The sequence below is a fragment of the Meles meles genome, chromosome 16 (genome assembly GCF_922984935.1).
Source record: "Meles meles chromosome 16, mMelMel3.1 paternal haplotype, whole genome shotgun sequence".
Taxonomy (NCBI): Eukaryota; Metazoa; Chordata; class Mammalia; order Carnivora; family Mustelidae; genus Meles; species Meles meles.
Window position 1 is genome coordinate 64848308 of NC_060081.1, and position 71838 is coordinate 64920145.

Sequence of the window (71838 nt, forward strand, 5' to 3'; positions counted from 1 at the left end):
TTATTTAAGCATTCTTGGAAAAAACTGGGTGAGGGGGGCGAAGGGAGGGGTGTCAGGCCTGGAAAGGAAGCCGAGCAAAGACATGACAGCAAGCAACCTCTAAGGAGGGTGGCCCTGGCTTGGTCCCTCACGGGAGCTCTGGGGACACCTTCACATTGCCCCCACCAGGGAGCCGGAGAGCAGGAGGACTGTTCCCCGAGTTTGTCAGTCACTGGCTGACGGCTGGCCCCAGGGGCGCATGCATTCTCTGGCTCTCTACCAAGAGCTGCAGGTGCAGGCGTGGGGAGAGAAAGCACGGGAGAGGGAGAGCCAGCCCGCATCAAACACAGCCCAGGGGGCGCAGGCGCGGCGGGCAGAGCACCAGCAGCAGCTGCTGCCCAGCCTCTGCCGTCCCTCCCTCACCCACCTGCGTGAAGGGACTTGTGTGCAGAATAATCTCCTCGCTGATGTGAGTCACGGCACCCGGTGGAAAGCGGAAGCAGCTATCCCTGCGGCTGAGGGGTGGGCCCACATGCTGCCATAAAAAATATATTTGGTCTCCATCCGCAGTTCCTCGCACAGAGCGCCTAAAACTCTTGTAATTTCCTAAGAGATAGGCGTACCTTTTGTTATTTATAACAAGGCCTTTTTCAAAAAAGATTTTACTTATTTATTTGAGAGAGAGAGACTGGGAGTGAGAGAGAGAGAGAGAGACCAAGCACGAGCAGGGTGGGGGAAGGGCAGAGGAAAAAGGAGAAGCAGGTTCCCTGCCAAACAGAGAGCCCCACACAGGGCTGGATCCTAGACTCCAGGATCGTGACCCAGGCCTAAGGCAGGTGATTAACGGGCCGAGCCATCCGGGCGCCCCTATAACAAGGCCTTTTAATCACAGCTGTTTATGGTAATAAGGTGACTTAGGGTGGGGCCTGTCCCTAGTGAACTTGTCCCCGGAAAGACCATTGATTCCAGGACTGGAACTTTCAGCTCCGCCCACCGATGCAAGGAAAGGGGGCACGGCAAATTAAGTTTCATAAAAACTCTTCAACAGGGAGATTTGGTGAGCTTCTGGGTTGGTGAACACATCCATGTGCCAGGAGGGTGTTGAACCCTAGGTCCATGAGGACAGGAGTTCCTGAGCTCCAGGAAGTTTCCTGAACTTGGCCCCATACCTGCTCATCTGTATCCTTTGTCACATCCTTTACCATAAACTGGGAGACGTAAGGAGCTGTTCCCGGAGCTTTATGAGCTGTTCTAGCAAATCAGTCACACCCGGGGAGGGGGTTGTGGAAACGTTCAATGTATAGTCAGTTGGCCAGGAGTCCAGGTGACAACCCGGACTTACAGTGTCTGAACTGGGGGACATGTTGTAGGACTGAGCTGCTAGCCTGTGGGATCTGCTGCTCTCTCCAGGCAGACAGCGTCAGAACTGAATTCAAGTGTGGGATGCCCAGTTAGTGTTCACTGAGAAGCGGAGAACTGCTTGGTGGTGTTGGAAAACGATCCGGAGCATGCCTTTTGTTCCAGGCCCTTCTCCCATTTTCCCACCTCTTTTAGGCCTCTCTTCACTTTTCAGCCTAACTGCAGGGCACTCACAACCGGAAGACAAGAGTGAGCAGTCACACCATGTCCCGGGATCTGCCTGTTAGAATTTGCACCTGGAACTACTCAGCTGTCTCTGAGACAATGTCCCCACCCCAGGCCACTGAGCCTGGGTCACACAGGAGAGCTGCACTCTCCTCTTTCAGATTCACTCCCCTCTGAATGAAAGGGGCAGGTTAGCATCCTGAGACGCAGCTCTCTGGTCTGTGGCCGTCTGCTTCATGAGGGAAGCAAGGTAGCCAGTGTTGTTACCCTGGTTCTTGGGGTTTAGTGGTGCTCTGGGGTGAGAAAGGTGCTGTTTTCCCAGTTTAGGGATCTGGCCTCAGGTGCTAGACTCATACCAGTACTCCTGGGTCTGAGCAGGGCCTGCTAGTGGCCTCGGCTCTCCTGGGCCATTCCCTACGAGCATGAAGTATTGCCTCCCCTGGAATGAACGAGGTGAGGGAGATTCATCCAGATCCGTCCATCCGTACTTTTCCAGTGGACTTTGGTTCCAGCTGAGTTTCATTCCATGTCTTCAGTTTAGCATCTCCTTTCTCTGCGGCTCTTTGCAAGAAATGCCATTGGTCTGAACACACCACATAAATGAATATCGCGTCTGGCAGTCAGCTAGCCATGGGGAGGCCTCTGAAAACCAGAGTCTCGTATCTAAGAAAACAGAAGAGTAAGCTATAAAAAGAAACATCCAGAGAATAAGAACTTCTAAAAATTCAGAATATGAGGGGTGCCTGGGTTACCCAGTGGGTTAAAGCCTCTGCCTTTGGCTCAGGTCATGATCCCAGGGTCCTGGGATCCCTGCATCAGGCTCTCTGCTCAGCAGGGAGCCTGCTTCCCCTTCTCTCTGCCTGCGTCTCTGCCTACTTGTGATCTCTGTCTGTCAAATAAATAAATAAAATCTTTTTTAAAAATTCAGAATATGATAGTAGAAATGTAAGAAGTTCAATAGATGAATTAGGATACAATTTGAAGAATTCTCTGAGACTGTAAAAGAAAACTACAAAGCAACAGAAAATAGGAAAGAAGAAATAAAAATATTTAAGGCTCAGCCCAGAGGATCCCACAATTAATGTAAATTTCAGAGAGAAAATGAGGGAAAGAAATGATCACACCAGAGACATGATAGAAAATAAAAACAAACACAAATAAACCAACAAAAGGAAATAACCTAATGTCTATCCCTGGGAGAAGAGATAAAGAAACTGGGGTATTTTCACTCAAGAGAATGCTAGACTACAATGTCAAGTCAACGAACAATAGCCATGTGCATAGATGTCTCTTAGGAACAACGTTGAATGAGAAGCAAGCCACAGAAGAATGTCATTTCTGTGTGTGATGTCATTTCTACGGTGTTCCAAAGTCAGCAAACGTAAGCAAGGTATAGTTTAGCAACACATACATATACAGTAAAAAATAAAGGAAAGTGAATTAGAAAAAAAATCACATGAGATTAGTTTTGTGGCTGGTGAGGGGTGAGGGCATGGGGGCAACAGAGGAAGGCAGGGACTGGCATCAGAAAAGAGCATAGAGGGAGGTTCAAAAAATTGGGAATATTCTACTTCCTGAGTTGGGTGGTGAGTTTATGGGCGTTTTTTTAACTACTATGTTTCATGATTTTTATTAGTCATATTCTTTTATATAGTTCTCTTTTTCATACACACACACACACACACACAGACACACACACACAGACACATGATATAAGAAAATTTCCCTGAACTAATGATGTGAGTTTCCCAATTAAAAGTCCAGGGGTACCTGGGAAGCTAAGCATCCAGCTGTTGGTTTCAGCTCAGGTCATGATCTTGAGGTGGCAAGGTCGGACCCTGGGTCGGGCTCCCTGCTCAGTGGGGACTCTGCTTCTCTCCCTCTCCCTTTGCCCCTCCCCAGCTTATGTTCTCTCTCTCACTCTATCTAAAATAAATAAATAAATCTTAAAAAAAAAAAAAAAGATCCTGACAGTCCAAAGCATCAAGGGGAATAATCTATACCAAAGCATATTTTCATGAAATTTCAGAGCACCAGAAGTGAAGAGACTATCACAAAAGCAGTAAGACAGGGAAAATCACCTCACATACAAAAAATCGGAGAATAAGAACTGTTTTGGTCTTCTCATCGACAAGACTGAAAGTAGACGACTACATACCTTCTAGCTTCTGAAGGAAGATGACTCCTATTTAGAATTCTACACCAATCCATGCAGCAAATGAGAAAGCAGAATTAAGATAAACTGAGACAAGTTAGGCTTCAAAATTTTATCTTCCATGTACCCCATCTCTAAATGAAAGATTGTGTTCCACCAAAATGAGCCAGTAAATCAAGAAAGAGGAAACCCTGAAACCAGGACACAGGATTCTATTTTATTTTGTTTACTTTTTAAAAAGTAGGCTTCATGGGGTGCCTGGGTGGCTCAGTGGGTTAAGCCTCTGCCTTCGGCTCAGGCCATGGTCTCCAGGTCCTGGGGATCGAGCCCCACATCGGGCTCTTTACTCAGCGGGGAGCCTGCTTTCCCCTCTCTCTCTTCCTGCCTCTGCCTACTTGTGATCTCTGTCATATGAATAAATAAAATCTTAAAAAAAAAAAGTAGGCTTCATGCCCAGCAAGAAGCCCAATGTGGGGTTTGAACTCCTAAGATTAAGACCTGAGCCAAGATCAAGAGTTGGATGCTTAACCACCTGAGCCACTCAGGCGCCCCTAGGATACAAGGATTCTTTTTTTTTAAATTAATTTATTACCTTTTATAAACATATAATGTATTTTTATCCCCAGGGGTACAGGTCTGTGAATCGCCAGGTTTACACACTTCACAGCACTCACCATAGCACATACCCTCCCCAATGTCCATAACCCCATCACCCTCTCCCCACCTCCCTCCCCAGCAACCCTCAACCTGTTTTGTGAGATTGAGTCTTTTATGGTTTGTCTCCCTCCCGATCCCATCTTCTTTCATTTCTTCTTTTTCTACCCCCCAAACCCCCATGTTGCATCTCCACTTCCTCATATCAGGGAAATCATATGATAGTTGTCTTTCTCCGATTGACTTATTTCGCTAAGCATAATAGCTTCTAGTTCCATCCACGTCGTCGCAATGGCTGCATAGTATTCCATTGTATATATATATACCACATCTTCTTTATTCATTCATCTGTTGATAGACATCTAGGTTCTTTACATAGTTTGGCTATTGTGGACATTGCTGCTATAAACATTCAGGTGCACATGCCCCTTCAGAGCACCACGTTTGGGATACAAGGATTCTAATACAGAAACAAGACAAAAAGAATATAAAGGGGGTTAGTCCCCAAAACAGCTGGAAGCAGGTCCAGAGGACAGGACAGTTTGGAGCAAAAGAACAAGAGAACTCCAGGAGAACTTTCTCCACAGAAAACATGCAATTGTTCAGTTACCTAATATTTAAGTGAGTTGAGAGATTTGCAGTACTATGCAATAGTTTTGGGAAGAATTATTGATTGGCACATAGAAAACTAAGCCAAAACAAACAAACAAGCAAAAAGAAGTTATTTATTTACTCTAGGAAAAACCAAAAGTTGTATAGGAAAGGATAAGTAAATATAATCTACACAGCTCATTAGTATGTAATATTTACATAATCCTGATAATGCTGAATATTGACTGAACCAAAAATTATGATATAATTATACAGGGAGGATGAGGGCAGTAGAAGTGTGTTTGTGGGTAAGAGTGTGTGGAATTTAAGAAAAGTGAATCTCTATATTCCGTAGTTGTAAATAAATGCTTGATTTCCAAAATAAAAAGAATCAAACAAAATAAGAGGATAGGGAACATTCCTAACTCAGTTTGTGAGCCTATTGAACCCTGAACCAAAACCAGACAAGGATAGAAGAAGGAAGGAATTTAAAGCCAGTTTCACTCATAAGCATAGATGCAAAAATTTTGGTTAAAATATTGGCAATGGATTGGAACCAAGCTGGTTCTGTCTCAGTAATGTGAAGTTAAACCAACTTAAGAAAAAAAAGTGTTCAAGTGTTCATCTAAATCATCACAATAATAGCTTAAGGAGAAAATCTACATGATTACCTTGATAGGCACAGAAAAAGCACTTGATAACATTGGGCACTCATTTATGTTAAAGATAATCTTAGCCAAGGGTCCCTGGGTGGCTCAGTTGGGTAAGTGTACATTTCATGATGTCAGCTCAGGTCTTGACCTCAGGGTAGTGAGTTCAAGGCCCACGTTGGGTTCCACACTAGGTGTGGTGCCTACTTAAAAAATAATAATCTTGGGGCGCCTGGGTGGCTCGCTGGGTTAAAGCCTCTGCCTTCGGCTCAGGTCATGATCTCAGGGTCCTGGGATCGAGCCCCGCATCGGGCTCCCTGCTTGGCGGGGAGCCTGCTTCCCCCTCTCTCTCTTCTTGTCTCTCTGCCTGCCTGTGATCTCTGTCTGTCAAATAAATAAAATCTTAAAAAATAATAATAATAATCTTAGGGGCACCTGGGTGGCTCAGTGGGTTGAGCCTCTGCCTTCAGCTCGGGTCATGATCTCAGGGTCCTGGGATCGAGCCCCGCATCGGGCTCTCTGCTCAGTGGGGAGTCTGCTTGTCCCTCCCCGTCTGTCCCTTGCCCTACTCGTGCTCGCTCTCTCTCTCTCAAATAAATAAATAGAATCTTTAAAAATATATTATTTAAAATCAGGAAGATGACAAGGGGGTCCTCTAACACCTTTCAGTTCAACATTGTATCTGGGGAGACTGCCCAGGCAGAAAAGGAAGAAAAGAGAAAGAAATAAATGACACAAAGATTGTAAAGGGAGAAAAGAGCTTCTATCTTGTTCTGAGGAACCAAGATTCCTGTTTACAGGTCTAAAACCACCAAACTCACACATGACAGAACAGAATTAGAATGAGTTCAGACCAGATAAGTCTCATAAAGTTTCTCTCTCACATGTCTGTATCAGTTTCTCTGTTGCTGCTGTAACAAATTACCGCAAACATCGAGGCTTGAAACAACACAAATTTATTCTCTTGCAGTCTGGACGTCTGAAGTTAGTCTTAGGGGTTAAAAATCGAGGTGTCAGCAGGGCTGTGTTCCCTCCGGAGGCTCTAGAGAGTCTGTTTCTTTGTTTTTTCAGCTTCTGGGCACAGCCCACATTTTTTTGGCCAGGGGCCCCATCCTCCATCATCAAGGTGCATCACTGCAACATTTGTTTCCACCGTCACATGGTCTGTCTCCACCACTGCATCACATAGCCTTCACTTTCCTTCTGCCTCCCTCTCGGAAGGACTCTTGTGATGACTTTGGGCCCATCTGGGTAATCCAGGCAACTCTCCCATCTCAAGACCCTTAATTTAGTCACCTTTATGAAGTCCATTTTGTCATGTGAGGTAGTAATATTCACAGGTTTGGGGGGTTGGGATGTGGACAGCTTTGGGAGCTCACTCTTCTGTCAATGCGTATCACTTCCATATAATCATTCGCAGGTTATGTGATGGTTTACACTGAAGAAGCCAAGATAATTTACAGATTATTAGGATTAATATGAGACTTTAGCAAGGCAGTTCTATGGTTTTACCATGGTTTAGACACAAAGAGTTGGAAAGTATAATTTTGAAAAGATGTCATTTACGAAAAAATAAAGTCATTTACAACTCTAAAAAAGAAATTATACCTCAACAAATCTAGAAAAATTGAATTCTAAAGAAAATAACATTTAAAAGGACTCTATAAAAAGTATAAAATACTTTCCAATAAATCTACAAAAGATGTTTAAAACTTTATGAAGAAAATTATAAAAATGATAGAAAAAAATCTTAAAGATGAATTAAACAGGAAAACACATTATGGACATGGGCAGAAAAAGTCAATATGATAAAGAGGTCAATTCTCTATAAGAACATGTGGATTTTCTTGAATTCCAATAGAAATCCTGACATGTTTCTTCGGGAATGGGATAGGATAAGCTGATTCTAAAATGGGAGTGGAGGGGCGCCTGGGTGGCTCTGTTGGTTGAGCACCGGCCTTCGGCTCAGGTCATGATCCTGGACTCCTGGGATCAAGTCCTACATCGGGCTCCCTGCTTGGCGGGGAATCTGCTTCTCCCTCTGACCTCTCCCCTCTCATTCTCTCTCTCAAGTAAATGAATAAAATCTTTAAAAAAATAAATAAAATGGGAATGAAAGGGTACAAGAATAGTAAAACACACAAACACACATCAAAAAGCAGCACAGGATGGCAGACTCGCTGTAGCACAGGAGACTTATAACGTGTGGCCATTAAGACTGCGGCGTTGAAACTGGGGCAGAAATCGAGACCACTGGAGCAGAACAGAGCTCAGGAACACAGCCATAGATGGACCGCAGATACAAATGACAGAGTGGCTTTGCAGATCAGTGGAGAAAAGACAGTCAAAACAATGGTAATGAGTGATTGGTTATTCACAGAGGAAAGAATAAAATAAAATTGGAACTCTTGGGGCACCTGGGTGGCTCGGTTGGGTGTCTGCTTTTGGCTTGGGTCTTGGTCCCAGGGTCCTGGGATTGGGACGCACGTTGGGCTGCCTACTGGGGGGTGGTGCTGCTTCTCCCTCTCCCTCTCCCTCTGTCCCTCTCTGCATTCATTCTCTGTATCTCTCTCTTTCTTAAGTAAATAAATGGAATCTTTACAAATAAAATAAAATAAAATTGGAACTCTTTTTTGAGTGAAATTAAAAAAAAAAAAAACCCAAGTGGAATTCAAGAACCTAGAAAGAAAGGAAAACTTCTAGAAGAAAATATGAGAGCATAACATATGATCTTTGGCTACAGCACAGATTTAATAAAATACAAAAAGCACAACCTAGGGAAGGAAAAATAAAATAAGATGAAAACAGAAAGAGACGGAAAGGGAGGCAAACCAGAAGAGACTCTTAAGCCTCAGAAACAAACTGAGGGTTGCTGGAGGGGAGGCAGGTGAGGGGGTGGGGTGATTGGGTGATAGGCATTAAGGAGGGCACTTGAAATAATGAGCACTGGATGTCGTATGCAACTGATGAATCCTAAATTCTACCTCTGAAACTAATAATACAGTATATACTAATTAAATTTGAATTTTTAAAAAAGTACAACCTATACAGAAAAAAGCTGATAAAGTCAACATCATTTAAAATTAAAAATGTCTGAGTTTGAGAAGGAAAGTGGGAGGTTTGGGGGGTAGGGAAGGAAAAAATGAAACAAGCTGGGATTGGGAGGGAGACAAACCATAAGAGACCCTTCATCTCACAAAACAAACTGAGGGTTGCTGGTGGGGGGTAGGGAGAGGGTGGTTGGGTTATGGACATTGGGGAGGGTATGTGCTACGGTGAGTGCTGTGAAGTGTGTAAGCCTGACAATTGACAGACCTGTACCCCTGGGGCTAATAATACATTATATGTTAATAAACTTAAGTCCTTACACAAGCTGAAAAAAAATAAAAAATGCCCGAGTATCAAAAGACATTATTAAATAGGTGAAAAGACAAAGTGCAGACTGGGGGGGGAAATTTTTGCAAAAATACGTCATTGATAAAGGATTCAAATACAGAATATATACATAACTAATAAGTCAATAATTTAAAAATTCAATAGAAAAATGAATAAAAAATAAACAGGTAAATCACAGAATAAGACACCAGAATGGCTAATATATGCATGAAAAGTTGCTCAACCTCATCATTAATCAGAGAAATGCTAACAAAACCATAATGAGGTACCATTTCAAATCCATCAGATTGGGAAATTAAAGTCTGACGGTTTCAAATGTCGGTGGTCATATGGAGAAATGGGAACTCTCCCACCCTGCTGAAGTAAGTGTGAGTTGGTACAAGCACTTCAGAGACCAAGTAGACAATATTTAAAGGTGGAGATGTATAAAGATGCATATACCCTTTGACCCAGGATTTCACTCACTGGTATATGAATCACATAGTTGACATGGGTCTATACCCTAGGTTCCCACACTTATGTTTCAGGAGACACTTATAAGAATGTTCATTGCAACCCTGTAATGATGAAAATGGGAAACAATCTAAATTTCTATCAACAAGAACATGGGTAGATACATTTAGGTATATTCAAATAATGAGCTACTGTACATCAGAAGAAATTAATGAAGTGCAGCTATGCATGTTATTGTGGACGATTTTTTAAAAAGAATTTTTAAAATTTTTATTTATTTGACAGACAGAGATCATAAGTAGGCAGAGAGGCAGGCAGAGAGAAAGGGGGAAGCAGGCTCCCCACTGAGCAGAGAGCCCAATGCGGGGCTTGATCCCAGGACCCCAAGGTCATGACCCGAGCCGAAGGAAGAGGCTTTAACCCAGTGAGCCACCCAGGCACCCCTGTGGATGATTTTCAAAAACATAATCTTATGAAAAAAAAAGTTTTAGGAAGTATTGTGCCATTTTTATAAAACTTAAAAACATGAAAAGGCAATATATTTGGGAATACTAGATATGTCTATATCTAGTATAAAAAATGTATGGGAATAATAAACACTGATAAAAAACACATATGTTGGGGCACTTGGGTGGCTCAGTGGGTTAAGCCTCTGCCTTCAGCTCTGGTCATGATCCCAGGGTCCTGGGATTGAGCCCCGCATCAGGCTCTCTGCTCAGCAGGGAGCCTGCTTCCCCACCCCCCCTGCCTGCCTCTCTGCCTACTTGTGATCTCTGTCTGTCAAATAAATAAATAAATAAATAAATAAATAAAAATCTTTAAAAAAATAATATGTTTTTTCTCTGGCAGGGGGAATGAAATCAGGGAGGTAACACAGAGCTTCAGCTGTAAATGTGATCCTTTACTTCTTAAGGTAGGTGATGGCTATTCATTATCAATTACCTTAGATTGAAATATGTCACTTAAGTAGCACTGTATGCTTACTGTTCAGAAACTGGACAGAGAGGGAACAGGAATTGGGAGGAGGAGGTGAAGGAAGGTACAGAACACTTGTTTTTTTTTTTTTAAACCTTGCACTTCTGGTTGACCTTTTAAACCATACACAATTGTGGCTTCAATAAGAGTCGACATTAAAAAATAATAACAGTTTGAGTCAGGGAGTGATATGTGATTTATCTCTGTAAGATTTTCATTTGTAGATGCTTTATCTCAGTGTTATTCAAATATGGCCCTTAGACAAGTGTGGGTTGGTGATCTAGTCTGCCATGAACTGAATGTAAAATCAAGCCTAAGTGTTTGGAAGCTATTACAGCAATTTTATTTTGTTTTACTTTTATTTTTTATTTTGTTTCATTTTTTTAAAGTAGGCTCCATGTTCAGTGTGAAGCCCAATGTGGGGCTTGAACTCATGACCCTGAGATCAAAACCTGAGCTGAGATCAAGTAATCAGATACTTAACTGACTGAGCTACCCAGGTGCTGGCTTTTACAGCAATTTTAGAGAGATTTTATGTATGTTAAATCTAATAATTAAAAATGGGATTATATTTTATATCGCACTATAATTTCTTTTTTTATTTCTAGAAATAAACTCTTCTTTTACAGAAGTGTTGGAGGGCAATGAATTGAAAACAAACCAGTCCTGCACAAATAATTGAAGATCCATTGCTCTGCCTTAATGAAAATTGATATCTACATGATTTCTTTTTCTATAATGTATAACTTTTCTTGTTCATTGGGGATCTTGTGCTCTCCTTGTGAAATATTAATGTTCAGTGTGGGAGTCCAGAATTGTTTGGTTTGGATCTGGATATGCGCCTTGCATATAAACATGTGGCTATTCTCTGCATGCATTTTCCCCAGAGACACACATATATAGTTGAAACTTCCTGTTAATAAACAGTAAGTCTTTAAATTTAGAATTAGGTGGGGAGGCTGACAGGCAGAAGGGTAACAAACTGGATTGCTTTCAAAGTTGTGTCTTTTCTGGTTAATTGTTAACTCACCCCTGGGCTGCTTTTCTTTTATCAAATATCACACGGTGTGTGAAAAACACTACAGATAGGGTTTATGGCAGTTCATGGAGTTTTTGCATGACAAATGGACCTTACACTACAGGGGAATGAAAGATATACATTAATAAAACATTATTGGAAGAGAACACCACCAAACCAAATCTCTTCACCAGTGCTTGACAGCAAACCTCCAGAGAACTTTCAGGCTGTGTGTGGCCTTTAGCCTGGGATCCAAAATCTGCATAATGGCTGGCGTAGACAGTGGGAACCCAGTCTCCATGGGATTCTGTCTGTAAGGTGCAGCACGGGGGCTCTGAAATGTCCAAATATACCTGGTTTAGATCTTCTTTTCCCCTCAAGAAAGACTCATTTTTTTAAAAAATTACTTTTTTTGAAGCCAGATTACTCATTTCCAGGGTTCTCTTACACCTGCCACTTTCCAAGGGAATTTTTTGGGTATAATACCTTAATCTTTCTGGAAGGCTAACAAAACACTGCATATAACAGACTTTCACCTCCGAAACACCCTATTCTTTTCCATCATAAGGCTTTTTAAAGGACTTTATTATTTGTTCTCTGGGTTCATTTAACTCTATTAACATATCCATTTAGCATCTTTGCTCGGTTTTCTTGTTATTTCTCATTTCATTCCTTACATGTCAATTAGCACTTCAGTTTGAGTATGGTATCTTCCACTTTCATACCAAAGTGTCATTCTAGGATTCTCATAATTAATATTTAGCTTGGCTTTGCATTTCATTCTCATGCGCTCTTAATTTTTTTTTTCTAAAGTTCATTTGTTTGTCCCTACACCCAAGGTGGGGCTTAAACTCAGGACCCAGCTCAAGAGACGCATGCTCCACGGACTGAGCCAGCCAGGCACCCCTTTCTCCCTCTTTTAGAAGGAGGAAAATGAGGTGGAAGGCAACAAAGATTAGACCTTTGAAAGCCTTGTCCTACCAGAGGTCTCGGCAGCAAATTCCCTGCTTTGCTTTTTAAAAGCCTCCTCCCCTCAGGGCTGTCCCAAACCAACGAGTTTAGGGTTTAACTGAAGTGGGAGCCGTTGATGATGGTGTCACCAACCCGAGAGGTTAGGGGATGTAACCCCCCCTACACCATGTTTCTGAGGCGACACGGTCATGGGTGAGGACAAAGTGGTCGAGTGAGAACAGGTAGTGGAAGACGTTCCCAAAGATGAGGGGTTCCAATAGCCGATTCATGGCTTATTCACTAAAGCTCTGAAACAACTCGAGTGGCTCAGTTGGGCGGCTGCAGAGGCCAGGGTAGAAGAGCAGGATGACGTCCTACAGCGCCTGCAAGTTGACACGAGGTCATGGAGAGCCAAGACAAGTTTAAGTATATGCAAACAGGCTGGCGGCGCCGCGTCGGGCCAACAGGGACAGCTCAGGACCTGAGGAACCCAGCCCAGAAGTCGAGACCAGGCGCTGGCAAGAATTCCTGCCCGACGCTCGGAATCCCTCCTCGCGGCAGGTGAGGAACCAAGCCGCAGAATAGCTGACAGCAAAGATCACGTGACGAAGCCCCTGTTCGACTCTAATTGGCTATAATGGCTCATGGCCTCGCCCACTGTTGTCACGGTCTCTTCGGAAACTACATTTCCCAGAAGGCCCCGCAGGGCTTAGCTCGTCCTAGCTGGTTAGATACGGGCCGTGCCCGGTTTGCCCAGCCTCTACCGGGCTTTGAGCGGCAGGGAAGAAGGAGCCCGGGGGGGCGAAACCTTCTGGATTAGAACAGCCCGCACACTGGAAGCAGGGAGGAGAGTCAGACACACAGACCTCTGGGAAATGTAGTAACACGTAGGTTTCTGGGGCCTGTGGGTCTCACCTCTCCCCGGGGTCGCTACTAATGGAGCGGGAACCTGTGGGAAGGAGGAGGGTCCCGGCGAGCCTTCCACACTGCCTCTTCCTTCTCCACCAGGTGGCACAGCGCGCGAACGTCTGCCCATCCACTTCCTGGTTATCCCATGCTGGGATACCCTTCTACCCTATCGCCCTGAGAATTCTGCAAGCTTAGATTCTACGAAGTACTGTTCAGAGGGATCTGCTGAGAAATGGGAAGACTATTTTAAAAGAAACAAATGATGCGGCCCTACATTACTCCCGTCCTCTGTTGCTTACCGGACGCTTTATGAGGGGACACTGAACCATGGCGCTACGCGTGTGGGGGATCCATTTTATGTTTGGACTTCCCATCGGGCCCTGATTTCCGCTCCCCGGGAGCGTTTGCTGTTCCGGCGGGTGTTCTCAACTCCGGGCTGCCCTCTTTTGGGCCACCACGACTGTCGGCTGTAGCCCAAGCCTGACTTGGAGGGCATTTGTTCTACCAGCTGCGGGGGCGACGGTCTTATTTTACTGAAGGGAAGCCTGAGGGTGTGGTGGGTAAAAGGTTGTTGACGAGTCTGTACCGCTAGTCGTGCAGTCCGCGCTGCGGCTGGAACGGATTCTGACTCTCGTCTCACACCTGACCTGGCCACCTCGCGTGGTGGTAATCCCCTTTTCTCAGTTTTGCTGCCTTAGGTTAAGTCATAATCCATTCTAACGGTCCCATCCCGCCAGTGTTTATTGGGAGTGTGCTTAGTGCCAGGCATTGCGCCTGGGGACACGGGGTTCAAAGGGTGGGGGACGTGGCCCCACCCTCACGGAGTTTACCGTCTAATGGGGGAAGACCCTGGTTACAGCACACAGATAGGAGTAAAATGTCAAATTGTGGTAAGTAGAAAAAAGAAACAGGGTGCTACAAGAGAGAATGAGGGAGGGAGCCCTAAGTTAGATTGGGAGATTCTGGAGAGGAAGAAATGCCTGATCTGAGACCTGGAAGCTGAGAAACAGGAAGCTCTGTGACAGCCAAGAAAAGAGTATTCTAAGCAGAGGGAATAGCAAGTGCAAAGGCCCTGGGGTAGAACTTAGTGTTTTGTGATTCAGGGAACTGAGAGGGGGGTACCTGGGTGGCTCAGTTGGTTAAGCGTCTGCCTTTGGCTCAGGTCAGGATCCCAGGGTCTAGGGACTGGGCCACAGGGGCTGGGGATGGGGTCCCTGCTCAGGGAGGAGCCCGCTTCTTCCCTATTTTTGTCCCTCCCTCCTTCCCCTCCTCCTCATGCTCTCTCTCTCTTTCTCTCTCAAATAAATAATAAAAATAAAATCTTAAGGGATGAGAGAAGCCTTTTGTGACTGGAACACCGTGAAGTAGGGAGCGAGTAGAGCAAATAAAGACTGGCCTCCCTTCCTCCAGTCTTGCCTCTTTGAAGCCATCACACACCGGCAATATAGAAAAGTTTTCAAAATTCAAATACGGTTTTACTCCCTTTTGGAGCCTTTGTGTTCCCTGCAAGTCAGACTCCTTGGGCCCAGTGCTCAAGGACCCACATCACTGGATTGACCTTGCTTCCCAGTCTCCCATTTTGCCTCTGCTTGGTATGCGTTATCCCATGTGCTTGCTGAGCAGGCTGACTTCGATTCGCCCTTCCTGTCCTGGTCACAGAATTGCTTCCTCCGTGCTCTTTTCCGGTGCGTGCCCCACACTAGCTATCTAGTGACTGGTTTGCCTACTAATCTCTGAACTGCTGCTCTCAGGAACTTGTTTTCTCTCTCTGTATGATGCAGAACGTGAGGCCAGGCAGTTGGCATTTTTATAACAAATTTCCATGGAGAGACTGAGTGGGACAGGTAGCCATCACTAGCCTCCACGTGATACCTGATGAGAAGGCGATGTGGGGTTCCTGTCCACAGCAGAGTAGAAATCATCCAAAGGGGGCAGAAGATATGAGTAAGAAATCTGCACGTTTCATGGCCAGGCACTGTCTCATCCACTGTCTCATTTAACCCTCATGACAAATGTGGGTCTTAGATTCTTTTTGCAGTCAAGAAAGCTGGTGAGCAGAGGCTTGCCCAGAGTTCACCCAACTGGTAATGAGGAACCTGGGATAGGAGCCTAGATCTTTCTGACCTCAAAGCTTGAGGCCTTTAATACTCCCTTTGCTCCTTTTGCTCCTATTCTGGCTCCTTTCACCAGTGCAGGAGCCTGAGAAGTTTTTTTTGTTTGTTTGTTTTTGTTTTTTAAGATTTTATTTATTTATTTGACAGGTAGAGATCACAAGTAGGCAGAGAGGAGGAAACAGGCTCCCTGCTGAGCGGAGAGCCCGATGTGGGGCTCAATCCCAGGACCTTGGGATCATGACCCGAGCTGAAGGCAGAGGCTTTAACCCACTGAGCCACCCAGGCGCCCCTAGGAGCCTGAGAAGTTTAAGGAACTAAACTCCAAGTGTCTTCTATCTCAGGTAGGTCGTTTTTCCCCAAGAATATCAGATCTGGAACAGCCATCGTAGTGGGACTCCAGCCCTTCCAGAAACCAGTGACTCCTATCAGTCTCTGCTTATATTAGTGTTTACAGGGCTTAGAAGAACTGGTAAGACTCAGATGCAGAAAATCCAGGAAAGGACACTCTTGGATTTGCTGTCCTGTAGAATTCTGCCCTATAGAATTCTCTGAGATGATTAAAATGTTCTATAACTATGCTGTCCAGTGTGATAGGGTTCCTACTTAGATAGTAGCTCCATGTCCTCACTCCCCTGGAAGTCTCTGACTCCAGGGTGTCCGAGACAGCTCAGCCTGAGACTACAGACCCCTGGGCTAGATCTTCAAGGGCCCTCCAGATCCAAGCTCTCTACCTTAGCTGTGGCTCAACCCGTGTCTAAGAACACACATCGGGGTACAAACGGATATGGCCAGTTCAGGATGCACTCCAGCATCCTGCGAGAACCTGGCCCAGAGCAGATGCCAGGTTTATACTGGGTGAATGAACTTACTTTCTCCGCCCCAGGCTTCTACAATCCTTCCCTATCATGTGGACGAAGGGCTTCTGCCTTCCAGGGAAGGTGAATGAAACCAGTGTTTCATCACCATCTCCTCTATCCTGACTTCCTGGGGTGTGTGCCAAGGTGCAGCTGAAAACCAGTGAGTAATAATTCCTTGGAAACATGCTGGATCCAGCATTTTTATGTGACAATCTGATTTTTATTTTGAAACTGTGCAAAATGAAAGCCCATATAAGCATCTGCTCTGTATGATGAGAGGCAGTGTGGTTCTGGGGAAAGAGGCCTAGTCTCAGGATCACCCCGGACCTCACAGGTTCTGTTGGACAAGGGGCTCAGTGCCTCTGAGCCCCAGTTTTCTCATGAGTGAAACAAAAACATTAGACTCTACTTGTCTTCCTACTGTTAATGTGAAGGCTTAAAAAAATGGCTGCTCACACCTGCAGTGAGCCCACATGAAGTACCTTTCAAGTGATCATTTGCCTGAATCCGGTCTATTTTCATGGTTTAGTTTTTCTAACACCTTTCGGTTAACCCTTCTACCACCGGTGCCTTCTCATTTGCAAGGTTTTCACTAGTTTTTGGCTTCTTTGGAGTCTAGTAGATTGTATTGGATGCCAGCCTTTGAATAACCTGTTCATTTGCCCTACCTGGAGCCTCTTAAATGCCCAGCAGTCTGAACTCCCTGACAAAGCACTGAGAGAGGTTCCGGTTTCCCTCCTCTTCTATTCTTCCCATTCCTACTTCCCCGGAAAAAACCCAACAAATCAGGAAAAATCCTGGAGGTTTCTATTTTGGCAGTTAGCACTCTTACCACTAGATGGCGCGTGTGTGCAAGTCATCAGTCTTAAGACAAAGACTTTTTTTTAATGTTTTTATACTCCACCTCAATCCACAAAAGCTTTGAGAGGAATTATACAAGTACAAGATATGCAAAAGGATAAAATGAAAAGTTGAAGGGATTGGAGAAAATAGAGAACAAGTGGGAGAGGTAACTCCAGGATGTGTCCTTGGAGGGAGGAGGACACTGAACAGCGAAACAAACACCAGTGACTTCCTTGGAGCTGTTTCTGTGGGTCCTTCCATGCAGGCCTATGGTGTGATGGTACATGAGGAAACACAGTTCTCTGCAGCGCAGACACCAGGTTACCAGGACCTGGTGAATTGACTGCTGCATGCCTTCGTATTTTCAAAAAGTGAAATTTGCACCCACCTCCTGTCCCCCACTGAGGTTTGGGTGGTTTGGGACCAGGAGGCTCTCCTTGAGGCTGTGGTCACAGTTCCCAGGATGGCACCCCATGACCACCCTTGCCTCCTGGTTTTCACACCCGGTAGAGTCCCGTCCTCCCCCCACCCCCGGCCCCTGCCACATACCAGGGGGTGGTCTGTGTGACCCACAGAATATGAGAGGAGTGATGGCATGTTGTTTCTGAGGTTGGGTTGTAGAAGACATCAGGTGCTCTCTTGGTGTCTCTGTGTCTTTTCTTTGTCTCTGTCTTTCTATCGGATCATTTGCTCTGGGGAAAGCTAGCTGGCATGTCATGAGGAGCCCTCTGGAGAGACCCACCCACATAGCAAAGAACTGAGGCCTTCTGGCAATAGCCAGCATTCATTCGCTAGTGGGCTCCCACAGACTTCTACTGCTTGGAGCTCAGGACACCCACTGCTGTGCTTTGACATTCATTGGCCACACCTCCCATGCGCTGCACCCACCAATGACTGAGTTTGGTTGGGGGCAAAGTCAGACCCAGTCCCAAGAGACAAGGCCCCGACTGGCTTTGGCTCAAGGACTCCCTGACAGCTTTCCCAAAACTTCGTGAGACTGAATTTTCCTTAAAATGCAGGGCACACTGGGACACTTGTACCCACCTGTCTCCCTGTGCCCCCTTCCTTTGGGGTCTGATGGCCCTCCTGGCCTTTAAGCCTTCTCGCTATTTCCTTTGAAAGGCATTTTTTTTTTCCCTAGTAAAATCCTTACACAATTAATCCCATCCTGGTGTCTGCTCCTCGAAGGACCCGGACTAACAAAATCGGCAAGGCAGTTCACAGTCTCCAGCGCAGATTCAATAAGGCATGTGACACCTGCATAACACGGATGGGCGTATGGCAGGCACTCAATAAATAACAGCTGTGTGGGGACACGGGGGGGCACGGAGTCTGAAGTGGGGCTCCCATGACCCCGAGATCACAACCTGAGCCAAAACCAAGAGTCGGCCGCTCAGTCCTCCCAGGCACCTGGGCACCCCACCAGTGAATATTTTAAAGTCCTCATGTCATTTGAGCATTTGCTGCTGCCGTGTCCTTGTTCCTTCCTGGAACTTTGCTTCCTTGGCTCCTGGCACTCTCTTGTTCTATTTCTCCTTCTGTTTTGTGGTTGGTGCTTCTAGCCTCTGCTGGAGCTCTGCCTCAGTCTTTGTCTTACACGCTCTACTCTTCGCCCTTTTAATCCTCTATTTGCCTCTAATTCTTTCCCTGGTTCCTTTTTTTTTTTCTCTGATCAGAGCCCAATCATTGATTTCTTCTAAGTCCCAGTGAATAATCTCCCTTCATAGGACACCCTGGTCTCATGCAACCTTTTCCTTCCTTTCTTCACGGGATGGCTAAAATCAGGCCCAAATAGAGTGCTCCCAAGTCTCATTCACATGTCTTCCTACAAGGCCTAGTAACATCTGTGAAAATGGAAAACGAGACTGGATTTGTTGTGGATCAGGCCCCAGGGGGACCCTGAGATACACTTAATTGTTCCAACTTATACTGGTATTAGAGACAGAATCACTCTGCAGGCTGAGTATATAACCAACCCTTCATGCCTTTAGCTCGGATTCTGAGGCTTTCTGTCCAGGTCATTGCTCCTTTCAGAGGAGTGGGAGCCAATCCTCCCTTCTGTCAGGGACTTGTTTGACTTTGGACCTAGCTTGCACCTTTCTGGTTTCAGTTTTCTCATCAAAGAAATGCAGGAGATGAACTAATTATCTCTGAGGTTTCTTCCAACCACTGGCACCATCACAACCAGCTTTTTGATTTCACTCTCAGGAATCTATACAGAAATACTTTTCCAAGGGCATAAAGATGTGTGCTCCCTCATAATAACCCAAGTGCCTATCAAGAAGAGATTGTTTGGGGGCGCCTGGGTGGCTCAGTTGGTTAGGCGTCTGTCTTTTTGATTTCGGCTCAGGTCATCATCTAGGGTCGTGAGATCCAACCCCCTTTGGGCTCTCTGCTCAGTCTGCTTGAGATTCTTTTCCTCTTTTCCTCCTCCACTTGTGTTCTCTCTCTCTCAAAGTAAATAAATAAATCTTTTAAAAAATCAAGGGATTGGTTAAATAACTTACGGTGTATACACTCAATGCTGGCATTGCTCAAAGCAGGCATTCTGTTTGTTATTGGTCTCCTGGGAGATAAGGCACGTGAGCCAGAATGTCAATCAATGACTTTATCAGGAAGGTCTTACTAACTATAACAATATGTATATATCTAAAAGCAGCTGAAGTGGGTAGTGTGTTTAGAGACATAGTTGCTTTGCATTCTGGTACAAGCTCTCCCTTACTTTTCGCAGGTCAGAACACATAGGTCCTGGATTAGCACTGGTACACAGACCACACACTGAGTAGTGCTGGAGAGAAAAAAAAATTCCCCTAAATTCTTCTAAGTTCTTTGACTGGTTTACAAATTAAATCGACACAGGGCAGACTAACAGAGCAAAATGAACCAAAAAATGTTATAACATGTATACCTCCTCTATCCATGGGAGAGACTCAGCAAGACTGAGTAATCTGCTGAAATATCCAAAGCCATCATCTTAAATACCATCTTCAGTTAGAGACAAAAGAAGATGATGACGTGGGGAGTCAGATATGAGAGGTCACCAAGACAAGTGTAGTGAGTAAGGGTAGGGTTGTCATCCAGATTTAAATCCGTGCCTTCTCCATTGATAAGAGCTTCTAGAGATCTAGACTCACTGCCCTCCCCCCCCCCCCATTTCTTGGTACAGTTAGGGAGACATCCTTACAAAAGGAGGTTTCCCTTATACAAAAAGGTAACTTCTATTTGGTTTCAAAACTTCTCTTGTGTTTGCATTTTCTTAAAAATAACCAGCTTAGGGTGCCTGGGTGGCTCAGTGGGTTAAGCCTTTGCTTTTGGCTCGGGTCATGATCTCAGGGTCCTGGGATCGAGCCCCACATCGGGCTCTTTGCTCAGGGGGGAGCCTGCTTCCTCCTCTCCCTCTGCCTGCCTCTCTGCCTACTTGTGATCTGTCTCTGTCAAATAAATAAATAAATAAATCTTTAAAAAAATAACCAGCTTAAAATAATCAGTATGCTAAAGAGACAGATCTTGGGGTGACAAAATTTGCTCCCCTTCAGCATCATCATTCAAGCGTCACAAAAATAAAGTAGCCCCACTTGTGCAGGTGTGTAAAGATGTCTCAGATGCATTGTTAAAAAAAATATGCCGCAGAGCAGTATGGTGTTTTCAGAAACAGGGATCTATACAAAAAGGGATACCTAAGTGCACAGATGGGCTGATAGATGCATAAAGCATTTCTGGAACAAGTTTTGAGAAGTTAACTGTGCTTCCATCTGAGGAGTGGAGCTGGGATTCTGGGGTGAAAAATCTCTTTTTTGTCATATATCCAGACTGCTCTTCAGTGGGTCGTCTCTGGTATAGTGTCTAGAATCTGTTCCGATTGGGCTGTGCCCTTCTTGACACAGTTGTTAAACATTTTTGTCTTTTATCTTTTTCTTTTTTTTTAAAGTGAACTCTACACCCAGCGTGGGGCTCGAACTTACAAACCTGCGATCAAGCTTTCTACCAAGTGAGTCAGCCAGCCACCCCAGTTGTCAAACATTTTGAATGTAAATCCTGCTATACTCTTTTACTCTTTTTTTAAAACCTATGTGTGTGTATCACTATCATATTTTTAAAAGATTTTATTTATTAATTTATGTATTTATATCTTTATTTGAGAGAGTGTGTGCATGAATGGGGGGAGGGGCAGAGGAAGAGGGGGAGAGACTCTCAAGCAGACTCCTTGCTGACCATGGAGCCCAGTGTGGGGCTTGATCTCATAACCCCAAGATCATGACCTGAGCCAAAATCAAGAGTTGGTCCCTTAACTGAGCCACCCAGGTGCCCCTCAGTTTCACATATTTTAAAAAAGATTTACTTATTTATTTTGTGAGAGAGAGAAAGAGCACATGGTGAGGGGGTGTGGAGAGCGAAAGTGAGAGAAAATCTCGAGCAGACCTCCCTGCTGAATGTGGCGCGCAACTCGGGGTTCATCCTCACGACCCTGACATCATGACCTGACCTGAAAGCAAGAGTCAGTGCTTAACCAACTAAGTTACCCAGGGGCCCCCCTTCACTTTTGTATTGTTAAAACAAATTGTTAGAGAGCAAATGCAGATGCTTCTCGAGTCTCTATTTGCTGATAACAAGTCTCCATTTTTCATTTTTTATGAACATTCCCTCTGTTCTCACCACTAGGCATGTGAACAAGGCAGTTCTCTCCGTCCTGTGCCTTGGAGTTCTTCTCCCGCAGATATGTTCACAGTAAGTCATTTTGGTTCACAGCTTAGAGATGAAGAAGGCCCAGGGGCCAGAGGACTGATTACAGTTCTAATTTACAATTATACACTGATTTTTCACACGGCTCATGGAATTCTTACTTCCTCCCTGTTTGAGTTGGATGGTGAGAAGGGTCCGATTTGATTGAAGTAGTAGAGGCTGTGATTATCCCAAGACTGTGGCATCTTCAGTTGAACAGGGAAGGATGGAGCAACAAATGCAAATTATTTCCTCACTCCCACACAACTGTGTACTTACTGCGTGCCACTGACCCTGTGTAGAAAAGGGAATTGACTTCTCCTTTCCTTTGAAATGGGAACTGTTGGGACATCTAAGTGGCCTCATTAAACTCAAGATGCAAACAGCCGGTGCCACTGTAGGAGTCTGGGGGCTCCTGAGACAGTGTCCCTGGAGTCTGTCTGAGAGCTTTTGATTCAAATGCTCAAGGCCTATTTACTGTGGTTCTTGATGGAATTTAAAAAAAAAAAAAAAAAAAAAGATTTGCTTTTAAATATATTTTGTCTTATTTCTGTGTTAGAGAGAATGTGGTTGGCCCTTGCCCCTGGTTCCTGGGGAACAACCTCTCAATCCTTAGAAAGTCCTTTGAGTAATGAAAGACCCTTTGTTATCTGTTGTAGGTCCTGAGAATTTATACTTGTAAGGTGACTCAGAGTGGGGACGGCCAAGCCAGAAAGACCAATGCTGTGATTAGAGGATGGGACTTTGAGCCCTGTGATACCAAAAGGGGTGTGGCCAATGAACCAAATAATCATGGCTACGTAATGGAACAGGACACTGAATTTTGGCTGAACCTCCCTGGTGGAAATGCTCTGTGTACAGTCACACATACACAGAGTGTAGGAGAGGGTGACGGGTCCTGACTCCAGGGGGAGAGAATAATGTGATCCTCCCAGAGCCCCCCTCTCCTGTATGTTTCTTCTTTTGGCTGGTTCTGATTTATCCTTCTCCTATATAAAACTACTTATAACTATGGCAGTTCCCCGAGTTCTGTGAGATGTCCTAGTGAGTTATCAGATCTGAGAGTGTAGTGGGAGCTCCTGAATTTATAGCCAGCAGGTCAAGATGTGAGGATGGCCTGAGGACCCCCAAACTTGTGATTTGTTCTGAAGTGAAGGCAGTCTTATGGAGTGCTGTGCTCTTGTAAATTCTGGCCCAAGTCTAGGTAGTGGGCCTCAGAAGTCATTGCAATTTCCCTATGTATTTTAAGAAATTTAACAATTAAGATTTACGAGAGTAGTGTGATAAATACCCATAAAGCCTTCACTTAGAGTCTCCAGTTGGTTTTTCATTCCAATATTTGCTTTATTTCTCTCCCTTCTTATATTAAACTCCTCCCCCCCCCCCCCCACCAACCAGTAAAAAGTTATAGACATAACATCCCCAGACACTTCGTGGCATATACTTCCTGAGAACCAGGATATTGTCCCACATAACTCCAATGTCATGATCACACCTAAGAAATTTAGCATTGATATCATAAATACTCTCTAATATATCATATTTGTTTCCCTATTATCCCCCAAATATTATAATAATTCTTTTTCTCTAGACTTATGATCCTATCAAGGATACATATTACATTTGATTGTCATTTTTCCCTCCTTTAATCTAGATTCTAGAACTGCCCCCTAGATTTATTTTATTTTATTTTTTTGTCTTTCAGGACATATTTTTGAAGGGGCCAGGCTACTTGTCTCTATTCTATTATCCCATGATCTTGATTTGTCTGACGGTTTCCTCATGATTAGACTCAGAGTATACATCCTTAGCAAGAATACAAACTTGATGCGGGCCGGGTGGGTCCGAGGACCCAGAGGGGTCCCACAGGATGAGCCAAGAGGGTCCTTGGCTTTGCACAGGATAGAAAACAAACATGAGCCAAGAGGAAGCGAGAGCAGAGTTTATTGAAGATAGAGAGAGCAGATACAGACAAAGCATCTGGGAGACTTGGAAAGGATAGAAGACTGGGTGTCATCTTTGCTTGGGACCTGGGGTTTTTGTTGAGGATGGTGGTCTGATACACCTGTCCTCTCAGGCGTCTAGGAACTGGTCAAAACAAAGACAAGTGCTCGGATGTCCTCCTTAACTCATGCCTTGGAACCAGGAGTTGTGGTGTCCAGGTGTCTGGAGTTGGTGGTAGAATGTTCAGGACAACCTCAACCAGTCACTCCTTAGTTGTTATCTATTGTGCTGGAAGACTCCAGAGAGATGGGTAACTCCTTGACCTTTCTGAGGAGGACCTACATCATCGGTTTGATAAGGCATGTGTGAGATGTGGGTGCAGGTCCTGGCAAGAATAGAGGCAGGAAAAGGGGCAAGAAGTAGTCCTTTGTGGGGTCCCTTCAGTTTTCCTGTCTCAAAGCTACATAGATGATGTGCTGATGAAAGGTTTGGGCTGAAAAGGGATAAAGTATATCAGCAGTGAGGTACAGATATGCCCCACCTGGTACGTGGGAGAGCTGCGTGGGCCCAGGGTGGAGGGGATGTCACGGAGCAGGAATGTTGGGGGGTCTCCGGAAGCTCCTCCTGTCTTCTCTCTCTCCTGACATCATCTCATCCCAGCCCAACCCACGGTTTAGCGGGTTCTCACGTGTCCACCTCCAGCACAGACCGCTTCCCCAAACCCAGTCCTCGTGTTCATTTCAAAGCTGTCTCTAAGGTCCCTCACACCCAACAAGTTCAACACCGAACTCTAGAGTCTGTACACCAGCCCCTCGCCATGTGTGCTTCTCCTCTGCTCTCCGGTGTCTCCAGGAACGGCCGCGCCCCCACTCAGTTACTGAGGTGGAAACCTGGGCCTCGTCCATGACGCACGCTTCTCTTTCCCTCCTCCTGTCGCCAGCCCAGCACCAGCTCCTGCTCTTTTGGCCACCTGCACTCCTGTCTGATGCATGCACTGTCTCTGTCTTCTGTGCCACCTACCCCCCTATATAGTCCCCTAACGGCTCCTCAGGTTTCCGCTCAGGTTCCCTTCTGAATTTGCTCTCCACAGAGCAGCCAGAGTATCTTATTAAAATGTAAATTAAAAAAAAAGATTTTATTTATTTGAGAGAGAGAGACGTAGAGAGAGCAGTAGAGAGGTAGAAAGCGCGAGAGCACAGGCACACACAGGTGAGGGGAGGGGCAGAGGGAGAGGGAGAAGTAGACTCCCCACTGAGCAGGGAGCCCGCAGCCCCCCCTCCATCCCAGGACCCCAAGATCATGATCTGAGCCGAAGTCAGATGCCTAACTGAGCCACCAAGGTGCCCCAAAATGTAAATTTTCTGATTCATTCCCTTGCTTAGAATCCTTCATTGTGTTGAAGAACAAAAATTCAACCCAGTGAATTTGAAGATGTAATTGGCTTTATTAAGCGGTTCATGAACGGGCAGGATCTCCTCTAGCAATACGGCCTTGTTTCAAGGAGTCTTGTTTCAAGGAGTTGTACAAAAGGAACCTTTTTATAGATAGGAGGATGGGGCAAAGAGGTTATTAGCAAAAGAAAAGAAAGGATTATTTATGATCACATCTTTTGGGGGAGGGGGGAAGGGCATGACTGGGTTGTTTATCCTGCAGCTGACCTCACTGGTACTGATCAGGAAATTTCCCACTGAAGCTAAAAGTTCTCATTCCTGGGATGGGTTGAAACTGTAATTAAGTCTTGGCTTGCTGTTGGGGGGGGGGGGGGAGTGTTGGGGCGGGCACAGATGAACCCCCTTGGGGCTTGTTTAATTTTTGAAACAAATGGATACTCCTTGCTCTTTCAACAAAGACCAAAATCTTCGCTAAACCCTCTGGCCTCTATGTGCCCTATTCTTCCCGGTGCTCTCTGCTCTGTGGCTGTACTGCCCCCCTTTTCAGTCTCTTCGACCCCAAAACAACTTGTCTCCTGTTCCCTGAGATGCACGCACATGTGTCTCACGTGTGTTTTCCCTTCACATCTTGTCTCATTAGCCCTTTCCCTCCAGGAGTCTTCCTTGTTACACAATCTTAGAGCACTCTGTTTTTCTCCCCTCTTAGCCCGCATTATAGATCGTGTTTCTGCGGTCCTTCCGTGTTTCTTTAGGATCTGTCTTCCCCACTGCCAAATGCTCACGGGCAATGCCCATATCTGACTTCTCTGTAGCCCCAGCATGGGGGGCACAGTGCCGCAGTCAATAAACACCTGGGGGTGTGCGACCGGCCTGCCAGTGGGCCTCCGGAGAATTCCAAAGGGTATGCGTGCTCATGCAAATGCAAGAGAATTCATTTCACACTCTCTTACAGTCTTGGTAAGTTTGATAAAATATTATCTATTTTATCTGCTCAACCTGACTTCAAAAGTCCATGGGGAAATTTTTATTTCAAAGCAGTTCCTATATTTAAACTTTGAAAAGGAAGAACGACGAGCATTTCTCCCATCTTCCCATTACGTCTTGAGCCATCTAAGCTCGGAGGGGGGCCAAAGCTGCAAATGAAGTAAGAGGGCATTGATATGCAAATATGCCATTAAGATCGGAAGCCCCACCCCAGAACTCTGTCTTCGTTCTTTCCAAGTCAAAGCCAATTTGCATTTAAAAAAATGAATCTCCCAAACTTGAAATTATTCTTCAAAGCTAAAATGCATGGAAATTAAACTATTGAAAATATTGAGCTTTCAATACAACACATTGCTGTTTTGGGGGGAGAAAGCTGTCTGTCCTTCAACAATTAGGTTCTGTTGGCTTGTGACGGGCTACTGGGTTAAGGATGGACACTCTTGACCTTGGACTGCCCACTGTTTCTCTGGAGCATATACCCACGAGCAGTTAAGGGAGGGGCTGCTGGGGACATGGGTCCCATTTTCGAGTTATGGAAACTGAGACTCAGAAGATCACTTGATGTATTTGAAATACAGTCTAGTCTTCCGATCGCACGTACGGAGCACCTCTCTCAAGATTTCTTAAGCTGTCAAAGGGCTGTCATTCTCTGTAGAGCAGAGACCAGACCTGCCAAGGCTACTCAGGCCCGCTCTGCCCAACAGATTTCACAGGAGCTTTGGAAAGTATTTCTAATCTCATAGAAAGGAAGCAAAGCAAATTCCTTCCAGGTGATAGCAAGAAGGTGGGGAGCCCTTCATCTGTCCAGGTGCTGAAACTGGGCTTCATACAACAGCCCCCAGGTGTCATAAAATCACTCCAGTGGCTAGATGCCAGGGTCAGAATTGATGACTTGAGAGGCTGAGGAGCACAGCTGCTGTGATGAGCTCAGAAAAATGGGATGTGGCCGCTGAAGCCCAGAGCCTGCTCACTGCAAACCTCAGCTCTGGTTGCCAGCACTTTCCCCTCCTGCTGATGGATGATGGGCGGGGGGGCTCCCACACCCGCGGACAGCTCCCATCTCTGCTTTGAGCTTGAAGCCATGTCACTTTTAGGATTAGAATGTTGTTCTCCGATTCAAATGATTGCTTTCTTTTCTGCAACGGGCTCACGGTAGGAAGCATGTGGTAGACAGGACAGGAAGTTCTGCTGTGCACCAGCTCTGTGGTCTTTAACAAAAGACTCCTCTGACCCTCAGTTTCCCCATCTGTAACCACAGACCCTATCTCATAGAGTTCCCATGAGAATCCAATGAAATACTGTAATGGGAAATCTTTAGCTTGGTGTCAAAGATGAACAAAGCTGAGCACCAGTTAAAAGTGGTAAGGACTGATTTTTGTGCAAACATGACTGGGTGTTTTCAAGGGAGAATGAGGGGTTAGGGAGAGGGGTAAGCGGGGGTGGGGGGGCTCAGTAGAGTAAGGGCAGTGAAAATTTACAAAAAGTTGGGGGTGGGTTTGATCCATGTGAAACCCGTTTGCTCCTCCCCTCCCGCCAAGGCTGGAGACTGGAGCCCTGTCTTCAGGCGTCCTCTGGAAGAAAGGGTCATTTCTTATGGAAGCCTTGCATTTTCTCAGGCAGGCAGTTTAAGGGGAGCTAGGGTCATCTCAGGGCTGTAGCCCTGAAGGCGTTAGTGTTTGCTCAAGTCTTTATAGGCCCAGCCAAGGGCCTCGCCGACAAGAGGGCTCCGCTGGAGTTGGGTCGAGGAGAGAGTCTGTTACTGCTGGGCAGCGGTAAAGAGAGAAGGTAGTTATTATTCATCTGTAAGCAAGTTAGAAGAGGGACCACGTGCGGGAACACTGAGTGGGGACACTGCATGGGACAGGGTGTGGGGATGCTGTGTGAGTCACTGCATGTCGCTGTGGGGGACACTGCGTGGAGACACAGTGTGGACCTCTGCCCGAGGGTGCTGTGCGGGGAACGCTGGCTAGGGATGGTTTGTGGCAAACAGCACCTTGAGAGGTAGCCGCCCAAGAAGCTGGGGCTGACTCGTGCTTTTGTAACCTTGGGGAAAAGGTTCAAGCAAAAATATGAAAGGGACCAACATTACAGGACCGCTTCTGATGTTCTGCTGACATCCTGGCTGAGTGGGCTCTGGGTGTGGCTGACTCCAGGGCAGTGAGCCATCATCGCCGCAGGCCTGTGGGACGTCCTTCACGGTGGAAGGTGGGAAGTCCTGGGTAGTCCAGGGATACGCTTCCTGATACCGCAGAGGAGTGGGCAGGGGAGAGTTAAGGAGGAGTTCTGGCCCGAGCTATGGCAACTGCTCTGAAGGCACACGCTGCTTCCCGGGAGTGGCACTGACTCTTCACTGTGCCCAGGCTACCAAGCACTGGGCCTCAGGAAAGCCTGCATTCGAGCTTTAGAAACAGACAAACGCACACATTGTCCTACCCAGAATCTCTCTGCCCCATGGTGAACCGTCAGCAATTTTCGGCTACTGCTTCTAGTCCTTCTTCAGAAAGCCTGATATCCTCTGGGAGGAGCATAATGAAGTCCTTTTATAGCTCTTTCCATGTCCCAGGCCCTGTTCCAAGAGAATTATATTTATTAACACATGTACTCCCCCCCAGGAGTCCCGGAGCTGAGAGCGGTCGGTATCTTTGTCTTAAGAGTCTGGCAACAGAGGCATAGGGAGGCCAACTAACTTGACCAGGGTCGCACCTTTGTGACAGGAAGTCAGCTCCTTATCCCTGCTTTAGGCCATGCTGTGCATGACAGCTGTTGTTCTCCCCACCATGAAGTCGAAGGGTCCCAGCCCTTCTGTGAGCCAAGTCCTGCCCCTCAAATCCCACTAGAGCCAGAGTGGGCAGGTGGCGCCAATTAGCTGAGGGACTCTAACCTAGGACTCGGGGCAGAGAAGATGTGAGGTTGTGGCCACGGCTGCCCTCTTGGAACTGGGAGGGTCAGGTTTGCCTGGGAAGGCAGCTGGAAGGGGCAGGTGAATAGAGCCCAGCGGGTGTGACGGTGAGAGGTGGGTCCTGACTATTCTTTCCCTGTGACTGTTGTAACCAGTCTCCGTAAGCTTCATGGCTTTAAACAACAGGAATCCGGGGACACCTGGGTGGCTCCGTGGGTTAAGCCTCTGCCTTCAACTTGGGTTACGATCTCAGGGTCCTGGGATCGAGCCCTGCATCGGGCTCTCTGCTCAGCGGGGAGCCTGCTTCCCTCTTTTTCTCTGCCTGCCTCTCTGCCTACTTGTGATCTCTCTCTGTGTCAAATAAATAAGTAAACTCTTAAAAAAAAATAAACAACATGAATCCGTGGTCTGAGAGTCATGGAGATCAGAAGTCCAAAATGGGTTTCACGACACTGAAATCGAGGTGTTGGCAGGATTATACTCCCTCTGGAGGCTCTGGAGAGGGCAACCCTTTCAGCTTCTAGAGTTCCATGCCAGGGCTCCTGGCTCCTTCTTCTGTCTGCAAAGCCAGAAGCGTAGCATCTTCAGCTCTCTCTCTCTGGTTCCCCCTGTGCCTGTCTTTCTTCTCTGACTCAGAGCCTCCCGTGAGCCTCTTCCTAAGGTCTGTTGTGATTACCCTGGACCATCCCATCTCAAGAGCTTACACTCAGTCCCAGTTGAGGAGGGCCTTTTGCCCAATCAGGTAACATCCATAGGTTCCAGGGTTTGGGACACGGATGTATTTGGGGGGGCCTTATTCAGCCTCCCACACTGACCGTGTCCTTAGTGGGCACTGCCCGGGGCTGGCAGGGTGGCCGCCCCGGGGAGGAGACGTTCCCATCCAGCGTCCCCACTGTGTGCTGGGGCCATGCAGTGGAGCACACAAAAGGGATGACAGTGATGCAATTGACTACAAAGTCTGGAGTCCTGGCTACCATTCAAGGACAGGCATTGCCCCAAGAGCCACCTCCATCTGCTGGAGTCATCTTGTTGCCACATTCCCAGCCCCTCTAAGCCTAACCTCACACCTTCTCCTGAGAGGTGGTCAGGGCTATGCTGGCGTGCAGACTGTGGCCAGGTGGAACTGTTCCTTCTGCACAGAACTGAAAGTGGGAATTTGGTCTGCACAGTTTCCTGATTCTCCTGCTCCTTACAGAAATGGGGTGAGGGCAAGGTGGTAGGAGACAGGCCTTTCCAGGGAGCCAGAGGCAGGAAACCTGTTAGCCCAAAGAAATCAGTACTAATGTATTACAATAACATTCTCCACACTGAGTGATAAGCCCTTTATTTACATTGTTACTTCTTTTCTTTCTTTTTTTTTTTTTTGTTTAAGATATTTATTTATTTATTTATTTGACAGGCAGAGACCACAACTAGACAGAGAGGCAGGCAGAGAGAGAGGAGGAAGCAGGCTCCCCACTGAGCAGAGAGCCTGACGTGGGGCTCAATCCCAGGACCCTGAGACGGTGACCGGAGCTGAAGGCAGAGGCTTTAACCTACTGAGCCACCCAGGCGCCCCTACACTGTTACTTATTTTCTCAACACTGACGAACGTAATATTGAAACAGGATAAGAAAATATGCAGTAAAATATAAGTTCCTCTCCCACCTGTCTTTGTTCCCCTCCTTAGAAGCAAAAGTTGTTTCTTATATGTTTGGTCTAGAATTTTTTAAATCCGGGAAGCAACCCCACGTGGGCACCCCCTTCAAGTAACCAAAAATGGTTGCATCGCATACATTTTCTACAGCTCCTTGCTTTTTTGCATGTAACAACATATCTTGGTGATTTGTCCATTTTAGCCCAAATAGATTTATTTTATTTATTTATTTTTAGAGCTATATGGCATTCCGTTTTATGGATGTGTCATAATTTCTTAAACCACTTTCCTTTTAAGGGATTTTTATGTCATTCCCAGTCCTTTGTTCTTACAGAGAACAGGGCAATGAAAACCTTTCTGTGTATTTCTTTGGGTGCAAGTGTGAGTTTATCTGTAGAAGAAATTCCTAAAAGCAAAATTGCTACGTTTTATCTCTTTAGTCCTCACAGCAACCCTGGGAAGCAGGCGCTCTTGTTATTTGCACTTAATATACAGGGAATCAGACATACAGAGAAGTTAAGTAATGTGTTCAATAAATTACTAGCGGAGATTAGATTAAAACTAATTCTGTTGAGCACTGTGGAGACTACAAAAGGTATCAAGAACCTGAGTCTTCTAGAGACTCTAGATTTCTCTCTCCTTTTTTTAAAGTAAGCTCAACATCCATTGTGGGACTTGAACTCACAACCCTGAGATCAAGAGTTGTATGCTCTACCGACTAAGCCAGTCAGGCGTCCCTAGACTTCTTGATATTAGAAATTTTTCTTTCTTTTCTTTTCTTTATTTAAAAAAAAAAAGATTTATTTATTTATTTGACACAGAGAGAAAGAGAGAGATCACAAGTAGGCAGAGAGGCATGTAGAGGGGGAGGGGGAAGCAGGCTCCCCATTGAGCAGAGAGCCCGATGTGATGCGGGGCTTGATCCCATGACCCTGGGATCATGACCTGAGCCAAAGGCAGAGGCTTAACCTGCTGAGCCACCCAGGCGCCCCTAGAAAGTTTTCTTTCTTTCTTTCTTTCTTTTTTTTTTTTTTAAAGAAAGTGTTCTATTTTCTTTGCTCAGGACCGTATTAATCATATTAATCATGATAGGACAGGTTATGCTGCTGTAACAAATCAGTTCTCAAATCTGAGTATTTTAACGAGACAAAGTTTATTTTTTGCTCTTGCAAAGTCTGATGGAGCCTGTGGATGCTGTACTGCATCTGATGATTTGGGGATCCAGGCTCTCCGAAATAGTCCCATGTCCACATATGACTGTCAGTTTCCCTCAGGAGGGAAAAAAAACGAAGAGGTATGTAGGAGGCATACCAGCTCCCACTTACCTACGGGCTTCAAGTGATGCAAGTCACATTTGTTCATGTTCCATTTACTAAAAACATTCATATGGCCCCAATCCAACTGCAAGGGAGACTGGGAAGTAGTCTTCCCTTGTGTCCAGGAAGAAGAAAAGGTATGGTGAGCCTTAGTTCAATCATATTTGTAAATAACCCATCCACCTTGAACAGGGAATTAAGGAATTTTAAGATGCTTTGCTGTACAGTGTGCATAAAACTCCCATCTCCGTTTCTCTAAGGAAATTTAAGGAAGGATTCATTTGTCTTTCAATGCCTTGAGAATCAGAAGGAAGGATTCATTTGTCTTTCAATGCCTTGAGAATCAGAACCATAGACATATATTTTTTTCTGATGTGACACGGGTCTGAGACTAGAAAAAAATGTCCTAGCATCATTTGAGTTTCATTAACAACATTAAAAATATCAATGTATTAAGTGATTTACTTAAATTGGGACAGACTCAAGATTATTCATCTAATGTGTTTGTCACTTACCTGAGCCCACGATGCTTTTTTAAGAGGGAGGCAAAGAAGGTGAGGTAACTGCAGAAGTTCTGGCTTCCTTTGTGCCTAATTCGCTTCCATCTTGGTTTTGCTATAATCATACTAAATGAGGTGCTTACAGGTTCTTAATCAATAGTTTGGAAATTATAAATTATTTTAGTGTTTTGGTTCTCTGAAAATTGTTTGTTGTTATCATTTCAGGGTCTAGCCTTCGGAGTGTGTTGGAAATGTGCATGTCTCCCATGGAAGCAAGGACAATGTAAATTGTCCCCAGGAAGCTGGGAATCTATTGCTTGAGGGCACCCAGCTGAGGGATGTGTAGTTTCTTTTAGTTGCATTGGGCTCTCTGGGAGGATGAGTGAGGAAAGACTTGAGTCGAACTGAGATGAGAGTTGAACTGATTGAAGGTTGGGGTTCTCTTGGGTAGAAGAACTAAGGGGGTAGATGTTAAAGTGTTAGCAAGGCTGGAGGAAGGGATGCTTCAAGGGGTCCAGGCTGAAGAGGGAAGAAGATGAAGTGGAAATTTTGTAAGAAAGGCAGGAGTCCTGGGGCCAAGGAGTGTCAGTGAGATCAAAGAAGAGGTATCATGGGAATAGGGAATGAGGTAAGAATGGAACATGGGCAAATATTCTTGAAGTCAAGGAGCAGGGTCTTCTGTGCGAATATTGAATTCTCCCAAGATTTTGCCAGGAGCGCTAAAGATAACCAAACTGTAGAGGCATGAGCCTCAAAGCAGAAAAGTGAAAATGTGGTGATCTGCTAAACTGTTCACAGTGGTTATTTTGGTGGGGAGAGAGATATTGTTGGCTATTTATTTATACACTTCTATATTAATTGGCTTGTCATAATGACCAGAATTAGCTTTTGTGGTCTGAAAGCAAATCTATTAAAGTCTAGAAAAAAAAATTGAAGACGACTAGAAAAAATTAAAAAAGAAAATGGATGGTCTGAAAGAAGTGCTTGCCACATAGTAAGTGCTCTATAATTGTAATTAGCAACATTATCACTATTGTCTTCGTTAATGGCAACACTCTTCCTGCCAGCATCTAGAGCAGACTCTGTCTCCTGATACAATTCCTGCAGCACCCTCTCCTCTATCTCCCAAATTCCATGCTGCTGGCGGGGAACGGAACTCCGCCATGCAAGTGTTCCCCCTCCGTGCTCGCTTCATCATGCTTCGTACTGAGTTGTGCGCCTGTACTGTGCAGTGATAAGATCCTGATATTTGGATCTGGGCCCTGGGGGGGAGAGAGAAGACGCCCTGTAGGTCCCATAAGCAGCTGTCCCTCCTCTTCATTAGCAGACATGTGTTGTCACTGGTAGATAGCCCTGGTTTTCTACCCAATGCCCTTTCTCTGATTCTTCCCTGCTAACAGAGTCTTGATTTCGATTAGGCGGCAATGTGCCCAGGCTCCGTCCTCTTAACCTCTGATAGTGATTGGTCTGGAGGTGGACCCTGGGACTCAGCTCTGGTGAATGAGATAAAGGGATGTCCGCCCAGGCTTCTGGAAAGCTACCTCTCTGGTGAGATAGAGCAGTCATTTAGCTGCGAGCCCTCTGGGTTCTTGCTTTGTGCTTTAACCGAGAGGATGATGAGGATGTGATGGCTTGTCGCAGCCCTCCGGATAGTATGAGAGCCGACTTGAGGATGGTAGAGTGGAAGGATTCCAGGAGCCTTACTTCTTGGGGACATTGAGTTGCCCCTCCTCCAAACCATTTCTGAATTCCTTAAGTAATAAACCATAAACGTTCTCATGGTTTAAGCTATTGTTGGTTGGGCTTTCTGTTCCTGCAGCTGAAAACATTTCCAATGGTGCAGGACCCTGTGCTGGAGGGGTTGGTGGGGGATATCCAGCTGAACTGGAGACTTCTCTTGCCCTCCGGGAGCTCACATCCCAGTGGAGAAGCACCTCTTTGAGCTGTATCTGGACCTGAACAGAGCGCATGGACAGTGCTGAGCTGGGAGGTTTGCTGCTGCAGAAGGGTCAGGTGCCTGGCCTGTGGGACATGCATGGGCCCACTCATCCTTGTGTCCCATCACTTGTAATCCCACCCGACTCTCGGGACACGAGCCGTGATTGCCAGGGACTAGGTAGCTCTCTTTTTGAAGGCAGACATTCAGTTTTCAGAGAAGCATTCAGATTACACTAGGGCTACAAATTAACACATTATTTTAGGCCATTTCTGGGCCATAATTTTATCCTCCCCTTAGCTATTTACTGCAAGCAAATTTTCCACTCCATGCAAATCACTCACTTTATGCAAATCTTTTACCGTTTGTTCCCCAGCCCCAGCACCTGCGCCACGGAATCGAATGATTCAGGCCTTGGAGCATTAAAGTGCAAACACTTAACTCAAGTAATCTTTCAGGGGGTGTGGTGGGGGGAGAGTTGAGTAGCGGAGGCTGGGGACAGCAGCCATTGCAAACAGCCTGCTTCCCTTCCAGGGTGTGCTGAACTCTACTGCCTCCCCTAGTTATCTGCAAGCCCCTTCCAGGTGGTAATGACTATTTGGAGTAAATATTTTGATGTGAATGGAATGATTAAGTCCCGGCTGGCTCTGCACAGAACCTTAAGGCAATTAGGTTTCCCAATCAGTGCAGGCGAGAGCATCATTGTGCCTGGCTGGGCTCAGCGAGGTGCATCGGGGAGACAGCTGCTCTACGGAAGGCCTCCTGGGGGAGGGCATGACACAGTGACCACCTAACCTTGGATGCATGTTGCAATCACGTAGGGAGCATGAAAAAATACTCCTGCCTGGGTCCCATCTTTAAGTATTCTGACTGAATTTATCTAAGTTGTTATTATGCCTTAGGTTTGATTTTCTGTGGCCGCATCATACAGGACACAGGAAAACCTCACCCAGGACACTTGACTGTTTATCTGGTGTTCCCCCCAGCGGCCCCAGCACAGAGTCTCACAACACTGGCCCCTTCTGTGGGCACCAGGCAGGAAAAACTCCCAAAACTCTTATGTACAGCCTGTAATTTACTCACTCCAGCTCTCACGGAAGATAGTTTTATTTTATTGGTGAGGAAATGGGCTCAGGAAAGTGGCTCACCTCAAGTCTCCCAGCTAGCAAGCGGCCAAGACGCATCTGGCAGTCAGAATTCCTGCTCCCATGTACACATCCTGTCCGTCAGTCCGGAGACTCTGCTTTTTCTAAGATTTCAACCCCGTGACAGCCTTCCTAGGCGTGCTGCACATTAAAATCTTGCTTCTCAGGCTGTTGTCTTGACTCTCTGTAGATGGGGGTTCTGGGGCTCCTCTCTCTGGCCCTGGGGCCATCAGGAGGCTCAACAGCACCTGAGGGGCCAAGCCAGCGGGACAGAAAAACACCTTCCCATCAGCCCCAGGAACCTTTCCTGCAAATAGCAGAGCTGCCCGCCAGAGGAAGGGCCATGGCACCAAGGGGTCCTCTTATGGCGGGGGGGGGTGCTCTGAGTGGAGGGGATTAACAAAGGCAGTGGAGGAGGATGACCTTGGAAGCCAAACAACCAGAGAGTTCCAGTCCTTCGTATGACCTTGGAGAAATCTCTTTACCTCTCTGAGCTTCAGGTTCCTAATTGGTAAGGTGAGGATTATGACCGCATCTTCCCTTCGGGACTGGGGGACAACCTAAGACTACGGATGTCATGCCTCTAGAACAGCACCTGGTGCCCAGTAGGTGTTCACCTTATGTTAATTGCCTTCTCTTCCTCTTTCCCTTTTCCCTTGATTTCCTTTGGTACAGATGACACAGACTATAATTTTTAGAAAGCTTATAACTATGTAGCAAGCAGGACACAAAGGACATAATCACAGAGAAGCTGAAATGGGGACATTATTGATTTAATTCTTTAATGTTAAAAAAATTAAGCTCCTAAAAGAGCCTTTCAATCAAGCATATTGTACGGTTCTGAAAACCCCAGCAGGATGAGCACAGTGCCTGCTGTTCCATCCCACATCACAAATCTGCCTCCGCTGTGTTGTTCTTAGGACAGCAGTGAGTGAGCAGCTCAGGAAACCCCCAGCTAGGCATCGCCCCACCCCCAGGAGGCCTCACAGCCGTTTCTTCTTTGCCTGTCCTGGGGTGTGGCCTGTGAACCTTCTGTGACCATGCTGGTGGTGTCCACTGAAAGGTCTCTGCAAGCCTGACCTCACAATACTGGATCCAGGAAGGAATGACGGAGGGAATGCATGCTTTTCAGGTCTTGGAGCCAGAGGGGAGTTTCCCCACTTCCAGAAAGACTAGGGTCCTGTGGCTTTCTGATCACAGGGACTGGCTGGGTTTGCTGAGCGTTGACATGTTCTGTGTGGGATGCAGAGGGCAGCCCCTCTCAGCCAGCCTGTGCTGGGGCTGTGCAATTAGGAGCTGCTCTCGATCCTTGCCTTCTCCAGATTCCTCTAGTCTACAGTCCTTTGTCTGTGTGGTCTTGCTTACATTTCCTTGAGCACACAGAAGTCCCTTAGGGCCCTACATCTTCCCAGATGGCCCAAGTGCCCCAATGGCAGATCTTTAAATGACATTCTCCAGGGGCCTAGGAAACACACGCCTGACTCTGACTTACGTTGCAAGGCCAGCAGCTGCCCCCTTCTGAGCTTTGCTTTCCTCTGTAGAGATGGGTGCCATTTGGGCAGCTTCTCCGAGGCTTTGGCATTTTCCAGTGACTGGGGATGGTCACCTGGGTGTTATGGGTGGGCACGTAGCTAGGAATTGCTACAGCCATTTGCCTCCATGAAGGCAACGGTCTCAAAATAAAGCCAACGAAAAGACGTGGGCATGGTTTAGGGGATTATGGAGGAATGTAGTTTCAGAACTATATTAGGCTGGTCCTGGATTTCCTCACCGACCAGGCCAGCTTGAGCTGGTTTTTCTGTTACATTGCAGCCGAAAGCATTCCAAATGACACAATGATGAGGGACTTCTGGCTAAAGACAGTGGGTTCTTGATCTGTATTTATCCCTTTTCCCTTCTGGAACCCCATTATAGAAATGAAAAAGGAATAAAGTTCCAATGATTCAAAGAATGGGAGAAAGGGCATTAGTGGGAAAGAGATTTCCAGCAAATTCTAGTCGTTGGGAAGTAGATGGCGAATGGTGCCTGAAGAAGCTGTTGCTTGCGTCCGTGGGCCCTGAACATGCCAGCTACAGTGGAGGGTAAGAAGAAGGCGTGTGGCTGAAAATGGGAATTAAGCAAAATTTCATACATAGGAAAATCAGCTCTTCTCCCCTCTACTCAGAAAGGCCGAGGGACAAAATGGACGTTCTTTTCTTAAAAAACTGGATAGCCTCAGAGAGACGGCTCCTGGCATCTGGTTTGGGTAGACTTATCCCCTAGGCATAGTGTCTAGAGCTATAGAAAAATATTATGTTAATATTTTTAGAGGTTCCCAGAAATGTTTTAATTTCAATTTATTTTGAAAATCAGAAAAAAATAAGTATAAGAAGAATGAATACAAAATAATGAATCCATTAAATAAATCCATTAAAATAAAGATGAATTATTTTATCTTTATACCAGCACAGTCATACATTTTAAAATAATATTTTATGGAGGAAGAGATTGGGAAGGCACAAGTGCCCAAGGCCCATGAAAATCATAGTGTGGCCCTGATCCTGGGTCCCCTATCATGAGGACCAGCTCCCAACCCATCACTCAAAAATGAAACCCATGCCGATGTTTCATGCCACACTATTGAAAACTGAGATCAAAGCCTCAGTGTGCAGTGATGCACAGTGACACACAATGCATCAGCACAAACAGTAGTCATGGTGGTCAAGGCTGGGTTCAAAGTCTTCAAGAAGAAAATAGTCAAAGTACTATTTTCAGGATTTATAAAATATGCATCCTGGAATAAAAGAAGTGCTGTATAAATGTTACCTATAATTATTAGCTCCACGTGTTTGGACTATGGATGACCATTTCTTCCACCTCCACTGATGAGCTGTGAGCTCCTTGGGGGTAGGAACTATGCCCCTCTCTCCTCTGTCTCTCCCAGGACCTTACACCATGTAGGTGCTCACTAAAGGCATATTGGATTGCACAGACCTCTGAAAGGATGATGCATATAATCAGTTAGGCATTTTATTTTCCTGGTTCTGAGAGAAGGAAATTCCTGGGGTGATGTCTCTTGTTGCCTGAGATGCAGGTGGGGTGAAGACGGGCAGTATCTGCGGAGTCCTTCCTGGGGCCTGGTCTCCTTGCTATTTGCTCCTCCCTATAAAAGAGTGGCAGAAGTTTTCATACCCACTTAATAAAGAAGGAAACTTTGGCTCAGAGAAGTGGAGAGACTTGCCTGAGGTCACTGAGTTAAGTGGCAGAGTCAGAATTCAAATTCTAGGCTTATCTATTCCAAAGCCTGTGGGCCTCTGTGGTGGGACCTAGTATTCAAAGGCTATTAGTGGACATGCCTTCAATAGTCCTTCTTGTTCTTGCTTCATCTTTGCTCGAAAGACCCTGTTTAAAGATGGTCTCAGAGCTCATCAGCTCATCAGTTCTGGTCCTTTCTCAAGCTGACGCGTGTCCACTGTGGTTCACGTTCCTTTCGGCCACGTTTGTTAGGCTGTCCATCTTTTTTCCACTGTGGCTTGGTTTAACTACAGCAGACTGAAAGTGGAAGGAGGCACTTGTTGTGTTCGTTGTTATATGCAGATGGGACGAGGCTGGGTCGTCTGTCTTCATGCCTGCCTAGAGTATGTTAGCTAAGAGCCTCCTGGGTTTGGATGGAGAGATTGTTGGGATTAATGGCTCTGGACATAGTTACGGAAAAAGGAACAAATAGGGGCACCTGGGTGGCTCAGTGGGTTAAGCCTCTGCCTTCGGCTCAGGTCATGATCTCAGGGTCCTAGGATGGAGTCTCGCATCAGGCTCTCTGCTCAGCGGGGAGCCTGCTTCCTCCTCTCTCTCTGCCTGCCTCTCTGCCTACTTGTGATCTCTCTCTGTCACATAAATAAATAAAATCTAAAAAAAAAAAAAAAAAAAAAGAAAGAAAAAGGAACAAATACAGGGACCGAGGCCCCTCCACCCACCAGGAGAAGTGTCCTCAGGGAGTAGGGAGTGTGTCTGGAGGCAAGACGAGGCAAGACGAAGGCTCCAACCTGGCTGGCAGCTGGACTAAAGAATAATTGTGAGAAAGACTCAGAATGGCGTCTATTAGAAACATTCTTTTTTTCTTCCATGGCAATCCACCCAAGTTCTTTGGCATGGAGGATTAAACAGAAAGAACCTGGTCACTCCTTTGGAAGGCGGGACAAAATTGCCAATGCAATTTCTGGAGGGACACAGCCCTATCCCTTTGAAGGTGGCTGTTCTGGAGGGAAGCTGCAGTTTCTGACTATAGCCACCAGATGGCAGAGTGGAGAGTAGCGCTTGTTACAGTCTGGATGGAATTCACCAGTAAAAGAAAAGGGGCGGGGCTTGGGCTTTCAGGGATGCTCTACTGAGGCCCCAAGCGGGCCTGGCCTGGCCAGTGTGGTCTGCTCAAGGGGAGAGGAGCACTCAGTTGTTCCTCTGTCCCCAGATCAGGAACTTGCCTCAGAATTCCGGGGGTTGGATTCTGGGAGACCAGCATCCCTGGGGATTTCATGGGTCCTGGCTGTCCTCCCTTCTCCCACCGCCACTGGGCTCAGTCCATTCACCAGAAGCCTCAATAGGATGAGAAAGGAGGAGCAGTTTAGCTTTGGATATGTGTGTCCACGTTGCTTGGAAACGTGTACCGGCATCTACACCAAGGCCAGCCTGTCCCTCAGCTGTCCACTAGCTCACAATTAGGGGTCTCAATTAGCTGCTTTCTGATCTCTCAGAGAAGGGTTTGGCAGCCCTCCGAAGACCAGAGCAACCAGACTATTTGCTTTTGTAATTTCATCAAATAAAAGGGCAGGGAATGCACGGCAACAAAATTCACTCTTTCCTTCGTTCGTAGAATAATGTGTCTGGAAATGAATTAGAAACTGATTTGACATGAATTTTGAAGAGAAAGGTCAAAGGCATCGCAACACAAAACTTTCCCCTGTTTAGTCAGGCCTGACAGTCTGTGTTTCGCGGACTTTCCGCCGAGAGAGAGGGGCAGACACTGGTGCTTACGGGTCAGGCAGGGGGCGGGTGTTTCGTCTGTTTTTCTCTCTGTGAACTGGGCATCATTATTATGATCGTTCCTGTCTCACAGGTGAGGAGAGTGGGGCCCGGAGAGTGGATTCGTTATCTATTGCTGTGTAACATATCACCCTGAAACTTAATGGCTTAAAATAGTAAGTATTTATTATCTCCTGCAGTTTCGGAGCATGGGAGTGGTTTACTTGCATGGTTCTAACTTAGGGTCTCTCCTGAGGTTGTAGTCAAGATGTCGGCTTGGACTGCCATCATTTGAATGCCTGACTGGGGCTCGATAATCCTCTGTCAAGATGGCTCATCACATGGCTGTTGGCAGGAGGCCTTAGTTCCTTGTCATGCGAGACTGATGAGTCTTCTGTAGAGATCCTGAGTCTTGGTTTAACATGGCAGTGAGCTTCCACCAGGGCTAATGCCTTTTTATGAACGAGTCTCAGAAACCACATCCTGTCACTTCTACCGTATTCTATTGGTCGTGCAGACCAACCACAATACAGCGTGGGAGGGGACTCTACAAGGACATGAATGCCAATAGACAGGGATCGTTGGATGCCATCCTGGAGACTGAGAGCTTAAGTAACTCGGCCACTGAGGGTAGAGGCTGAACGTTACTCAAGATATTCAAAGTTCCCTTTCCAGTATGAGCAGAGGTCTTAGAATGGCATTCATATAAGCTAAAGATTTAACAATTCATGTTTTGCCCATTCTACTGAAAAAATGGAAAAATACCAGTAGTTGTTATTTGCCAGGATGTGGGTAAATGGTCACTTTCATTCACTGTTGGCGGAAATATGATCAAAACTTGAACTTTCCTTATCCTTTGACTCAACCACCCTCCTTCTAAGACTCTATCTATCTATGTCAGAATCCATCTATCTATCTATCCATCTATGGGAGGATTGGTGAACTCTTTATATAAATATAGTCACACATAAAACACACAAGTTTTTATAAAGGTATCATTTATAATAGGGAAAAATTGGAGACAAATCTGGGATTGGTTAGGTAAATATTTGTATATTATTATAATGGAATGTCGTACAACCACTAATGTCCTTTCTGGGTTCAGAATCCAACCCAGGACCCTATGCTGCATTTAGTTGTCATGTTTTCTGAATCTTCTCTAGTCTATGAGAGGGTGGGGTTTTTTTTTCCTCTTTTTTTGCCTTTTGTAACTTTGATACTTTTGAAAAGTACTGGCCAATTATTTTGTAGAAACAGACCCGTAATTTGGGTTTGTCTGGTGTTTTCTCATGATTCAACTGAAGTTACGCTTTTCTGGCAAGAAAACCTCGCAAGTGCTGTGCCCCCTTCTCAAGGCATCCTATCGCTGATGTTGATGTGTTCTTATTATTTGGGGTATTAACCTGGGTCTGCCAGGTTTCTTCACCGCAAAGTGACCATTTTCCCATTTGTATTTAATAAGCATCTTGTAGGGGAGATACTTCGAAGTTATGCACATATACTATTTCTGATTGTACTTCCAGTGGTACTTGAGTGTGACTGTTTTTTTTTTAAATTTAATTTTATTTCTTCAGTGTTCCAAGATTGTTTATGTGCCACACCCAGTGCTCCATGCAATCCGTGCCCTCCTTAATACCCACCACCGGGCTCACCTAAACTCCCATTCACCTCCCCTTTCAAAACCCTCAGTTTGTTTCTGAGTCCACAGTCTCTCATGGTTCATCTCCCCCTCTGATTTCCCTCCCTTCACTTTCCCCTTCCTTCTCCTAATATCCTCCATGTTATTCCTTATGCTCCACAAGTAAGTGAAACCATATGATAATTGACTCTCTCTGCTTGACTTATTTCACTCAGCATAATCTCCTCCAGTCCCGTCCATGTTGATACAAAAGTTGGGTATTCATCCTTTCTGATGAAGGCATAATACTCCATTGTGTATATGGACCATATCATCGTCATCTTTTTTTTTTTTTTGACCATATCTTCTTTTTTTTAAAGATTTTATTTATTTGATAGACAGAGATCATAAGTAGACAGAGAGGCAGGCAGAGAGAAGAGGGGAAGAAAAGCAGGCTCCCCGCTGAGCAGAGAGCCCGATGTGGGGCTCGATCCCAGGACCCTGGGATCATGACCTGAGCTGAAGGCAGAGGCTTTAACCCACTGAGCCACCCAGGTGCCCCTGACCATATTTTTTTTATCCATTCGTGTGCTAAAGGGCATCTTGGCTCTTTCCACAGTTTGGCAACCGTAGCCATTGCTGTTATGAACATTGGGGTACAGATGGCCCTTCTTTTCGTGTGACCATTATTACCATGAAGTTTGCCTACTGGTGAATTTCTCTCTCTCTCTCTCTCTTTTTAAGATTTTATTTATTTGACAGAGATCACAAGTAGGCAGAGAGGCAGGCAGAGAGAGAGGAGGAAGCAAGCTCCCTGCTGAGCAGAGAGCCTGATGCAGGGCTCGATTCCTGGACTCTGGGATCATGACCTGAGCTGAAGACAGAGGCTTTAACCCACTGAGCCACCCAGGCGCCCCCACTGGTGAATTTCTATTTCCATCATTCCTTCTATATTTACTAACTAGTATTCTTCAATAAGGAAGAACTCTTTCCCCGAATTTATTTATTCAGTGATGTACTTATGCCAATACAGAAAATAAATGTGTTTTAAAAATCTATTCTTGTGATACTTGGCGGGCTCAGTCAGTAGAGCATGTGACTCTTGATCTTGGGGACATGAGTTCAAGCCCCACACTGGGCATAGAGTGCAGTTAAAAAAATCTATTCTTTGTAACATTAGTACAAATTTAAAATCTTGAATTTTGTTTTCTAGAACCAATAATATTTGGTAAATCAATCCCCTGTCATCCAGGGCAAGACAGAGCAGGGGATTTGGGTAAGAGTCTAGCCCTGAGGGCCAGAACAGAGCATGGGCCTCCTTCTAGCATATTGATTCTTAATTTTATTTTACAGATCTTGAAATCTGTAGAAGTTAATTTGGAAAAGTTAATTTGGAAACCATGCTGGAGCCAGGGTTAGAACCCATGTCTGTCTGATTCCAAGACTCACACCCTTTCCACTATCCTCCTGTAAATATCAGAAGGAGGTGAGCTGGAAGGTCCCCAAATTTCTGCCCCTGGGAAGTCTCCCAGCTATGTTTGCTGTAACCCCTTCTCTTCCACAGGGGACTCAGACTAAAGACTCACGATCTAGCTGCTGTTCCTTTTTTTGTTTTTTTAAAGATTTTATTTATTTGAGAAAAAGAGAGCATTTGCACGAATGAGGGAAGGGGCAGAAGGAGAGGGAGAAGAAGACTCCCTGCTGAGCAGGGAGCCCACGTGGAGCTCCATCCCAGGACCCTGAGATCATGACCTGAGCTGAAGTCAGAAGCCAAACTGACTGAGCTACCCAGGCGGCCCCTCCAGTTGTTTTTCTATGGACTTACCTTGTCTTAACCTCAGAGACCGGTTTCTTCAAACAGCCTTTCCATTCTTCCACCTGAGCATGACTCCATCCAACTGCAGTTCTCATCCACACATAAATTAATTCCTCTTCAACACAAGGAGGTGAGAGACCAATTGTGCATCGTGTGTGCAGGTGCGTTGCTTATGTGTGTGTTGTGTGGTGGTTATGGTGGCAGGGGTGGGTGGATAACAGGGAATCAGACAAAACACCCCCCAGTATGGAGGGCAGTTCAAATCCCCTTGTGCCCAGCAGTCATCGCCCATCAGCCTTGTTGAAATAATGCACAGAAAGCTTATGTCCTCTCTGCGTTTCCTGGAAGCCAATGCAGACTTCCAGTTCTTGGCTTGGACATCATAGGGGAAACCTCACTTGGCCCCCCAGGATGACATCGCTCTCCCCACCCCATCACACTGGCTCATGGCAGGTGCCCTTCTTCACAGCACTGTCACAGGGAACTATTTCAGGGATTGACTTCAGCCTGACATCCCTATGAGACAATAAGCTTCATGGAGGACGCCTACCATATTTCCTTTTTATGAGCAAGAAAGGTGTGCCTCCATAAGCAGAGAATGCAAGACTTGAGAAGTGCCATCTTCTCTGGATCACACCTGAGAATTGCATACCAGTGAGCTCAGCGCATGTGGATCTACTGTGGGAAGCTCTGAAAATTTTCTGGGAACACAACGGTCACGTGGCATTGAATCCACACTGAATTCGGAGCTTGGTTTTTTTTGTTTCTTTGTTTTTGTTTTTTAATATTTGCAGAGGGCGAGAAGTGGGTCAGATTGTTCAATAGCCGGGCAGACATTCTTATGGAGAGATCCCAAAAGCCGTGAATTCTCAGAAACCGTGTGTTGGACACACCCAGACCAGTGAAGGGACTGGAACAGCCCCGGAGCATTCTCAAAAGAGCCACAAGATGGCACTGCGGCTGCTCCTCCGACCTGACCAGAGAGAGACCCAGCAAGTCGCCGCCGCACTAATTATTGTGAAGAGTGCTCTACAAGTTAGAAGTGATTGCCTAATGGAAAGCCTGCTTGATTGGCCTTGAAGTTTGACTAGTGATGGAGACGTCCTCACGATGAAGACTTTTGGAGAAGGTTTCAGTGAAAAGGCCAGTCTTGGCTGTTTCCTAAAAGCCTCAGTCTTTGGTAAGAGGAGATGCGTGGCTGTCTCCCCTGGACCTGTCAGGAGCAGCGAGCCTTCTAGCAACAGAGCTCCCTCCTACCGGTTGTTCTCTTCAGCCCAAACCTGTGTCCAATGAGTGTGTCCACCCTGGCCCTTTGCATCTACTGCTGTGGGTCCAGCTTGCATGTTAGGGGTTGTAACACTGGGCAGGGTCCTGTTGGTGGTGTGAGGGTCTGCTCTCATGTCTGAAGTCTGCATGCCTGAGTCCATTCATTCATTCACTCATTCAGTTTGCATTCATTTCTTGCTGTGTGCCAGGCACCATCCTAGAAACCGGAGTTACAGCTGCAAATGAGACAGCCAGAGGTTGAGACTGAAGGCTCCCCTTTGGCTCCTGCCCTCCCCCGGGCCAGCCTGATTTGGCCGACCCTTGCCCATAGGGGAGACTCCTTTCTCTCGGTTCCAGATTCCAGCTGGGGTCTTGCTGTGCCTGAATGAATGTCTTGCACAGTTTGATAATCTGAATGAGAGCTTTAATCTTGTCTTTGAGCTAATGCCCAGGGGCTTTGCCTATCCTTGGGCACTCATCTGATAGACAAGGAAGCTGACCTGAACTAGGGAGATTAAGTGACCCCATTGCTCGGGACTGGGAGTGGGTATTCCAAGATGTAGAACTTTCATTTTTAAAACAAGGACTGAGGGGTTTCCTGGGATGTGGGACTTTCAGGGCTAAAACCTGGAAAGTCCTGGGTAAATTCTGATGAGTCCGTCACCCTACACTGGTTTTCCCAGTCATGGCTGGTAGGCCGGCCCTCTCTTTCCTCCTACCAGACAGGGTTTCTGAGGTCCCGGCTCCTAGCCTGGGAGAAGCATGTCAGACCATGGTGAAAGGGCCAAGGGAACTGAGAGAGTGGCCTAGACTGGAAAGGCCCCTGCCTTCTCTGAACTGCAGTTTCTCTCCATCAGGCGAGCCCTGAGCATGTGCCTTGTTGATCATTGGTCCCGAGACTCTAGAACACTCCCTCACCCCTGCTTCTGAGTCCTGCTCTTCCACATTTTTGATGCTGATCCTTGCTCTAGGACATGTTCCTGGGGTCCGACCTGGGGACTGCAGTGGGAAAAAGATAGTTTTAGCTGTGGGGAGGGGCGTGGGTACATTCAGACATTGGGACACTCCAGGTGGAGTCAAGGGCTTATACCCTGTCCCTGGTGCCCCCTGCTCCTGTCACCAAACCCTGGTTCTGCCCTGACAGCTGGCAGGACTCTCCCATGCCTCCTGTACTCACTGGCCCATGAAACATCGGTGAGGTCTGTGGCCTGTACTCAGTCTCCCCACCTCCTTCCCTGCTCTGACCTGGTTCTGTTCCTTCCACTTCCTCTTTGTTTCCATGACCCCGACTTGAGTGCAGACCAGGGGTTTGTATTTGCCCCCCCCCCCCCCCGCCCCGTGTTTGAACCTCCAGATTCTGATGTCTTTTATTCCTCCTGCTGTCTTGGATAGGACTTGCTGCTCAAGATCTGTTCTGGAAGCTTCCCATTCCTGGTGGCTGATGGTCACCCAGGACAGCCAGTCTCATGTAATCTATATGTGTGTATGGGAAGGGGACTTGGGGGGGGGGGTGGGCAGCACAGGACTTGGTAGAAGCAGAATCAAGGTTGGGTCAGGTCAGTATGAGGGGTCCTGGTGGAGAGCCAAGCTATAATTAATCTCTGACTGTCAGCCCAGGGAAGACTGGTGAGGTGAGGATCCTAGCAGGAATTTATCCCACAAGAGCACTCCAGGGCCAGTCAGAAACTCGCAAGTTCAAGATTTAGCCAAGTTAGGAAGCAGTTGAGATGCCTGGCTGTCAGCGGTGAGGGTCAGTGACTAGTTAAAGTGACGTGGAGAGCAGGGAGGGATTTTGTCAAATGCTTTGGTTCAACAGCATCTTTTCCCCTTGGACATGATGCTGGAGGGATATTAGATGGTGCCCACTCCAAAGTCCTACCTGACCCAGCTACAAGGAATGAACGAATATCCTTGTTGTTTGAGCCTAATGAGAGAGCCGTAGCCTCAGTGGGGAGAAGTCCCACTCCACAGCCATAGACAGAGCTCCAAGGGGCAGCTGCGTGGGGCCCCTGCGAGGGGCAGCGAGGGGTCAGCATCACTTTGAGATGAGACCAGGGATGATTAATGTGGACAGCTTGAGAGCTGCCGTCAGTGGCCTGCCAGGGAGAGGGAGGGACCGAGGGGCTGTTTGCTGCTGGAGGGAAAGCGAGAACAGTTAACCACAGAGAGGAAGGTGGGGGCTTGCTGTCCCCCACCCCCAGAAGCGCTGCCTGCTAGCCAGACCCTCTCCCACCAGGCAGCCTGCAACCCCTGGGTGGGCTGCAGCCGGGTGGAGCTGCTGTGGACATATTTCTATGGAACCACAGCTCTGCCCTTTCAGACGCTGAATGTTATGCATCATTGAAAAAGGACAGAAGTCAGCGTGGGTCCCCCGGCTTCCCACCGAGGAGGCTAATTAACCTCCAAGAGCCTCAAATTTTCTCATCTGCAAAGTCCTTTCTTTCTTTCTTTTCTTTCTTTCTTTCTTTCTTTCTTTCTTTCTTTCTTTCTTTCTTTCTTTTTTTAATAACAATGTCCTTGCAAGTTTGCTCTGAGGGTTAAATGAGATAAACAGTTCTAATAGGTCTGGCCCAGTGTCTGGCTCACAGCGAGTGCCCCGATTCTAGACACGCTGAGCTCACAATTCCCAGATTGGTTTCATCAACTTTGGCCTTCCTTCTGGGCCCCAGGGTCACACTCATGTTGGCCTGCTGGGCAGAGTCAGCCTCACTGCCCCTCTGCCCCACCCCGCACCACACCACAGACTCAGTCTCTGAACTCACAGTTGTTTGTGAAGGTGTCGGTGCTAACAATGGATGGTAATATCTCACATCTCAGGGGCTTTCCAGTGTTTGCACATCTTTGATTTTTAAGATTTTTTTTTTTTTTTTTTTTTTTTTTATCTATGTATTTGACAGAGAGAGATCACAAGTAGGCAGAGAGGCAGGCAGAGAGAGAGTGAGAGGGAAGCAGGCTCCCTGTGGAGCAGAGAGCCCGATGCGGGACTCGATCCCAGGCCCCTGAGATCATGCCTGAGCCGAAGGCAGCGGCTTAAACCACTGAGCCACCCAGGCGCCCCCACATCTTTGATTTTAACTTAAGCAGCATTAAATCCTTTTGGGAACAAGGATGGGGTATAAGTGAACTTTAAAGCAACCCCACTTACATCACCTTTGGAATAACCTGATTTGATATTATTCTCATTTTATGTATAAGAAAACATTTACCCAGTTTTCAGACTGGAGATGGTTTTGTATATCCCCCCACTCCCTTTAGTTTCTCTCTCTGAGAACAAGATTTTCTGTTCCTCTTGCCACTGCTGGGTCAGTCCTCCTTTCCTCTCCTTTGGAGCATTTTATAGTCTCTGTTCTCTCAACTTCAGATTTTCCTCCCTCCATCCTACTGACCCCTCCCCCGGAGCAGTTGCCCCAGAGTAAAAAGTGATCATGCCACTCCTGTTCGCAGAGACACAAACCAGTCCCAAACAACACCCCCTGGACAGAATCCACATTCTTTTCTTTTTTTTTTTTTTTTAAGATTTTATTTATTTATTTGACAGACAGAGATCACAAGTAGCAGAGAGGCAGGCAGAGAGAGAGGGGGAAGCAGGCTTTCTGCTAAGCAGAGAGCCCGATGCGGGGCTTGATCCCAGGACCCTGGGATCATGACCTGAGCCAAAGACAGGGGCTTTAACCCATTGAACCACCCAGGTGCCCCCAGAATCCACATTCTTTAGTATGGCCCACAAGACTCTCCATGATCTGGCACCTGTCTACGTTTCCAGCCTTATCTCTCATCATACCTTGCCTGGCTGCCCATTTCATCCTAGATGCTAGGGTAGACTCTGCACAGCCTGGTAGCATACTGGTTTATCTATTTTATTATTAATGACTTTTGAAATAGGAGCTCTTAAAGCTTTTAAAAAATAACTAGTTGAGCTCTTTTTCTGTTTTCAAGTGAATTAATTCCTGTTATCTTTAGTTATTTCTCCTGTCCCCTCTAGTTAGGATTTCTTGGCTGTGTCTGCTCTCTGTTCTGCTCCCTACTCCAGGTGGGCTCGGTTTCCCTTGGCAACAGTGGGAGTGGGAAGGGCATCCTAGTAGAAGTCTTCTCTCCTTGTTTTGATCTTAGAATTTGCCTCCCCTGTGCATGGTTACTTCTCTGCAACCACAATGCCAGGTAGAACAGTCACAGCCATGTTTATGTGAATTTTTACGTGCATTGACTGGCGGGAGCCAGTAGGACGAAGTCCGTCTGTAATGTCCCCAGAGTTCTGAAACCTACAAATTTGGTTTTACACATTTATAAAACCCCAAATCTTCCTGTTCCCCCCCTCCATTCAGCTCCCCATTTGTATCTCTCTTGGGGGGTTTTCCGTTGCCACTTATCCTGAAACCATATTAGGCAGGTCCTTCTGGTTTCTCTTATGCTATTTTTAAAATGGGGTTTGTGGTCCTAGACAACATTATTTGTGGTCCTTGGCCACCTTGTTTGGCATCTGTACAACAATAATGAGAATGCTCTAAATCCCATTTGTGTAGGATTATATGGTAACAATAACTTGGACAGGTGTGCAGGGATGCATGCTTGAGAATGTTCCTTGGAGCAGGGTTTGTCATACCTGAGGCTGGAAGCCACTGAAACATCGGTGAGTAGTTGATATCTTAAATACACATGATTACACCCTAACATTATGTCACCACTGAGAATAGCCTATATGCATTAATAGGGAAAATTGTCATTTATATGATTAAGTGAAAACAATGAATTTTAGGTCAAGTATGAAAGTGTGATTCCATTTCAGTTAACAGAAGATTATTACATGCATACATACTCTTGTGACTAGCCTAGAAAAAAACTGGAAGGAATGTTTAAACTGTAACATTAGTTAAGGGAGTGGGAGGTGTGGTAGGGGGTAGAATTACAGATAGAGGACTTTCTCATCTAACTCATACATTATGGAATGTATACTTTTTTACTTATAAAAAATAATGTTACTTTCAAAATCAGGAAAAAAGTTTTAAGTCTTCCGGGATGCAACCAAAGCTACTATCAGTGGAAAATTCATTGCCTTTAATAATAGAATTACTGGGGCGCCTGGGTGGCTCAGTGGTTTAGGCCGCTGCCTTCGGCTCAGGTCATGATCTCAGGGTCCTGGGATCGAGTCCCGCATCGGGCTCTCTGCTTGGCGGGGAGCCTGCTTCCCTCTCACTCTCTCTGCCTGCCTCTCTGCCTACTTGTGATCTCTCTCTGTCAAATAAATAAATAAAAATCTAAAAAAAAAAAAAATAATAGAATTACTAAGCAGAAAGAATGAAAACAAGTTCTGGGTAAATAAACACAATATAAAGGTAGGACTCACAGTGGAAATGAATGGACACAAGGTGCTCCTGATTGGCTCAGTTCGTTGAGAGTCCCACTTTTGATTTTGGCTCAGGACATGATCGCAGGATCATCAGATAGAGTCCTGTGTCAGGCTCCACACCTGTTGGGGAATCTGCTTGAGATTCTCTCCCTCTCCTTCTGCCCCTCCCTCCCACTTTCTCATTCTCAAGTAAATAAGTGCATCTTTAGAAAAGAGAAATAGGTGGACATAAGTAAAAGGGAATAAAGAATGTGCAATTACACGTATGAGGACAAGTAAAAGGACCCAGGACAAACTAGAGCTCGCAACACAAAACAAGAAGGAAATCTCACATCTATCTAGTTATGCTTTTGTGCAAAAAAGGGGTTTGTAACAGACTTAAAAGGAGCAAGCAGGTCTTAGAATTTGTGGAGCATATAGCCTAGGACCACTTCAGTTTTTTTTAAAAAAAATATTTATTTATTTGGGGAGAGAGAGAGTGGGGACAGGGGCAGAGGGAGAGAATATCCACACAGACTCCCACTGAGTGTGGAGCCTGACATGGGGCTCAATCTCATGAGCCATGAGATCATGACCTAAGCTGAATCCAAGAGTCTGATGCTCAACTGATGGAGCCACCCAGGTACCCCAGCACAATTTCAGCTTTGGTTTTTGTTTGAAATAAAAATCATCCAAGAGAGAGTTTATTTCTTAATTATTTGGCTTTTTTTCTTTTCTTTCTTTCTTTCTTTTTTTTTTTTTTTTTTTTGCTTGTGTCAACATTTGTGTTAGTTTTTATTAGGTTTTACTATATTATATGTGAAAAATATGCCATGTGCAATTTCTACTTTTGTGAATTTACTAAGATTTTTTTTTTTTTTTAGAATTCTGTAAATGTTCCATGTACTTAAAAAGATTATGCTTGTTTGGAGAGTGTAGAGTTTGAAACTTACCAGTGGATCCATCTTACCAATTTGGTTAATTGGGTTGTGTATAGTCCCACATTTTTGAGTTCCTTTGATCTGTCTTAGGATAAGCACTCTGAGTCCCTTTTCTCCCACCAGGTTCTCCTTATATTTACAACAATTTTTGTGTTGTGTATTTTGATGACACCTGCTACTTAGTATGTAAAAGTTCAAAATGCCTACATTTTCATTACTGGATAAAACTTTCATTATAATTGGCCTCATTCTTCCAGCTTCTTATCTTTTGACTTTGGATTAAATTTTGATCTCATTATTGACAGCATTGATTTTTTAAAAAATATCACAGCCTCACTGAGATATACTTCATGCACTATACAAACCACCCATGAAAAGTATAAAACTTGATGGGGTTTAGTGTATCTAGAGTGTCATGTAACCATCATCACAATCAGTTTTAGAATATTTTCTTCACCCCAAAAAGAAACCCTGTACCCTAATTAGCAGTCACTCTTCCTTTTCCCCAATCCTTGAAGCCTTGTGCAATCACTAATCTGTTTCTTGCCTCTATAGATTTGCTCATTCTGTACATTTCATGTAAATGGAATGATATAAAATGTGGTCTTTTCACTTAGGATGATCTCAAGGTTTATTCTTGTTGGAGCCATAAAGTGATCACACTTTATTTCCTTACTGATGAACAATGTTCCATTGTATGCATATATCCCATTGTATTTATAGACACTTGGGTTGTGTCCACTCTTTGGCTATTAGAAACAATCCAGCTAAGAGCATTCATGTACAGGTTTTTGTGTGGACATATGTTTTCTTTTCTCTTGGATATATACCTAGGAATGAAATGTGAAATGCTAGGTCATGTGGAACTCCCCCCCCCTTTTTTAAATTTTGGTGGTGTTCATTTCCCCCCTTACTTTTGGATAAGAGTTTCCTGTCTTTATGAGTAATGGTAACCTTTTTTCTGTAACATATGTTGAAAGTATTTTTCTAAGTTTATTTATTGGTCACACAGAAGGTTTACATTTTTATGTAGTACAATCTGCCAGTCTTTCCTGTTTGGTTTCTGTTCTTGATTTGGTGTTTGAAAAAAATGCCCTCACTATCCTGGAGTCATAAAACTATTTATCTAAATGTTCTTCTGGTTTTCTTCTGCATACCCTTTCTATGTTTATGTCTTTGAATCATTTGGTTTCTATTTCGGTGTAAGAGTGAGATCGGCTTCCAGCTTAATTTTTTCCCCGAAGGACTAGTCAGCTGGAAGAATTTTAGCAAAGCTGTTTTCCTTTATCTTCTCCTGCATCTTGGTCCTCTGATTGTAGCAGCCTTTAGCTCATTTCTGGCTGCTCTTTCTTGCTTCCTGGGGCCTGAGGAATCACCCCAGATGCAGATTGGAGTGCCCTAAAATGTTCACAACCCCCTAGCTGGGCAATGAGCCTAGCTTGTCAAGGAGGGTGCACCAAGGTTTGGCAAACCCTCTAGGGTACTTGGGTTTCAGTGGGCAGGTGACTGTGGGGCTGTCAGTATCCTACTTCCTCTCTGCATGGATCAAGGCGAGATGGGACTGGGTGGCACTTGTATTCCATTGGGTAAATTTCAGAGAGGTCCATCAGCACCTTGCTTTTTTATTTCTTTTTATATCAGTTTTTTTTTCTTGCCTTCCACAAGGCCACAGATCTCAGCATCGCCTCCCTGCCCCGCATCTTCCCAGACCTCTAGTAAGGTCTGCACAGCCTGCTAACACCGGTTCCCTGCCTCAGACTATAGGGGGAGTATTAGACTGTTCAATACAATGAGGCTGGGTGACAGCCAGAGAGAGGAAGTGACTTATCTACTGTCATTCAGCAAATGTGTGGCAGACATAGGGATACAGCTTAGATGCTCAAATTCCTGCAGACCTAGGACTACAGGTTGGGTGCTTTAACTCCTAGATCAAGGGTTTCTTCTACCATGTGACGCAAGCCACCATTTATGAACACACATTCTAGAACAAGTGTGCCTGAGTTCATATTCCAACTCTGTTCCTTCCTAGCTATGTGAATTTAAGTAAGTTACTTCCCTTTCCTGAGCCCCATTTTTTTTTTTATCTGTCCAGTGAGGGTAAAATAGTACCCATAGTATTGTTGTGAGGATTATAAACTACCTGGAAGTCATTTAGAACATTGCCTGTCCGTGATCGATGTAAGTGTTAGGCCCCCCCCCCCTTTTTAAGATTTTATTTATTTATTTGACAGAGATCACAATCAGGCAGAAAGCAGGCGGGGGGGGGGGGGCAGGCTCCCCGCCGAGCAGAGAGCCCGATGCGGGGCTCAATCCCAGGATGCTGGGACCATGACCTGAGCCGAAGGCAGAGGCTTTAACCCACTGAGCCACCCAGGCGCCCCAAGTGTTAGCCCTTTTATTATGTGGCTCTGGATACAAAGTACACAGCAGTGGGAGTTCTTGTCTTCCTCCTGTCCATTGTTATGAAGTTTTGATGGTTTGCAGAGTTCCTTAATTAAAAAATCAACAAATATTTGTACAACTTTGAATGCCCTCAAAACAAATAATAAAAAAAATAAATAAGAGTAGACACTGGCTATTTCACATGCCCATCTGGAAATATTGGGAGCAAGAGATATGGATCTACACTGTTCCCTTGACTATAAATTGCAAAAGCCAAGAGAACTCATGAATAGATCCAATCAACACTACTCCTTGCTCAATTCCAAATGCAAATTGCAAAAAGAACTGGGTTGGAAAACCCTCAAGCATATGCTCAGATAATTTCCAAAGTTTGTTTTCGGTCTGCCTCCTAGAGGACTAAGCTTTGACAAGAGAGGGAATACGTTCCAGAGGGGCAGGGGTGGTGGGAGGGTTGGGGGTGTGTCTTCAGGGATTAGAGGTGTCGATGTTTCCTTTTTTGTACATATGCAGCCTACTGACTGTTTAATAATTGATTATTCAACACACTTCCTATTGGCTGCTTTCATTTTGAATTGTCCCCAATTTGGTGTGTGAACACACACTTCCTACCTCAAAGAGCCGAATCTGTCCCTCTCCTATATTAACGTCACACTGAAGTTAAGATAGGGTTCATCTTCTTAGCACCGTGTAAGATCAGCTCAGGGAGAAGGGTCTGGTCTTTGTAGTATGTTACAGGGTAATTCTAAGACAGTAAGGGGTTCTCTTCCCATTGAGGCAGGAATGGATATGGTGCAGTAGAGGCTGCCTCAGCCTGGGACTGGAAGGGTCTGTTGTAAGTGAGTGGGCGTGGCGTTCCCTTACCAACGTGTATTGTGGTTGTGTACTGTGAGTCCCCAGTGAAGATGCTGTGAAGAGGTGTGATGTGAGCTGGAGGCTGGGAGGAGTTGGGGGATGTGGTTTGTGTACAAATAAAGAGACAAGTTGATAAACAGGGAAATGATAAAAGAAATGATAAACAAATGGCAAGTAGGAAGTCGAGGTTCTAGGAGTTAGTCTAGGGTGGACCAGTGGGGGCAGGGTATGGGGATGATGGAGCTCAAGGACCCTGTGTGGATATAGGTACAAGGGCAACCTGGGTCAAGGGTGTGGACTCTTAGAATGCTCTTCTTTCCTTCCTTCTCCAGGACCTGAGGGGAATGGGTACTGACCGGTTCAATATGGGATTAGGGTAGGATTCTTTTTTTTTTTTTTAATTTTAATTTTTTAAAAGATTTTATTTTTATTTATTTGAGACAAGGAAAGCATGAGACAGAGCATGAGAGAGAGAGGGCACAAGCAGGGGGGAGAAGTCGAGGGAGAAGTAGACCCTGGGATCATCATCTGAGCCAAAGGCAGATGGTTAACCAACTGAGCCACCCAGGTGCCCTCTTTTTTTTTTTTTTTTTTTTAAGGATAGAGAGAAAGAGTGTGTGTGTGTGGGGGGGCGGTGGTGGTGGTGGTGAGGAGGGATGGGGGGCGGGGAGAAAGAGAATCTTGAGCAGACTCTAAGCTGAGCGTGGAGTCTGATATGGGGCTCGATCTCACAACCCTGAGATCATGACCTGAGCCGAAATCAAGAGTTGGGTGCTTAAGCCACAGGGTAGGGATTCTTAACTTGGGGTTCACCAAAGGGTCTTAGATAGACTTAATGGGAATCCGTGAACATATGTGGGAAAATATATTTTTGTTTTCACTAACATCTAAATGAAATTTATCATTTCCTTCAATTACTGAATATAGACAGCAAACTTCCATAGTATTAGCACTATTTGTGACTTTCCTACCAAAAATAATCTCTGATATCTTAATTTTATTTCACATTGAAGCTGTTACAGATGTCTCAAACATTATTCATGCTCATCACTACTTTGAAATTATTTAAGTTATTAGATAGATCTCATTGTTTAATGCATTAATAAAGGAACACATATATTTCTACACCCAATTTTAGTATATGTGCTGCCGAAGCGAGCACTCTACACCCAATTTTAAAAATACATTGATAACTGTATTTCAACATCTTTGGGTTTTTTTTGTTATTCACTGTGTTTTTTTTATGCATTTAAAGATATTCTGAGAAATAATGTACAGGCTTCAACAGATTGCCAACATAGTCTTCAGACAGAAAAGGTCAAGGAAGTGTGTTAGGTGGTTCAGAAAGAGGGCAGACAGCTGGAGTTACCGTTATTGTTACAGACTCTTACTGTTGAGCCTGGGGAAAGGGGTTCTGGTCAAAGAAAAGCAAGAATCCACTCTGGGATGTTAGGACCCACATGTCTGCACACTGGGCCAGCCACTGCTGGTTTAATCTGTTCCTGGGTACCCCTCAGGCCTGCCCTGGCCCCCCAGAGCAGAAGATGGAACTGGAAGGATGTAGGTCCTGGGGCCGTTGTTCAAGGCTGGTGGGCCTACGTCTAGGAGACTGAGCTGTGGTGGGAAGGCTGACTATCTCATTGGTCCCAGAGTCTCCATTTGTTAACTGAGCTGGCAAGTCTGAGATCAGAGCCAGGCTTTAGCCTGGACTGACTGCATCCTAGCCATGGGACTCCTGAGCCTGGATTGCCATCTCTGGATTGCCATTCATTCAACTCACTTTGATTAAGCTCCACGCACTGTGTAGGAGGACAATGCCTCTTTCGTCGCCGAGGCGATTAGATGAGATGCCATGTCTGACAGCGCTCTGAAAATGGATCTTCTCCTTGAAGAAGTTTTCCTAAAAAAAACTGTCCATCCCTTTTCATTCTCAGTCAAGTTGCCCTTTGAAGTGAAGAGACTTGAGCCCGTCCAAAAGGGGTCCAGGCTTGGGAGTTTGGTGTGCTGCTAGGCTGACCCTTCCAGTCTTTCTGATGAGGCAGGACCAAATTCCAGTGGTTTCTACCAGATGAGACCAGTCTGCTGGATTCAATTAGTGCTGTCAGCCTGGCTAACAGGGTGTGCATTGTTATTTATGCACTGAAGTACCCTGATAATTAAACTTATTCAAAGTCATGATGATTGGTTACTTAAGAGGCCCGAGTAATCACAAGTGAGGGCTGTAATTTGAATGTACATCACACTGTTTGGCTTAGAAGTGCAGCAGTTTGTTTATTGCAAGAAGGACAAAGAAAAAAAATGTTCACATGTAGGAGGCAGAGCAGGAATGTTAGGGCAAGTGGGGCAAACCCTGCTGTGATCCAAAAGGCACGTCGAAGCATAAAGATAGCTCATTCTCTTGGTAGAACAAAGAGGGCACACCAACCCTTAAGAGCCGATAGAGTTCCAGCTCCCCTTGGTGAAGACCAGGAGCCTAGATGTTAGGACATCGCTGATGATGGAAACCCTTGCTGGACTGCACCTTTTATGCGCCTACCTTTCAGCCCTGGCCACCGGCCCCACCAGCAGCAGAGATGGATGAAGGTGATGCTCTGGGACCAGATTCCTCAGATCACCCGTCTTCCACCCACTGGCTGGGTCACCAATGGCTAGTTGCTTAGCCTCTCTGGGCCTCAGTTTCTTTATCTGCAAAAATGGGGAGGACAGTGGCTATCAGGTCAATTTTACTGAAAATTAAGAGAGAGAATGATGATAAAGCACCTGGCCTACAGCAAATGCTAAATCGGTGTGAGTGGTTATCGATGTCATTGGAGGGGGCTGTAGGGCGGAAGCAAACTCATCAGGCCCTCTCTGGTTGGGCGATAGTCCCCTTCCCCCTTCTCCTCAGGCATCCCATCTTCTGCACCTATTGGCTCCCTCTCTCCATTCATGGCAAAATTTGAGCATATTCCTCTCTTGCCTGTCAGCTTAAAAACTTGGCTTCCATCCTTCCCAGGAACAGAACAAATGGATCTCTGCTTACGGGCATTACAGGATTCTGATAGGAAAGTTCTCAGAATCTTGGGGCAAGATCAGGAAGTGTCACCTTCTTCTCTCAGTTCTTGGAAATTAGCATGAGTGAGGACAGGGGAGGGGAGGGACTTGACCACTTTTTAAATTGAAGGGACTGTTATACCTCTTGTGAGTGGTGAGTTCTTGGATAACATGGCTAAACCTTTCTGAGCCCTGGGCTGATGTGGCTGGGCTAGTGCTTTGTCCACCACAAACTCACTCTCCCCTTTCCACAGTGTGGTATCACTGAGCGGTGCCTGTCCAGCCAGAAATTCCTCATCCCAGTGTACTTATATGGAAATGGAGCCATATGACTCCTTCTCTCCAAAGGATTTTGAGTGGTAGTGAGGTGTGTCCCATCTGAGCTGAGGCTCTCTTTCTGCTTCTCCTGGCAGGGACAAAGGACTCCCAGGCCCTGAGGGATGACGGGGCCACAAAATAGAAAGTACCTGGGTCCCTAATCAACAAGTAGAGGAAAGCCACCTGTCAACCGGGAACACTTGCGTTGGCCTTTTAGGTGAGTGAGGAGTACCTTCCTAGTGGGCAAAGATGGTAACAATGTTGGGTTTGTTTGTTATAGCAGCTGGTGTCACAAGGACTAATAAAGCTGTCACAGGTAAGGTGGTTGTCCTGGTTTGAAGCGCTCCACAAACCCAGGCTGCAAATACCCTGTTCATTGATTTATTCACCTGCCCATCTGTAAAAACGAATATTTATCAAGCACCTGTTCTTGGGCCCTGTTCTGAGAGCTAGAGGGTACAACGATGGACATGACCAACGACAACAATGAGCAAAACAGACAAAGGCCCTGCCCTTATAAGGAATTTACAGGCTGTTCAGAGAGAATGCAAACAAATAAACTCATGGAAGTAACTTTAGAAAATGTTCAGGGCAATGAAGAAAGCCAAAGAGGGCAAGGTGATAGGAAATGGCGATATTTTGGTAGGAGGTCAGGGAAGGGCTGTTGGAGGAGGTGGCATTGGAGCTGGGACCTGGCTGGGAGGGATCAGCATCTCCTTCCCCTCTTCCCATCCTGATGGTGCTTCAGCCCCAGCAAATTACTTGCCCTTCTAGACCAGGCACTTCCCTGCCTCCATGCTACTGGACCACCCTTCTCATACTGTGAACTGCTCCAGCTCATAGGCCATACTCTCCATCAGCAGCTCCCAAGAAGAGGGGGACTCCTCCGGCAGAAGCAACAGCTCCCATCTATCTGTGTGCCTACCTCTACGACAACCAGCTGTGTTGTCTTCTATTTTTGTTTTTTTTTTTAATGCATCGATTTCCCCCTGCAGCCTGTGACCTCTTAGTCATTCATCTTTGTATTCTAGACTAGTGCACAGTGCTGGGCACACAGTCGGGGCTCACTGAGTATTCATGGCATTGATTTGACTGGAAACCCACCAGAAATGATTATTTAGTTCTGTCAGGAGCCTGCGCAATGCATTGTGTTTTGAAAGTAGCTTTTGTTCAGATTCGGTGTCTAGAACAGCAGCCCCTTTAACTGTGTGCATATGGCGACTGAGTCGATTTCAATTAGTATGTGCATAAATACTCATATTTCTCAGACATAAGGCAGAATCTCTGTTTTCTAGTTTCTTTCATTTTCTTTTTTCTGGTTGCAAAACACATCCTCTCTAGTTCATGGTAAACCTGACAACACTTCCTCGGGTTGATGAAACCGTCCATTAGATCCTCTACAAGGGGGGGTGTGAGGGTTTGGGGTAAGGGTAGGATGAGATGCGTTTCCATCTGTGGAGGCCTAGCCTTTTTTCTTTTTTTCCCTTTCTTAAGTTTTAAAAAATTCTAGTTAACATACAGTGCAATATTGTTTTCTGGAGTAGAATTCAGTGATTCGTCACTTAGGTAGAACTCCCAGGGCTCAGCATAACAAGTGCCCTCCTTAATGCCCATCCCCCATATGCCCCCCCCCACCACCTCCCTCCATCAACCCTCAGTTTGTTCTTTATCATTAAGAGTCTCTCATGGTTTGTTTTCCTCTTTCTTTTTCCTTCCTCCTCATCTCATATGTTCATCTGTTTTGTTTCTTAAATTCCATATATGAGTGAAATCATATGTTATTTGTCTTTCTCTGACTTATTTTGCTTAGCCTAATATACTCTAGCTCTATCCATGTCGTTGCAAATGGCAAGATTTCCTTCTTTTTGATGGGTGAGTAATATTCCTTTGTAGATGTATGTACCACATCTTCTTTATCCATTCTTCTGCTGAAGGATATTTGGGTTCTCTCTGCAGTTTGGCTATAGTGGACATTGCTGCTATAAACATCAGGGTGCACATGCCCTTTCAAGTCTGTATTTTTGTATCCTTTGGGTAAATACACAGTAGTGCAATTGCTGGATCACAGAGTAGCTCTAATTTCAACTTTCTGAGGAACCTCCATGCTGTTTTCCAGAGTGGCTGCACCAGTTTGCATTCCTCTCAGTGTAAGAGGGTCCCCCTTTCTGCTTGTCCTCGAAGGCCTAGACTTTGATCTTCCCTCTTCAGACTTAAGTCAGACCGGCAACCAGAGGTACATGGGTGAAGATAAAATCATACTTGAGAAATCTTCTCTTTTTCTGATAAAGACTGATCTGTTGTCATTCCCTGGGGAACCTGCTGCAGGAAGGGGGGGAGGAAGTAGTGAGAGCTCTTTTTATTTGGTGAGAACACCAGTCTCTAAAATCTCCCAGGTGTACAGAATGTCAATAAGATAGGTCACTGCTGTGGTGTAATTTATTCTTATAGCCCCCATGGATCAGGGCAAGGCTAGACTTGACCCCAAACCCCATCTTTCCTGGGGTCTTCTTCTTCCCTTCCTGCCTTCCAGGTTTCTCCTGAGCACATTCCCTCAATGGATCATATTCATCTGAATCCCTGTCATGGGTTCCACTCCCAGGGGCACTTACCCCCAGATATCTGCTCCGTGCCAGGTGCCATGGTAGGTCCTCACAGCCAAGACTTAAGGAGGGAATGCCCCACGTTGCCCCATGGCTCCAGGCTCCTCTGAACCCCTTTGCTGGTTTGGAAACTCAACTTGCCAGACTTAATATTCACTGGACCTTCTCTTGCTAGTGAGTCAGCTTACTGCGTGGGAGTGAGCCAGGTCTCTGCTTTGCCTGCCGTGGGCAGGTAGGTACTGGCCATCCAGGCCCATATGACTGGCTGGTGGGTTTCATGGACTCTGGGTCTGTTCTGAAGACCTGGTCATATAGCTTTCTTCCTATGGGAAGCATACTTATCCCAAGATAGAAATCTGGTGTAGGAGATAGGGGGTCTTATTTAGATCTCCAGACTTCTCTGTGTTCTCCAATACCTCCTATTCTAGAGATCTTTGCACTGGACTCTACATGTACCTGCCTGTTATTGCAGCCAGGACTCTGTCTCTTGCCTGTTTGTGGATTCTCTAGCAGTTTGTGGATTTCTCAGCAGAAAGCCAGAGGGAGAAGAGGAATGAGTGGTAGGGTTTAAGCAACCAAGCCCTATCCTGAACGCCTAACAAAACCCTACAAAATAAATATGATTTCCCATTTGATGACCAATAAGCCTGACTCACTGAAACTTAGGAAGTTTAGACGGCCCTGGGATGCAATTAATATTGTCTGAGCTGGGATTTGAACCTTGAATGGTCTGGCTCCGAAGTTCAGGCTTTTCACCTACCACAGAGGTTGACAAACTACAGGTAAAATGCTGTGTTATTAGAAGACAGAACTGCTTCTCAGTTTATGTGATGTTATGGCCGTCCGTGTGCTGTGGCAGTGGAGATGAGAGGTGCAACAGGGACCATTTGGCTTACGAAGCCTAAAGTATCCGCTACCAGGAACATTCCAGATTGCCGACCCCTCGTCGACTCTCTACTCCCTTACGGAGTGTTCTTTTTTATAATCCAGGGACCTCAAGACAATGAGGGGTGGAAAGATACGTGATCTTAAAATCAGAAGACCTGGGTACCATTCTGGCTGTGCAACCCTAGTCAGGTCTTGATCGTCTCTTAACCTTGGCTTATTCATGGAGAGAAGAATAGTCATGACACAGTTTTGTCTTGAGGGTCAAATCAAGTAACAATGATAATGATTTCAGTTAAGGATTACTGAGTGCTTACTGTATGCCAACAATGTGCATACAGACACTGTCTCTTTGGATCCTTGCAAGTGCCCAGCACATGGTGGACACACAGCAAGAACTTGTTGGACAGATAAGTACTGTTATTCCCACTTCTCAGATGAGGAAGCTGAGGCCCAGAGAAGTGAAGTGACTTCCTCAGGGCTTGGTTGCTTGTGACAGTAGAAGCTTTTGGGTTCAGGACAGGCATGAGGCAGGAAGGATCATGAAGGGCAGTGATGTTGTGCTGGGGACAGGGTTTTTCCTCCTGCTGAGGAGACCCGTGACTTGGGGGAGGGCTGGTTTCCACTGGAGGTAGTGAAGATTGCTTCCTCTCAGCTTCTCCTCCTTGGTGGAAATTCCACAACTTAATCAGATTCTATTCTGTCCTCTCAGTTCCCCCTGCATTTTCTAGTGACTGGGCTTGTCAGCAAACCCATCATCTTCTTGTTGATGTGCGTCAGCAAAACAAAGATTAGCTGCTTCAGAAAAGTGAACACTTGGGAGTCATAATTATGAGACTTGCTTTTAGTTTTGGGTCCGTTTGAATGAGTTTGAACCATACGCACGCCAGGCAGCAGGCTTGAAAACCTTTCTCGTTGTGGCACTGGTTATTTTGGTCATAGGAAAAGATGTGGAACAGTCACTCCACCTTCACAGGGCAGACAAAGCCACCTCTACTCATCTGCTGCCCCTTATCTCCTTGGACACTTAGAGATAGATAAGCAGAATTCCCGAGAACCACTCAGGAATGTTGTGGCTTCCATGAGAAAAGCATTTTAGTTCTAGGAAAAGGGAAAAGAATTGAGTTGATTGGGGACAAATCATTGCCTTGGTTTGGGTCTCCCTGGAAGCAGGCTCTGAGACATGGGTTGGAAAGCAAGTGCCCTGTTTGGGATGGGATTCCAGGAAACACTGGCAGGAAACAGTGGGAAATGAGACAGGAGGGAAGGAAGCCTATAGAGGGTGCCTTCTCAAGCAGATTACCACACGGGCAAAGGAAGATGAATTCCATTGGGAGCTCAGAGAGCCAGAGCAGAAACACATTTCAGAGTTACCTTCTCAAAGGATGAGGGAGCTGGGGTTTTCACAGACTAAATCCCATTAGTCACTAGTTGAGGTTTGACATTTTTAGGTTGCTTTGCTGGAAGACCACAAAGATAGAAGTTGGTTGCTGTGTCCTAAGAGGGTAGAGCTCAAGGAGATGTGGTGGGCCACCTACAGAATCTGCCACAGTCTGGGTCTGAAATCAGACTGCCTGAGTTCTTACCTCAGATTCTTCTTCCTCTTTGCTGTGTGACCTTGGGCAAGTTACTTAACCTCTCTAGTCTTTATCTGTCAGTTAAGAAATATTCATTTGCTAGGTTATGGTGAAGATGGAAGGAGATAAGGCATGCAAGACACTTACAGGGCACCTGGCATAAAGCAAACACCCAATAGATCTTAGCTATCATTATTATTAATTAGTATATTTGTTCTATTAAAATTGGATGGGGAACCTTCAGACATAGAAGATGTTATTGGGTGAAAGGGTCAAGGAACAATGACCAAGGGCTATGTAATATAGAATTAAAAAAATGAATAAATAAAGCCCCTGGGGGTCAGTCCTTATAGAAAGTGGGTTGTTTTGAGAATGGTAGACAGGAAGCAGCCACAGAAGAACGGGTAGTTTGAGGCAGGCCACACTCAGCTCAAATATATTCTTTTTCCTGCCTAAAATGTGGAGATCTGTGCACCCCCTTCCTTCACAGGGGTGAAGAACCCCACCTCCGGAATCTTTCGGGTTGCAAGGGGCCACCGTGGTAATTAGGGATAGAATTATTTGCAGTAGCAATTGGAACACAGAAGTCATTTTACTCAAGAACTTCTAAGATATGAAATTGAACTCCAAAGACAACGATCCGTTGGCAGGAGTTAGCGTTGCCTATTGAGGGTGAATTGTAAACTCTTGAGCTACCTTTCGGATCTTAGCTTGCTTGTAGTCTCCTATACAGTTGATGGTGCCCATTTAGCTTGCATTAAAAGCTTCTGTACCCATGGGCTGAACTTGTAGGTGTAGCAAACTGAGTCGTGTACTAGGGCGTGATGTTCAAGATGAGGGAAAAAAGCTGGGACGAAGGTCATTACCATGGTAACAGTGGGTCACACTTATTGAAAGCTTTCTAGGCCCCAAACCACATGCAAAATGCTTCACAAAATTTTTCCTTCTCTTCATAATCAAAGAGACACTCTGCACGCCTTCCTTCCATAGGGCATATTAAAATGACCTTTCTTTGTACCCAGTGGCTTTCTCAAGGGCCTTTTCTCTAGCTGGCCTTTCATCACAGACCCCCCAGGAGCATTCGGAGGTGCTAGGCTGGAGAAGAAGGAGGCATTCTCTTCACCCAGCTTTGGGTCCTGCTCTCTTTCCCAAAGAGTCAATGTGCCGTACTGGGGGGGAAGCACTAGCTCATTGTCATGGGCAAAACTGAGGCAGGGAGAGGGCCATTTTGTTTCTGGGTTCAGCAACCCTCCTAGTGGTTAGCAGACAGCAGCATAATGGCCAGCCAGTGTGAAACTGTGCAAATTGCCTCATAAATAACTCGTAATGCACAGGCAACAGGGAGAGACCATAGCTTATGGATAAATGACTCCCTGCCATTTCGGGGTATTATACCAGGGCTAATCCAGACCTCTCCATGGGGATTCATTAACTGCTATGGGTTTCCTGCATGCAGACCTGCTGGGACATGGGCACCTCACTCGGCACTTCTCTTGGCATTGCGGTGGGGTCAAAAGACTTCTGATCAGGGCCATTAGGAGGGGAGAGTAAGTACCTTTAACAAACAAGCTGGGGGGAGCCCTGCGGGAGCAGCACATTTTCTCCGGAGAACTCACTTTCTGAGGAAGTCTCTTTGTGGGGTAGAGGAAAACATAACAATAACAGCTAACATTTATTGGGTGCTTACTCTGTGCCAGACACTGTACTAAGTCTTCTCATGCATTAGCTCATGTAATTCCCACAAAAATCCCATTCAGTAGATACTATTATTTGTCTGTTTTTATAGAGGAAGGAGCTAAGGCTCGTGGAGGCTTAGTTAACTCGCTTTAGGTAATGCAGCCAGTGTCTGGTGGGTGGGTTAGTTAGCTTTGCTATGTTGTGTTAACAAATGAGCCTCAACGCTCAGTGGTTTAAATTAATAGGATTTTTTTCACTCCTTTCCTAATGCCACTCATGGATCAGGTGCCCTACTCTATTTGTCTTTATCCCAGCATTCAGGCTGAAAGAGTAGCCCCTATTTGGGACCAGCTATTACTATGGGAGATGAAAAGCAAAAGAAAACTGGTAGAGCCAGCCAGGGCTGTTAATGCTTCCGTTCAGAATGGACGCAAATCATGTCTCCCATTTCACTGGCTAAAGAAGGTCACATGACCCTGGATGTTAGCTCCTCCCATAGGGAGATACTGGTTAATGAGGAGGGGGGAGATATTTGATTCTCTTACAGGGAGGCAGAGAATAGAGAATCATGTAATCCACATAGGTGGTTGAATTGGGATCTCTGTGAGTATTTATTTTGTGCTTTTTAAAATAATTTAAAAAAATTAGATGAACCATGAGAGACTATGGACTCTGAAAAACAACCAGAGGGTTTTGAAGGGGCGGGGGTTGGGGGGGGTGGGAGGTTGAGGAACCAGGTGGTGGGTAATAGGGAGGGCACGTACTGCATGGAGCACTGGGTGTGATGCCAAAACAATGAACACTGTTGTGCTGTAAATAAACAAATAAACGAAAAAAAAATAATTAAAAAAAATTAAATTTCTTTTCATTGTTCTAAAATTCATTGTTTATGCACCACACTCAGTGCTCCATGTAATACGTGCCCTCCATAATACCCACCACCACACTCACTCAACCTCCCACCCTTCCCTCCCCTCCAAAAACCTCAGTGTGCTTTTAATCTCTGACTTCATGGATTTGGAGTTGAGAGACCTGGACTTGGGTTGTGGCTCAGCACTGAGAAGCTGTGTGACTAAGAGAAGGTCTCCTCTCCTCCCTGGTGTCCCTACTTCCCTTCAGAAGTAGACCTGGAGACAAAGACTTGAGTGCCAGTAGTTTATTTGGGTAGGTCCCAAATAAGGTCCCAGAAAGCCCCGGTAAGGATGGGAAAGTAAGACAGGAAAAGGAAGGAAGTCAGAAAAGGGTGTGTTATCAAGCAGGCGACCCTCAGAGCAGCCGAGACCCAATTCTGCTGAGACACACACCTGGTGGGTGGGTGCGGGAACACGCATTCCTCTGAGTTATCTACCTGAGGCGGGGAGAGCTGGGCTATTTATGTGCCAGCTCCCAGGCTGTCATTGGTTGAGAGCTATTTCTGGGGGGGCATTTTGGCTCTCCTGCAGCCTGAATAAGCCTTTGGGCAGAATTCTGTGTTTGGAATAAGCATCCCTTTGTGTGCCAAGGTGAGCTAAAGTCCCTGTCTAAACAGTGAGCAGTGGTGACTAGAAAAGCTTTAAGGTTTTTCCTTTTAGTCACCTGTGCCCACAGCCCTACCCAGCACTGGGCCAGGACTTCGGTGGTCTGGCTGAATGTGGGGGTAATGGGCATTTGCATTTCCCCTGCGGCCTCCTGCGATGCACCCTGACCCACTACGGGCTCTCCTTCTCCCCTTTCCACTGTGAAACGCTCTTTGCTTGGCAGGATGCTCTGTCTCCTGCCCTTTGTCACCCTGTATGCTGCGACTCTTGGTGCCTCCTTGAGTGGAGGGAGCTCTTTCCCCCCACATACCATGCTTTCCGTGGTCAGGGGGAGGCAGCATCCATGATCTGTCCGGTTCCCGCCACCGCTTGCAAACCAGGCTCTCTCATTCTATGCAAGATGCCCTTCGGCTTTGAAGCCCTTGCGGTAGCACTCTCCCACCCCTTTGGCTCTCCTCCTCCATTAGCCAACCCCCGCCAAGCTCCATCCACCTAAGGCTGGCTCCTAGCCTTCCTTCCCCATCTGAACCATCACCCTGGGCCTCTCCCTGGTCTACAAGGCTGATGCCTTCCACACCTGGAGTTTTTGCACCCATGCCCTGCCTAGCTCAGACCACCTACACCTCCTTCCAGGAGGATACAAACAGGCACCTCACCAGTCTCCATCTGCATGAAGCCCTGCCTCAGTGTTTGGCTTCCTGTTCATCCCCACTTTGGCTAAAATGACCTCTCTAAAAGTGGGTAGAGAAGTGAGCAAAGTGTAGTGGTTAAGAATGGGGAGTCCAGGGATGGACTGACTGGGTTAAAATCCGCTATCTGCCACTTAGGGAGTTTGGGCAAGCCACTGACCCAGTCTGTGCCTCAGTTTCCTCATCTGCTAGCCGGACCTACCTCACAGGATTGTTGCAGTCATAGGTGACTTGACATCCCTTACGTGCTTAGAACACCACCGGGCTTGCTAAACAAATCAAGTCTGAGGATGATGCCTTCTCCCTGCCTCAAAGCCTCCAGCCTCCCTCCCAGTCACCACAGAGCAGAGTCTGAGCTGACCAGTCTGGCACTTGGGACTCCGGGTGATGGGCGTCCCTTTTCAAAATCAACCCCCTTCGTGCTTTAAACCCACATTTTATGACCTAGCTGTTTATCATGTGAGTCTTTGGGCATGCTGTTCCTTTTGCCTGGTATGCTGATCCCTGCCTTGTCCACTTGCCCATTTCCTACTGACCTCTCGGACCCACCTCAGGCTTTGCCTCCTTTAGAAAGCTACCAAGTCTGTTCTAGTAGAGAGATAATTGCCTTCCTCCTGGTAGTGACTGGGCCATACCCCTATTTTAGGGCCAGGACCAGGGCAAGGAAGGTGGGAGACTTGCCTCGTGGGAAAAATTGAAGGGAGCTTCAAAAAACTCAGTAATCAAGATAGAGAACATTTGAATATTGGAAAAAATTTGAAATGGCTGCCATAGATCTATGTTGAACAAAATATCAAAATTTAAAATAAAAGGGGGCTCTAACTGTGCACTTGTAAGACATCTCCATTTGCGTCACTTGAATCCTGGCTCTGTTGGACCCTGGGCTAGCTTGAAAGACCAGGTGGAGGGGAGCCCAGTTGTCCCAGCTGAGGTCATCTGAGACCAGTCTGCAGCCAGCTGAATCCGTACCTATCAGAGAGTCCGACCAAGCCCAACCACGATCAGCAGAACCACCTACGTGACCCACAGCTGACGGCAGACACAGAAGCAAGCCCAGCTGACCTGTAGACCTATGAATGGTATCAGTGCTTTATATTTCAGCTTTGTGTTTTGGATGGTTTGTTACACAGTAGCAGCTAACTGACACACTCCTCTGGCCATAGAGCCTTTGAGCACACTTTACCTTTGCCCAGTGGGTTCTTTCTCCCCTGACCCCTTCATTCTTTAGACCTTGACCAAAGTGTCACTCCTTTCTAGAGACCTTCATTTACTCCCCTGACAGGCTCTCACTCTGCTATGTCACCTCCGTCTTTGCCTTTGACTGCTGCTATAATTCTGCATTTACTTATCGATGTCAGTATCATCTGTCAGACAGCAAGTTCCTTGAGGGCAAGAATTGTGCACTTGAGGTTTCTGTTGCAGCTCAGTCTGTAGTAGGTACTTGATAAATGTGCTGGGTGTATGAAAACATATATATTTTTAAAAGATTTTAGTTATTTATTTAACAGAGAGCACAAGTGGCAGGCAGAGGAAGAGGGAGAAGCAGGCTCTTGGCTGAGCAGGGAGCCTGATATGGGGCTCGATCCCAGGATCCTGGGATCATGACCTGAGCCAAAGAGAGATGCTTAATTGACTGAGCCACCCAGGCATCTCTTGAATTTCTTTTTTTTTTCAATATAGCATTCAAGAGGGCCTCATGATTTCTCTGTTTTTGTTTTTTCTTTTTTTTACCTGATGGTATAGCAGGTAAAACAGACCGTGAAGCACAGGCTAATGCCCCTCTCCTGGGGCCCCCTCTACCTCCATGGATCCTAAAGAATTTTTCTTTGTAGCAGGGTCCATGGTCATAAACTATGATGTGAATGGCGACCCCTGGAGTTGAGCAGTGCCCAGGCTGTCCAGCTGTACATAGCAGCCGTGTCCTGAGAGAATAAGTCTGGCTGAGCTAGGGCTGCGCCAGAGTGGAGGAAGGGAGATAGATTTGCAGATGGGAGCGGAGGGCCAGAGGGAGGGAGGCTCCCAGCCTCCTCAGTCCCCCTTCTCCAGCAGCTGCCCCGCATCTGGCAAATCCAACTCCTGCCCCAGGCCCCTCAGTCCTGTGGCCCTGGAGGCCTTGGGGGTATCTCCCTGAGCATGGGGTCTGCTCCTGGTTTCCTGACTTCCACAGACTGTGATGGCTAACTCGTTCTTAATTCTCAGTCTGGCAAGGCAGTATAGGTGAAGATGGCTGCCAGGGTTCAAATCCCAGCGCTGTCTCTCACTTGCCACACAGCTTTGGGCAAGGAACCTAAGCTCTCTGTGCCTCAGTTCTCCAGTTGTAAGATGGGCCTGGAATTAGGTTGGTAGAGGGTTGCACTGGGCCAGAGCGCGGGAACGCATGGTGGTGTGTGCTGCACGTGAGCATGGTATCAATGTTCTTCTCCTTCCTTTCATTTTGGCTGCCCGAGGCCCTGATGCGAGGCTGGCCGTCGCAGCACCTGCACCCAGGCTGAGCCTCCCGCTTCTTGTCTGCGAGCACCGTGCAGCTCCCAGCTCTGTCTCTGTTCTTTGAAGGGCTTGCTGTGCAGGAGAAATGTCCTCGGGCAGGAAGCAGGTCTGCTGACTCCATCCCCCATGCTTCTGCCCTCCCCCCCTCGCCTGGGCTCGCTCCGGGCCTTTCGCTCCTCGTTCAGCCTCATCAACGCTTTATTATAAAATCCTTTTCCAGCTCTCTGTCCAGAGTCATTGTAATTATAATCACTGCTGTAATCACATCCAACTTCTTAGTCCCCCACCGAGGTGTGAAAGCATCGTCACCGGCCTAAGAGGCCCGTCTGTCCCACCTCGGCACCCTGGGAACAGTGTGGCTGTTGCCTGCCCCCACCCTATCCTTACCCCTGTGGTCGTGTTTGTGGGGCCTTGCCCTCACCCTTCGAGATGCTTCCTTTTTTCCCATTCTCTGTCCCCAACCTCGGCACCCTGGGAACAGCATGCTCCCTGGGACAGAGGTGGCCGTGGGGCCTGGTGCTGCACTGTCAAACCTCTGCCCCTGGGTGGGCCTGCGCGGAGGAATGTGGATGGGTGTCACACCAGGTGGAGGGTGACAGTTTTTCTCACATCCTTCTGTGACGATCTTTGGGCATTTCTCCTGCTGTTCCTGACATGGGTGCTGACTGGAGATGTGAAAAGCAGATGGGGCTGCTGACCGGGGGAGGGGGGTGGGTCTCCCTTGGGTCCCGGGGTGGAGGTGAGATCCCCGTGGCAGGAGAACATGTTCTGCCTTCACGCCACAGAACGGGGTGTGCTGGCATTTCCGGGGTGTCCAGACAGTGCTGCATCTCCAGGGTCTCTGCCCTTTGAAGGACTTTGCCCACTGTTAGGGGCTGAACTGTGTCCCCTCCAAATTCATGTGCTGAATTCCAGACCCCCAGGACCTCAGAATGTGGCTGTTTGGAGATAGGGCCTTAAAGAGGTAATGAAATTAAACTATGGCTCATGAGGGTGGGTCCTCCTCAGGGACCGGTGTGTTTATAAGAGGCAGTTAGGACACGGCACTGAAACACTTGGCCTTTATCTCAGACTTCTAGTGCCCAGAACTGGTTGGAACACAGATTTCTGTTGTGTAAGCCCCCTGGTCTGTGGTACTTTGTTATGGCAGCCGTAGTGGACAAATACACCTGCCTGTTGCCCATTTCCCTTTGGGCAGGTAGGAGCAAGGGGCCAGGTGGGTTACGTGTTGGTTGCAGGGAGATTTTTCCACTGGCCGGCCCACCCAGACCACTCAGGATGCCCTCTTGTGACAGAGGGTTATCTGGGAGGCAAATCAGCCATTTCTTTTTTTTTTTTCTTTTTTATTTATTTATTTTTTTTAAATCAGCCATTTCTTGCTTGTAGAGCTCATTAGCAATTCTTTTTTAATTTTATTCTCTGCACAGGTCCCTCCGCCCGTCTCCTGACCAGTGTCTATTTCATACTAAGAATCCAGTGAGGCAAGTTCTATTTACAGCCTCATTTTCTGGAGAAGGAAACTGAAGTGTACAGAGGTTCAATAGCATCCCCAAGACCACCCTGGCAGGGAGTGGCAGGGCTGGTATGTGAAGCCAGCGTTGTGTCCTGCCGATCAGGGACTACCTCATCGGGACTTGGAGAAGTCCTGGAGGTCACTCCTGCTTCCCAGAAAAAACTCCTTTCCGATGTTCTGTCTGTGTAACTTTGCTTTTCTTTCACGGGCCCCCGACGGGGAAACCTCACCGAAACCCTGGGAGATGCTGGGAGCAAGAGGTGTGTGGCCCAGGGGCCTGTGTATTGGTATGTGGCCTGCGGTCGGGGACCAGGGGTCTCCCCCATTTGTAGACAGTGCTATGCTGGTGGTTTTAGCTGTGTGGGGCCCTTCCATATCCACTGGCTCTAACCCATTGTGGCTTCTGGCCAAGGAAAGAGGTCTGTGTCCATGGCTTTGCCAGCCTAGGAAGTCTCTACAGCAGACCCTGTTGGGGTCTGCGGCGGGGACAGAGGCAGGAGGTCCCTGGGACGACTGGGTGTGATGTCCCGGGTGGTGAGATTGTCACCCATTTTTATTCTCAGCCTGCTGTGGCCTGGAATTTGGGCAAATATTAATAACGGTTGTAAAAACAGCCCCTTGAGCATTTGCTCTGTACTTACCATGCCCCCAGGCAATGTGTTAATGTTTCTGGCACTAAGTCATTTAATCCTAACAATGAGGTGCTGGGAGAGTTATTACCAGCCTCCT

General features: G+C 46.2%; 2 long non-coding RNA genes across 2 annotated transcripts; both read left to right on the forward strand.

Moving 5' to 3' along the window:
- The first annotated feature begins 1059 nt into the window (after positions 1-1059).
- On the forward strand, positions 1060-11381 carry LOC123926527. Its single transcript, XR_006815288.1, has 3 exons — positions 1060-1196; positions 10312-10375; positions 11067-11381. It is a non-coding gene; the product is annotated as an uncharacterized LOC123926527 (long non-coding RNA).
- A 1805-nt stretch (positions 11382-13186) lies between these two features.
- On the forward strand, positions 13187-14641 carry LOC123926960. The gene is made up of 2 exons (XR_006815338.1): positions 13187-13293; positions 13415-14641. It is a non-coding gene; the product is annotated as an uncharacterized LOC123926960 (long non-coding RNA).
- Positions 14642-71838: the final 57197 nt, after the last annotated feature.